Consider the following 60,948-nt stretch of genomic DNA (forward strand, 5'->3'; position numbering starts at 1 on the left):
CCAAATGTCACATCTTTCCTGAATAGGGTTGCTTTGAGCCTATTAAATCCAGCCCCTCGCTTGGCCAACTCCGCTCCCAAATCCTGATAAATGTGCATCACATAGCCTTCCCAAGTGCAGTCTTCCATCTAAATTTGCCTACTGCAGTCTTCCCTTTGTCGAAACAACGGTGCAACCGCACCATGATTGCTCTCGGTGGCTCATCTGCTTTTGACTTCCTTCTCAGCGACCTGTGCTCTCGATGCACCTCAGAAAGCTGGTCACAGACACCCTCCCCCACAACCTCTCGAATATCTTCGCCACATACTGTGTGGCCTGCATTCCCTTGATCCTCAGGCAGACCCACAATCTGAAGATTCTGCCTCCTCAAGCGATTCCCAAGTTGTCCACCTTCTCTCTTAACTTCTTCTAGCCCTCCACCACCAGCACGATTTCCACCTCCAACAAAGCCAACCGATCTTCGTGGTCAGGCAGACTCCTCCACCTTTTGGAGCGACGCATGCTGCGCCTCCAGCCTTTGTTCCACTCTCTCTATGGCTACCCGGATCAACCCAGCCACCCTGGTCAGGTCCTGTGAGGCCTCCTTTCTCTGTTGCTCAAACTTAGCCATCAGGAACGCCACCAACTGTTCCATGGACCACTGAGCGGGCAACGACACCACAGAGCTCCCCACCAACTTTCCCTACGTCGCCGTTCAAGAGATCTCCTGGTCTTACAGTTGCCGCTTATTTGTTGCACTTCACGTTTGATAGGCCCCAGACATGCCCTACCGAAGAAGAATTCTTAATCCCTTATACTTAAATACTTCCCACCTGAATAACCTTCAAGGGAGGCAGGGGTGTAGTGGTATTGTCGCTGGACTAATAATCCAGAGACCTAGTGTCATGCTCTGAGGACCTGTGTTCAAATCCCACCATGGCAGATGGTGAAATTGGATTTCAATTAAAACCATTGTCGATTGTTGTAAAAATCCATGTGATTCACTAATGTCCTTCAGGGAAGGAAATCTGTCATTTTTACCTGGTCTGACCTACATGTGACTCTATATCCACAGCAATGTGTAGTTGACTCTTAAATGCCCTCAGGGATGGGGAATAAATGCTGGCTCAGCCAGCGATGCCCACATCCCATGAACAAAACAAAAACTCCTCCCGGAACAGGCGAAAAGAGCCAAAACAGTTCCACTTCGAGCAGGTGCCACCTAATGTGCAACCACCGGAAGTCTCGATGTTTTTTAAAATATAAATTTAGAGTACCCAATTATTTTTTCCAATTAAGGGGCAATTTAGCGTGGCCAATCCACCTACCCTGCACATCTTTTGGGTTGTGAGGGTGAAACCCACGCAGATACGGGGAGAATGTTGAAGTCCCAATGTTTTAACTACCTCTTTGTTCACTACAACTTTGGCAGCATGTTCTTCCTTGTAAAGATAGATGCAAAATTGTCAACTAACTTAGCCATGTCCCCTGCCTCCACACATATATCACCTTTTTGGTCCCTTTTGGTCCTACCTCTCCTTTTACTATTTATATGCCGGGAGAAGACCTTTGGATTCCTTTTTATGTTGGCTGGCAGTCTGTTCTCATACTTTCTCTTTGTTACTCGTATTTCCTTTTTCACTTCCTGTCTGAATTTGCAATATTCAGCCTGGTTCTCATTTACCAACCTCACATCAGTCACAGGCATCCATTTTCTGCTTCATCTCTGTTATAACCTGCCTACTTACCATTGGCTGGGGACTAATGACTAACCCACAATCCTGTGGGAGTATGAGCTTCCCCAATGAGGGGGGGCGGAGAAACCACTAGTAAACTCCTAGTATAAATAAAGCTGGCCAGTTCAGGAACCAGCAGGAAGGAGTATGTAGCAAGGGAAGTTACTGCTACTGTTATGTATATATGTTATAGTAAATAAATGTTATTACTTTGTATCCTTAAAACTCGTGCTGGATTCTTCGTGGCCCTTACAAAAATCTCACTCTCCATCAGTTTTACCATCCAGGGAGCTCTGGCTTTGTTTGACCTAACCTTGCCCTTGTCAGAATATACCTTGACTATGCCCAAACCATTTGCTCTTTAAAGGAAGCAAATACAGTTTTAACTGCCGGTCTTGGATTCCAATTTACATGGACTGAATTTGTTCTCAACCCATTGAAATTGGACCCTCCCCAATCAACTATTTTTACTCTGAATTGCTCTTTTTCAAAGCTAATCACTGTCCCCTAAATATTCCTCTGCAGACATTGATCCACTTGACCCACTACATTCCACAAAAGTTTCAGGCATGATAGGGGGGATGTAAGAGAGAAGGGGGCATTGTATTATTGATAAAAGAGACTATCACTGCAGTAATGAGGATGTCAAAGGCTCTTAAAATTAAGCCATATAGGGGCTGTTTAGCACACCAAGCAGACCAAGGCAGGCCAGCAGCACGGTTCAATTCCTGTACCAGCCTCCCCGAACAGGTGCCGGAATGTGGCGACTAGGGGCTTTTCACAGTAACTTCATTGAAGCCTACTTGTGACAATAAGCAATTTTCATTTCATTTTTTCATATGGGCAGAGCTTAGAAATAAAAAAAGGGGCAATCACTTCCCCGCAATTATACTACAGGCCTCCCAAGTCAGAGGGAGATAGAGGAGTAGATGTGTTGGCAAATCACAGAGAGGTGTGAGAGTAATAGGGTTATAGTCGTTGGGGATTTCAACTTCACCAATATTAACTGGAATTGCCCTAATGTGCAAGGATTAGACGGAGTGGAATTTTTAGAGTGCATCCAGGAGATTTTTGTGGCAGTGTGCAGATAGTCCTATTAGGAACGGGGGAGTGAGAGACCTAATTCTAGGAAATGAAGCCAGGCAATTGGTGCAATTGTTGGTATCCTGTTGCCCCTTGGAACTTGGAATGTCCCTTCTCGGAGGCACTTATTAGAGTGTCAGTGGGCGAGCATTTTGGGGATAGTGACCATAACGGTAGCACTGTGGTTAGCACTGTTGCTTACAGCGCCAGGGTCCCAGGTTTGATTCCCGGCTTGGGTCACTGTCTGTGCAGAGTCTGCACATTCTTCCTGTGACCCGGTTTCCTCCAGGTGCTCGGGTTTCCTCCCAAAAATCCCAAAAGACTGTTAGGTAATTTGGACTTTCTGAATTCTCCCTCTGTGTACCCGAACAGGTGCCGGAATGTGGCGACTAGGGGCTTTTCACAGTAACTCATTGTAGTGTTAATGTAAGCCTACCTGTGACAATAAATATTATTATTATTATAATTCTATAAGTTTCAGTCATTATGGAAAGAGATAAGAATAGTTCAGAAATCAAGCGTCTGAAATAGGGGAAGGTCGATTTCAATATCATTAGACAGTATTTGGAATATTTGTATTTTCTTGGGATATATATCTTGCGCTATGTCCCTGGAGGATCCTGATTGTTGGTTTGCAAAAAATAGCTGTGATAAATTGTAGAAAATCCTCATTTGACCATGTTGGTCAGACTGGGGTGGGACCTAGCTTGCAGTGGAATTGTTGCTGGTGAGCAGGATTTCACCTCAGTGTGGCAGGTGCACTGCCCTGGGTGTGGTTAAAGAGGTTTAGGACAGGCTGGAGTGTAGGTTTTGAGGTGTGCTGCAAGTTAGAGGTGCTGATTTTTGTGTGTCAGAGTGGCCAGGTCTGGTGCTACGGTTGGTATCCTGTTGCCCCTTGGAACTTGGAATGTCCCTTTTTAAAAATAAATTTAGAGTACCCAATTCATTTTTTCCAATTAAGGGGCAATTTAGCATGGCCTATCCACCTAACCAGCACATCTTTGGGTTGTGGGGGTGAAACCCAGGCAAACACAGGGAGAATGTACAAACTCTACACGGACAGTGACCCAGAGCCGGGATCGAACCTGGGACCTCGGCGCTGTGGGGCAACAGGGCTAACCCACTGCGCCACCGTGCTGCCCTTGCAATGTCCCTTCTTGAAGGCACTTACTTATTAGAGACATCCAGAGGACACTTCTGTGAACAGGGGCATGGGATTGAGTCCAGTTTTGTACTTTAGCTGCTTATTTGATTGAGCAGCTTTTTTCTCTCCTTTTCATCAACAATGGTGGGTGTACCACAGTTGAGTCCTGAGCTTTTGCTACCCTGTGATCCACTTCTGGTAGTCCACATTCCTTTATTTTGGAGATGTTGACGACACTGATCATATTCTGAATATGTGGCTGGTCTCTGTATAATTGTGTGGAGCAATGTTGGTTCTGTACTGGACTGGAGACTGGGTTATGTTACGCTGTGTGATATATATAAAACATCCCTCTAGAACTGGGATTTTCACTAATTTCTTTATGGGTGGGGAAGACAAATCTGTGTTTGAATCCAGCGGGGATACATATGGGCCTGGTATTGGAGGGAAGGAGGTGGTGGTGTGTCAATGGTGCCTCTGTCACTGCTGGAGTTGAAGGAGATATATATTGATGTGTGCCCAAACATAGAGCAAAAGATTTATCCTGAACTCTTTGTGGTAATTCTGATGAAGCACCCCGTGGGAAGTGTTTTGTTATGTTTCCTTTGTAACATAAGCGGCTTCCTTGTGTTGCATTTGTCAAGGAAGGTCGAGACGTGTAAATAACTTCAACTCATTTATTTACACTATGTACACTTTTATAACTTGATTTCGACACTACTGCTAATCCTATTGTAGCCACCTAAACTGACTAACCAGCTGCTGTCTTCCACGTGGTGGGTGTGATAATGAATCAACCCTGTGCCTCTCCTCACTGACTGTCTCCACTGGCCGAAGGGGCTGATCATGTGTGTGGTGTCCTTTATGTATGGGTTGGTGTAATGCCCCCCTGTGGTCGTGTCACCTCCTTGTGTATCGTGAATGTCCATTGGTCGCCTCCCATCTAACTTATCTATTGGTTGAGTGTGTGAGTGTGATGTTTCTGGTGCTCCCTCTAGTGTCTGTCTAGCTTACATGTATTCACAGTGATGCACATCACCACAGGAAGGTCTGCACCATTTTACCATGTTTTACTGGCTTTATCCTGTTTGTCTCTTCTTTTCTGATGGGGCTTTTAGAGGTATGAAGTTATGTCAAATGATTGTATTGACCCAGTACTTTTTTTTACCCATTTCCCTCTGTATTCATGGATGTTGAGCCTTTACTTTTTCTTGCGGTGCTATACCCTTCCTGTGATCTTGTTGCGTTAAATCTCAATAAATTTAATTAAGAAAGAGGGAGATGTGTTTGTGACCATTCTGCAATATGTTTGGTTGATGTGACTGCCATGCATGAATAGCTGTTGTGAAAGCAGGGAGTTTTGGGTGCGAGTGTTGCTCCCCACATCCTCTCACACTGAATACACCAGTATTCAGGTTGAATACTGATTTTGAGAGACTGTTGGTGTGATGAATTGAGCAGTGGATGAGGTAATTAATGGTGCAGTTGGAAAAGTAGGTTTGAAGTTTGAACTAACTTGACATTTATTAAATCATCAAACTTCTTCCTGTTCTGCATTTATGCTTTTGGAGCTACACTCCTGGCATTGAATTCTGCCGCTGCTCCATACCACTGCTTCCAGAGTATATGTCTGGAGGACCTCCTGCCACCTCTGCAGAAGCAGGATGCCTCTCTATTCCTTGAATCAAGATCGGCAGTGCATTATGAGAAAATGTTAATGCACACTCTCTTGTAGGTTGCACTGTCTTGACAAAAATCTTCAAAATCAGTTAACTTTTTGACACCATTTCCAACAGCGACAACACGTCAGATATCAGACCACCAAAGGCAGCACGGCGGCGCAGTGGTTAGCACAGCTGTCTCACGGCACCGAGGTCCCAGGTTCGATCCCGGCTCTGGGTCACTGTTCGTGTGGAATTTGCACATTCTCCCCGTGTTTGCGTGGGTTTTGCCCCCACAACCCAAAGCTAAATTGCACCTTAATTGGAAAAAAATGAATTGGGTACTCTAAATTTAACAAAAGAAAAAAAAGGTATCAGATCACCTGCTGATACATACAGCAGCATTGGGAGCCATCATGAAAATCATACCACAGGAATTTTAACATTCTGCCTGTAGCTCAATCAATGGGGGCGGGTTAACAATTGTGATACCTGTTTTCAGATCTTATCCAATTTGCTTTCTGTAGAGTTGTAAACAACCCCAAATTATTGGCAATATGCTTTGTATTTCAGCGGGCATGGAGCAGGGCGAGGAACCAAGATGGCGCCGCAAACAGCCACTCGGGAGGGCTTAAGGGCGAAGGGAGACCCGGAGTGCAAGGGCACATCCACGTGGCGTACACATAGCTGGCGGCCATGTTATGTGCCCCCTGGACAAAGGGAAACCTCGGAGCGCTGGGACCCGACATCATGGTGAGAGTGGCAACCGTGGCCATTTTGGACGGCCGCCTAACAAAGGGAAACCCCGGAGTGCAGGGGCGCGTCCACCAGTTAAGTATGGGTAATCCCGCAGGACCGGGGGGGGTTGTCAGAAACCCCCTCCAGGATTGTTACCTGGAATGTAAGGGGACTCAACGGCCCAGTGAAAAGATCAGTGAAACTTTGTATAGGTCGGAGCCACCGGGGGAGGATCAGGGGATGCACGAGTTCCTGGACTGTCTGGGGTACCCGAGGTTAAGGGAGGAAGATAGGACCACATTGGAGAGGCCAGTAGGGGAACAGGAGATAAAGAGACAATTGGGAGGATGCAATCAGGGAAGGTGGCAGGGCCAGATTGGTTCCCAGTGGAGTATTACAAGAAATTTAAGGACAAACTGGGCCGCTGACGGTGGGGATATTTGAGGAGGCGATAGGGAAGGGGGTGCTCCCCCAAATATTGGCTAGTTTGGAGGGGTGCCTCCAGAAGGTGATAGGGAGGACCAGATAGTGTTCGTGAAAGGAAGGCAGTTATTCTCAAATATTAGGAGGGTATTAAATGTAATCATGACGCCGGCTGAGGGAAAAGAGACAGAGGTGGTGGTTGCACTGGACGCGGAAAAGATATTTGATTGAGTAGAATGGGGGTATTTGATTGCGGTTCTTGGGAGATTTGGGATTGGGCCAAGATTCACGGAGTGGGTATGGCTATTATATAAGGAACGAAGGGCAAGTGTCCGCACAAACAATGTGAGTTTGGGGTACTTTGCTCTGCATCGGCGGACCAGGCAGGGGAGTCCTATTTCCCCTCTGTTATTTGTATTAGCAACTGAGTCTTTGACCATCGCTCTAAGGAGTTCGGGATTGTGGAAGGGAATAGAACGGGGGGGGGGGGGGGGGGGGGGGGGGGGGGGTGGAACATAGGGTTTCTCTGTACACGGATGATTTATTATTATATGTATCTGAGCCGCGTGCGTATAATGTGAAGGGGGTATAATGTAGCTTCTCTGAACTTTTGGGTACTTTTCAGCATATAAATTAAACCTGGAAAAGAGAGAATACCTTGTGGTGACCCGGCCGGGAGTGGGGGCGGGGGTGGGAGGGCTGCCATTCCACAGGGCTGCAACCCACTTTAGGCATTTGGGAGTGCAGGCGACGTGGGACTTTGGGGGGGGGGGGGGATTTGGCAAGGTGGGATAGCCTCCCTCTGTCACTGGCAGGTCAGGTGCAGGTGATTAAAATGAATGTACTGCCGCGATTTTTATTTTTATTCCAGTGCCTGCCGGTCTTTTTGCTGAAAGCTTTTTTTACGGAAGTGGATAAGCTGATCATCTTGTTTATTTGATAGGGGGGAAGGCAACAGCGCCGCTCCCGATGTGAATACTCTGGGAGTCCGGTGGCAACTCTGAAGATTTGGAGGCAGTTGAGGCAGCCACTTTAAGCTGGGGGCGGGGTATGGGGAGATGCCGATTAGGGGGAACCCTAGAACCATAGGTTTGAGCTAGGGAAGCTGGACGGGAGGCTTCGGAAACGGGAGTGCTTGCATTAAAAAACCTGTTCCTGGAGGGATGTTTTGCGAGGTTGGAAGAATTGGGGGAGCAATATGGACTGGGGCAAGCGGAAGGGTTTAGGTGCCTGCAGCTTCGGGACTTTGCTAGGAAGGAGGTTCAGAGCTTCCCGATAGTGCCGGCCCCCTCATTGTTGGAAGAGGTATTGACGGCAGGGGGAACGGGGAAGCGGATGGTGTCAGCGATCTATGGGAGGATTCTGGGGGGCGACAGGGAGGTCATGGAGGGGATCAAAGCCAAGTGGGAGGAAGAGTTGGGGGGAGGCTATGGAAGATGGTCTGTGGTGTGAGGTGCTCTGGATGGTTAACTCCTCAACCTCGTGCACGAGTTTGGGGCAGATACAGCTGAATGACGTGTATAGGGCGCCCCTCACGAGGGCGAGGATTAGCCGACTCTTTTAGGGAGTGTAAGATGTATGTGAGAGATGTGGGAGGGACAACGCAAACTACATACATATATTTTGGTCTTGTCCGAAGCTGGGTGAGTATTGGAGGGAGGTTTTCAGTGTCATCTTAGGGGTAGTGCACGTGAACTTGGAACCAGGGGCACTAGAAGCCATTTTTGAGGTGTTGGATCGGCCAGGGATGCAAGCGGGTGCAGGGGGCAGATGTTTCAGCCTTCGCCTCGCTGACTGCCCAGAGGCGGGTCCTGCTGGGGTGGAGGTCAGCTTCTCTGCTCTGTGCTCGGCTTGGCGGGGTGGGCCTGCTGGAATTTCTGACTCTCGAGAAGGTGAAGTTTGTACTGAGGGGGTGAAGGAACGGTTCTCCAATTCATGGGGACTGTTTATCATGCACTTTCAAGAATTGGTTGCCATCGCACATTAGGGGGGTGGGGTGGGGGGGGTGATGGGGTTGGGATTAGTGTTGTTCATGAGTACACGGTTTACAGATTGATTGTTAATTTTCTTTCTGTTTTACTTGGACTATATGGGTGATGTTTTGGTCTGTATATTGAAGGGGATGCTGTTTGGGGGATTGGTACTGCATTTGTTTTTGTTTGTTTTCTTTTGTTGTTTATTTGATGAAAAGGTTGAAAATGAGGAAAATAAAAAATGTTTTAAAAACTGATCGCCGCCCAGCTGTAGCCTCCCTGGGAGGCCGGTGTATCCCAGGTAGGTCGGCCTTAAGTAGGTTTATGACCTACTTTAGCGAGCGCCATTTGGTCCCTCCTCTTTGGGCAAAGGTTTGATTCCAACACCTCATGGGGTTTGGTGAATCCCGCAAGGCGCAGAGGCTGACGGGAAACCCGCGGGAGGCTTCACCCGAGATCTCCAGCCGCGTTGGGCTCCCCCTCAAGCACAATGCGGCCAGAGAATCGTGCCCTTTATCAGCATTATTGAAGTTCCCTGTTGTAGCTATAGTCAATTTCTTTTTTTTAAATTTAGATTACCCATTATTTAAATTTAGTTTACCCATACTTAGCAATTTTTTTTCCAATTAAGGGGCAATTTAGCATGGCCAATCTACCTACCCTGCACATCTTTGGGTTGTAGGGGCAAAACCCACGCAAACACGGCGAGAATGTGCAAATTCCACATGGACAGTGATGCTGAGCCGGGATCGAACCTGGGACCTTGGCGCCGTGAGGCTGCAATGCTAACCACTGTGCCACCATGCTGCCCGAGAGGCAATCATTACACCAGTGGTGGTCTTGCCCTCTGAATAGGGGGAGGAAATTGAGCAAATCTGCAGGGAACCAGAGATTTGAAAGAAATGGTGGTGGTAGTGGAGACAAATCAATGATTTCAAACGAAAACTGTTGAGATACTCAGGGGAAATAACTACTGGGCCTCCAGATTGTATTGGTGGTGCATCACCACAATTGGGGAATGGGACTGCAAAACTGGCATGGACTTGATGGGTCGAATGGCTTCTTTCTGTGCCAAAACCAAGACAGTCTGCAAAAACTGTGTACAGTTACTGCTTTCATTCTTCCCATGCAGATCTTCATTGCTTTTCTAGTTAACACACAATATTATTATGAATATGACAAACATGTAAGAAGTAGCCATGATGTGGAGATGCCAGCGTTGGACTGGGGTGAGCACAGTACGAAGTCTTACAACACCAGGTTAAAGTCCAACAGGTTTGTTTCGATGTCACTAGCTTTCGGAGCGCTGCTCCTTCCTCAGGTGAATGAAGAGGTATGTTCCAGAAACATATATATAGACAAATTTAAAGATGCCAAACAATGCTTGGAATACGAGCATTAGCAGGTGATTAAATCTTTACAGATCCAGAGATGGGGTAACCCCAGGTTAAAGAGGTGTGAATTGTATCAAGCCAGGACAGTTGGTAGGATTTCGCACACCATCTGGCCTGCAAAATCCTACCAACTGTCCTGGCTTGATGTAATTCACACGTCTTTAACCTGGTGTTGTAAGACTTCGTAATGTAAGAAGTGATGGGCGCTCATGATTATTAATTGATGACTCTTTTGAAGGGATGATATTTAACTTTTCCAAAGTCGGTAACATTCTGAAACACAAATGAGTTTCAGTTTTAGTCATGAATTGTGAAAATGCTTCCTTTCCTCCGCCCCCAAGGACCGCCGGAAGGAATTAAAGCGAACCTGAACACGCCCCCATTGCCAGCTTCTTATTGAACATGGCGGACAGCGAGGCGGCAGCGAGCAGCGGAGACGGCAAATTGAGCAAAAAGTAGGTGAGCGCGCTTCCAGGCGCCCTTGAATGCGACGACCAGGCGATTCCTGTTTCTAAGTCTCGACCCATCCCAGGTCGTCCCAACGGCTAAAGAGCGAGGCCCGAACACCGGTATCCTCGCGTGCGCCTTTCTCTGCTCGTGCGGTTGCGTCAGTCCCGCGCGGAGCATGCTGGCCTTTGTAGTTCGTTTCGGCCGAAGTGTGCGGGCAGTGATGTTGCAAAGAACTACGCGTCCTATGTGTCTCTGCGGCCATCGTTCCGGTCCCATCTCCATCACACACACCGAGCTCTTTCGATTTTCTGGTAGTGAGGATTTGTTCATCGGAAAGTGCACGAATGCCACGCCGATGAAGGCAGCAGGTGTGTAGGAACACCGAGCCTGCCTCGCACCATCTCCATTTGATCGGGACTGGATCGAAACCCCTTCACTTGCAGCGACAACCTCCCCGCATAGTTTAAGGAGACATTTCGCTTCCAGCTTCTCAAAAGCCCCTTTTCCAGAAATCACAGCGCTTGCAAATAAAACATTTAAACCGAGGTGTGGCTCGTGGGAAATAGGTTCGCTTCGTCAAGATTCCCAAAGTGTTAGTTTTAACACCCATTTGGGACAGTAAATAACACGGCGTTTAAATTGGGTAGAAACTGCGGTTCAACAGCTTTTAGGGTGTGTTTTTTTTGCCCTGCCTGAGGAAGAACAAGTGGAAAGAGTTTTTAAAAAAAACTAAATTCACTTCAGAGCTAAACATATTTGCCAAAGTAGCAATAAATATATTGACATAAATTGCCATTCTTACAAAGAGCAATCATCCCAGTACAGGCATTCTCATTGTACTTTTAGTGGAGTAGTGGTTGTCACTGGATTGGTGACCCAGAGTAATACTCTGGGAACCCGCATTTGAATCCCGCCAATTGAATCCAATAAATATCTGGAATTAAAATCTAATGATAGCCATAAAACTATTGTAAAAAAAATCCAGTTGGCAGTGTGATTTTACTTGTGCAAAAAAAATTCATTTTAATAGCATCCTACCATTGTGTGACATGGGCTCACCCAACTCGGAGTATTTAAATACTGGCATCCTAGCACTTTGAACGAGAGGGCTGAGAGTTAAGTGAGTGAGTGAGGGAGTTAAAGGAAGGAGGATTTTTGCATCTTGCAATCCTTTATTTTATCCCGATGCACATTTCATATTTGTCTTTTCTTGGGATATATGTTGCACCATGTCCCTGGAGGGTCCTGATTAATGTTTTGCAAAGAGGAGCAGAGATAAATTGAACAAAATCTTTGTTTAACCATGGCGGTCGGAGTGGGCTGGGGTTGGGCCCAGCTTACAATGGCATTGTTGCTGGTGAGCAAACATAGAGCAAAAAATGAAATCTTAACTCTTTGTGGTAATTCTGAGCAATCACTCTGTGGGAAGAGGTGCACCATTTTACCATGGCTTTATCCTGTTTCTCCCTTCTTTTCTGGTGGGGCTTTTAGCAGTATCAAGTTATGTCAAACGATTTATTGACCCAGTGCTTTTTTTCCTGTTTCCCTCTATGCATGGATGTTGAGCATTTACTTTTTCTTGCGGTGGTCTTTTAACAATAATTAGCACACCCCAAAACCTATACCCTCAGCTGGGTCCCAAACACCCTTAACCACACCCAGGGCAGTGCACCTTCCTGTGGTCTTGTTACGTTAAATCTCAATAAATTCAATTAAAAAGAGGGAGATGTGTTTGTGACGATGCTGAATTGCCCCTTAATTGGACAAAATGAATTGGGTACTCTAAATTTAAAAAAAAAAAAAACGTTTTAATTTTTAAAAAAAATTTAGAGTACCCAATTCATTTTTTCCAATTACGGGGCAATTTAGTGTGGCCAATCCACCTACCCTTTACGTCTTTTGGGTTGTGGGGGCGAAACCCACGCAAACACGGGGAGAATGTGTAAACTCCACACGGACCGTGACCCAGAGCCGGGATCGAACCTGGGACCTCAGCGCCATGAGACAGCAATGCTAACCATTGTGCCACCGTGCTGCCCCAGAATTACACTTTAATAATGGTGAGTGCTGTTAACCTTTCCATTATTTCTACAGAAAAACTCAGCCTGTTCTTCAACCTGACAGCTCGTAAAAAAGCATGCTTAAATCTTTATCCTAACGTTTACAATGAAATCTGTTTTATCTTTTATCTTCTTTCCCTTTAACAACAGCTGAAAATGATTTGAATCACAGTTTAGAGGCTTATTTTACTGCAATTAGATTTGACCAAATTAACCATAAGACACAGGAGCAGAATTCGGCCATTCAGCCTATTGAGTCTGCTCTGCCATTCAATCAAGGCCAACAGGTTTCTCCTCCCCATAACCCCTGATCCCCTTATTAATCAAGAACCTATCTATCTCTGTCTTAAAGACACTCAGTGACGGCCTCCACAGCCTTCTGCGGCAAAAAGTTCCACAGATTCACCACCCTCTGGCTGAAGAAATTCCTTCTCATCTCCGTTTTAAAGGATTGTCCCTTCAGTTTGAGGCTGTGCCCTCGAATTCTAGTTTCTCCTACTGGTGGAACCATCCTCTCCATGTTCACTCTCTATCTAGGCCTCTCAGTATTCTGTAAGTTTCAATGAGACCCCCCCCCCACCTCCCATCCTTCAAAACTCCATCTGAGTACAGACTCAACTGCTCCTCCTATGACAAGTCCTTCATTACGGTGATCATTCTTATGAATCTCCTCTGGATCCTCCAAGGCTAGCATATTCTTCTTTAAAATGGGGCCCACAACTGCTCACAAACAGCTTCAACAGTACATCCCTGCTCTTGTATTCTAGCCCTCTCAACATGAATGTTAACATTGCATTTGCTGCCTCAACTGCCAACTGAACTTGCAGCTAACCTTAACCATGCTGATTGAGCTTTAATAGTCTGATTCTATTTATTTTGTCTTTCACTAGGTGTTAAATGCTTTGTATATGGGACAACCCGCTATGACACAGTTCAGTATGATGACCAGCTGCCTCCATAGGCTTCTTGGGCAGCAGGTCAGGGGTCACTGGGGAAAGGTGCCAATACAGAGCCTTACTACTTTTACTCCTCTTCTCCAGAAGAGATTGCTTAATGAAAAAAGGTTGGTGATGCTTTGTTTCGTGTTTAGACATTTCAAAATTTGTTCAATTCCCAACCTTTTTTCATGATAAATGAGCATTTGAATTGATACAAACAAGAATCAGGAACACGGCATGCTGAGGTAGAATAAAAACTCATAATTTTTGATATGGAACTCTGGCTTGTTTTCAAAACAGCTGACCTGCAACAATGGCTCCTCTTCTGCTCGTTTTCAAAACAGCTGGACTGCAAGAACGCGTCCTTCCATGCACAGCCTGATTCAATTTTGAAGAAGGTCAACTGTGCACCGACAGGCTTACCATCATAGAGACCCCACAGCTAATCTGGTGGGAAGTGGGATTTGTTGGGTTGTGAGGGACTGAACCAACAAGGAGACAGTTTACAAATACCTACTTAAAATGCAGCTCAATGTTGTTTTCACTTTTGGATTCGCTCTCTATCTGAGCATGTGTTTGACTGTAATATTATTACATTTTGTTTTCACCTCAGCAAACTTATTAATGTCACATTCTATGCAGAATTGCATTTGTTGATACTTCAATAGTGTATCAAATATTTGTCTGAAGCAGATATATCTCTGCAGTGTGTGGGTATAAAGCTTCACCTGGGTGGGGAGCATTTGGGAAAATTGCACAGGGAGGGCTACATTCCTGTGGCACAGAACTGGAATTTCTATGACCTCTGTTTCACTTTCATTTCTTATATAGTGTCTGTTGCTTTGTTTAATGCTTTCGATATTCGTGGTGGACATCCTGTTAAAAGTTACCATTTTCTATAAACATGTTTTCGTATGTAGGTGTTCAGCATTAAAGTTTTTTGATTTGGACATGTTGTGGGTTTGCATTTTGTTCCTGAAGGTTCTTTTGAATTTAAATTAATGGTGATTCTTTGAAAATATATATATATTTTACATCTTTTGTGAAGAAATTCAATAATTAATATATGTGGAAAATTGACATGTTCTTTTCTTTTCTGTCTTCCACTCGTCTTTGATGGTGCCAACCCTTTTGGCCCCTAGTTTAGAAATATCTTAATGCTGTTTCAGAGCAATAACTCCCCATGACTAAATCTGTTTAGCTGTTTTACTTGTGGAATTAAGTTTACATTTCCATATTCTAATTTTTGTAGTGAACAGAAGAGGCGTATGAAAGCTGAGAAGAAAGCTGTGGAGAAGGAAATTAAAACTAAAGAATTAACTGAAAAGCAAGCTCTCGAAACCAAGAAGGTTGACGGGATTGATATAAGTGGAGATGAAGAAACCCTTGATCCTAATGTGAGTGTGATGACTTTATTAAAATGTCAGTATAATGCCACCGGAATGAATAACGTGAATATCTGTGGAGTGGTGTGGTTCAAAGAATTTAGCGGTGTTGGCAGGGCGCTCACGAGGTGAGACCAGGATGGGATGTGGCTGTCACATAAAAGACAAGTTGAAGCATAATAAGATCCAGTTAATAGTAATCAAATGGTTCAATTCTTTCTTTTTGAATTTTGAGGACCAAGGTACCCATTCATATCTCTGTAATTGCCTTCAATCCATCAACATTCCCATCCCAAAATCTGAATTCTTCCATCTCTCGCCCCTTCTGCATCTTTCCTCTCTTGCAGCATCATTGGGCCATGTGTTCTGAAAATCCCTTGCGAAATCTCTCTCACTGCTCTTCTGTAAGATCATCCTTAAAACCTATTTCCATGATCAAACTTTTGATCATCACTCCTAATATCTGTTTCCTTAGCTCCTCGTGTTCATCTGGTTATGCTACTGAGAAACACCTTGGGGCATTTTTCCATGTTATTGAGTATATTTTGTTTAAATATCTTGAGCATATTTTCCACAGAGTACATTGCAAAATGTTTTGTACTCTTCCTTTTCAGCAATACTTCAAAATTCGAACACAGGCCATCCAGCAACTGAAGGGGACTAATGAGAATCCATATCCTCATAAATTCCATGTTGATATGTCCTTAACGGAGTTCATTGAAAAGTACAACATTCTGCAGCCTGGTGATCAACTCTCTGATGTCACTTTGTCTGTGGCAGGTGAGATGTTTTCAAATCGGCACTTTTTGCTTTTAGATTTTTAAAAAATAAATTTGGAGTACCCAATTCATTTTTTTCAATTAAGGGGCAATTTAGCGTGGCCAATCCACCTAGCCTGCACATCTTTTGGGTTGTGGGGGGCGAAACCCACGCAAACACGGGGAGAATGTGCAGACTCCACACGGGCCGGGATCGAACCTGGGACCTCAGCGCCGTGAGACGGCAATGCTAACCACTGCGCCACCGTGCTGCCGCTACTTTTAGATTTTTAACTTTTCTTCAAATATACTTTTGTCAAAAGTTAATGTGGAAATGATTTGAGACATTCACAACCTTGGGAAAATCTGAACCAACCATAATCACCAGCCTAATAATTTTTTTAAATAAATTTGAGTACCAATTATTTTTTCCAATTAAGGGGCAATTTAGCATAGCCAATCCACTTACCCTGCACATCTTTTTGTGGGGGTTGGGACCCATGCAGACATGGCATCAGCCTAATAAATGGTACAATTTCAACATTTAAAAGGAAAATTGTAAAGAACAAGGAGAGAGAGAGAGCGAGTATAAACTAAATTATACAATTTGAAAGTGGATACAGGAACAGAGAGTTTTGGGGGGGGCACAGTGACAGTGGACATGGTGGCTTACATACACATCTTGCAGTCGCCACACTACCAGAAGGATGTGGAGGCTTTAGAGAGGGTGCAGAAGAGATTTACCAGAATGTTGCCTGGTATGGAGGGCATTAGCTATGAGGAGCGATTGAATAAACTCGGTTTGTTCTCACTGGAACGAAGGAGGTTGAGGGGCGACCTGATAGAGGTATACAAAATTATGAGGGGCATAGACAGAGTGGATAGTCAGAGGCTTTTCCCCAGGGTAGAGGGGTCAATTACTAGGGGGCATAGGTTTAAGGTGAGAGGGGCAAGGTTTAGAGTAGATGTACGAGGCAAGTTTTTTACGCAGAGGGTAGTGGGTGCCTGGAACTCGCTACCGGAGGAGGTAGTGGAAGCAGGGACGATAGGGACATTTTAAGGGGCATCTTGATAAATATATGAATAGGATGGGAATAGAAGGATACGGACCCAGGAAGTGTAGAAGATTGTAGTTTAGTCGGGCAGCATGGTCGGCACGGGCTTGGAGGGCCGAAGGGCCTGTTCCTGTGCTGTACATTGTTCTTTGTTCTTTGTTGAGTTGATGTACGGATATGAGTATCCTTGGCTTTATAAATAAAGGCATAAAGTGTAAAACCTTTTTAAAAAAAATCTTTTTATTGGCATTTCTCATTTATAAACAACAAAGTGTAAAACTAAGCAATTTCTGATAAACATTGTTGAAATACTGGTTAGACCTCTGCTATTGTGTCCATGTCTGGGCACCACAAGTTAGAAAGTGTGTCAGGGTTTTGGAGTGTTTCTAGAGGAGATTTTCTAGAATGGAATGAAGTTGGGGAAGCTCAGATTGGTCTCCTTGGAGCAGAGAAGGATAAGGAGCGATTTAGTAGAAATGCTCAAAATTTGTTGATTTTTGGAGCAAATTGGGAAAGTACGCTCCACTAGTCAGAGCATCGGTAACCAGAGGATACTTAATAATTGGCAAAAAGACAGATTGACAATGAGGACACTTGGTCAATGAATTGTTATGATCTAGGATACGTTGCCTGAAAGTGGTAGAAACAGATTCAATAGTAACTTCAAATAGGAAGAGGATGTATTCTTAGAAGGAACATTTGCAAGGCTATGGGGTGGGGAAGGAACAAAGGAGTGGAACTGATTGGATAACCCTTAATATGGCTACTGCCTGAGCAAGCTTGGGAGCTAAACATTCCCAGCCACAGGATCACTGGGAAATTGCAGAAGAAAGGGAGCAGCTATAGTGATAAAAGACAGTTAACATAGAAAGAAAGCTTTACAGGAAGGGTCATTTGATAGTTGAATATATTTTAATATTAACAACAGGGCTTTTGCCTGTCAGATGGAGAATTAGTTGGAACCCAGTGATGCCTGTCAGAAATAAGAGCCCATTAACTGCTTATAGACAGGCCATCCCCAAGATTTAGGACCTTGAAAGCTGCCATCCAATCAAGAGGCTGGCAGCTCTCAATTGCCTGTCAGCACCACCAGAAGGGGTGGCAACTGTCAGTAATGCAATCTCCAGCAGTCTGGGATTGCTGAGGGACCAGGCCACAGATGAATGAAGACAGGGAATGATTGCTGGCTATGCTAAAATGAGGATCCCAAGAAAGGGCAGGGGATGGCTCTCTGTTAGACTGCCTTTCCAATGCTGGGTCCCTCAATCAGGTGACTTTCCTACCTGCTGCCGGTTGATCACTAGTGACGGTGGGATAAAGCTCTGTGTTGCTTCACAGCACCAGGGACCCAGATTCGATTCCCGGCTTGGGTCACTGTCTGTGCGGAGTCTGCACATTCTCCCCGTGTCCATGTGGATTTCCTCCACGTGTTCCAGTTTCCTCCCACAAGTCCCGAAAGACGTGTTTGCTAGGTGAATTGGACATTCTGAACTCCCCCTCTGTGTACCCGAACAGGCGCTGGAATGTGGTGACTAGGGGATTTTCACAGTAACTTCATTGCAGTGTTAATGTAAGCCTACTAGTGACACTAATAAAGATTATTATTATGTTTACTAGCTATTTAGAAGATAGAATTATAACCAGAGAAATCGGAGAAGCAATTAGCAAAAACAAAATGGCTTTATGGGAGATTTTACTTTTCACCTTGTCTGGAAGCAACAGAACAGCTCAAATAATAAAAGCAGTGAATCTATAAAAATGTATTCAAAATAATTTTCTACACCGGTATGATTTATAACTGATTGAAGGAATAGACCATTACTGAATTTAGTGATGTGTAATAATCCACAATTAGTTAGAAATCTGAAGTTAAAAGATCATCTTCCACATAGTGACCATAATATAGGGAAGAGTCATGAACCGATTGAAATTAATGACTTGAATAAAAAAGTGTTGTAGATCCAAATTCTCAGATGACAGTATTTTTTAAGAGGCACAATAAGTTGTATCAATGATAGTGAGGAAGATTTCAAAGGGATGTAGAGATAAATGAGCATGAAAAACTATGGCAGATGGCAGTTCATTTTGCGATCACCCAATTTGGAACCAAGAGTGACAAACTGGAATATTTTCATAATTGTGAGATAGACTGGGAGCTATGAAAAAGTAAAGGAATTTGGATATCTATGTACACAAATGACTGAAAAATAATACACGGATACAAAATGTATTGAAAAAGACTAATAGAATGTTAGCCTTTACCTTGAGGGTAGAATTCGGAAGTGATTTTTCAGTTGTACACAGCCTTTGTGTGGAGTGTGTTCCACTTTGGGTACGAAACTTCGGGAAAATGCTGTCCTTGTTTTAAGCTGAAAAGCTTAACATTTTGAGGGCAGGTTGCATCAACTTGGCTTGCATCCCTTCATATTTAGAAGATTGAGAATGATCTAATAGAGATATTTAAAGTTAGTATTGTTTGAAAAAAAGAGACATGCTGTCAAAGCTTTTCGTCTTGCACTCATCACACAGTTTCTAAGTATCAATTGTGAAGGGAAGAACAATTTATGCTGCATGAGAAAAAAGTGCTGACTGGTTGGCAAGTGAACTCTTAGAAGCACAGCCATGGAGAACATGACAATATCTCTACTAATCTGAGTCCATTTGCCAACCAGTGAGCTCACTCTTCTCACTTAATTTAAATTGTTGTTTCCTTCACAATTGATATTCTTACAAATCTGTCCTAATGAGTGCAAGACAAAAAGCTTTGACAGCATATCTCTTCTCAACAATACTCGAGTTCTGTACTACCAAACATCTGTTTATTTAAAATGAAAGATTCAGTACCAGGGTAGATGTATTTTGTCTGGTCAAGAGGGTTTAAAACTTAGGCAGTGAAATCAGAAGCACTTTTTCACACTAGTGGAAGTCTGGAACTCGCTCAAATGGTAATAGATGCTGGGTCAGTTGAAATCTTCAAATTTTCAGATGAGTAGATTTTTTCGGGGTAATGGCATCAAAGGATATGGATCAAAGATGGATAAATGGAGTTGGATTACAGATCAATCATGAGGGGAAAATGCGCGAGGAGCTGAATGGCTACTACTGTTCCTAATTATTTGGCAAAGGTTTGGGAGTTAGTAATGATGAATGGAGTATTGCTCACAGATCAATTTGGTTGTCATTTACTATTAATTAAAACTCACTAACTCTAACACAAAATATAACTCACCTTTCCAATTTAACACAACTTGCATAAGTGTGCAATCAAATCCTATTGGTTACTTTGATTATTCCGTATTGGTGCCACAATTATAGATGTAAACAAAATTGACATCCAGTTCACTTTCTACGGGCAAAGTTCTTTTACAAAAAATAATATTTTTTCTTTATTCAACATAGCACCCATTTTTACAGATTTAAATGTGAATTTGGGAATTTATATTGAAGAATATTGCGACACTCTTTTCTAGGTCGTGTCCATGCTAAACGAGCCTCCGGTGCCAAACTAATTTTCTACGACCTCCGTGGTGAAGGAGTTAAACTACAAGTTATGGCTAATTCCAAGTAAGTTAAATTGTGCAGATGTTATTTATTGGGTGAATTGAACCATCCAATTTAATCAGATGCATTCTTTATGTACATGAGTATGGTGCAGCATGGTGGCATAGTGATTAGCACTGCTGCCTCAGTGCCAGGGACCCAGGTTCAATTCCAGCCTCGGGTGACTGTGTGGAGTTTGCATTTTTTCCTAGTGTCTGCGTGGGTGCTCCTGTTTTTTCCTGCAGTCCAAAGATGTGTGGGTTAGGTGGATTGGTCATGCGAAATTGCCCCTTAGTGTCCAAAAGGTTAGGTGGGGTTATGAGGATGGTTGGGGTCTAGGTAGGGTACTCTTTCAAGAAGGGTCGGTGCAGGCTCTTGGGCCGAATGGCTTCCTGCACTGCGGCGGTGATTCTATGAGAAGGAATTGAAACTTCCAATTTAATCAGATTTATTCTTTACGTACGGAGTGTTGCAAAATACTGCAACTCCGATCACATTTTACATGCTGTTTGCCTACTTTTGAAACTTAAAATTGCTGGAATATTTTCTTCTTAAAAGTCATTTATTTTATTTTGAGTTGTTTAATACTACTACCAAAATGGTTAAACATGCAGGTTAAACATACAATTTGACAAATTGTATCTTCTATTAGCTGCAGCTACTTGACGAGCGCTTTTTAATGTTTACTGTAGAAATCAGGAAAATTATGTACGTTTTCTTTAAGTGCACAACTCGTATATTGAGTTTTTAAATCATTATTTCAGAAATTACAAATCTGAAGAAGAATTCATCAAGATCAACAATAAATTGCGACGTGGTGATATTATTGGAGTGCAAGGAAACCCAGGAAAGACCAAAAAGGGAGAGCTGAGTATAATCCCCAGAGAGATGACACTTCTTTCTCCTTGCCTGCACATGCTGCCTCACTTGCACTTTGGACTCCGAGACAAGGTAAAATGCATTGCTCAAAATGAAAATGACTTCATGGTGTTACAGTAAAACAATTAACAATTCATACTCTTGATTAAGACCATTGAATTTCCTTTTAACAAATTAGGAGTAAGTACTGTATAATCCAAAGCCAAAATCTGTATTTCCCATTTTTGTTCAGTTTTTAAAATAAAATTGGCAAAATCTACAGGATTCCAATCTATTCATACAATTTTCAGCTAAAGTCTCCAAAGCTCAACCTATTATTTTATGACGTTGCATACAACATTTCAGATGCTACTCCCAAGAGTTAAGTAAGTCCAGCAGGATGCACAATTTAGTGAATTGGTGTGTGTTCTCTTGTCCAAAGTGCTTGCTGCAGTATACTTGTGCCTACACCACTTGTCAGTAATGAATCTTTCACTTTCTTGAAAGAACACACACCTGATTTTTATTCAGAAGCTGTATTTTAAATTGCATTTCTGTTGCTTTCCACTCAAGTGATAATTTCATATTTGTGGTCATTCATTAGATCCTTAACTTCTTTAACATTCAATTTTCTTTTACAAGTCCTGTGCTGCTCATTATTTCACATTCTCCACTCCCACGCCGGTTGGGAGAATCGCCGGAGCCGGCAAAATTTCCCGGGACGCCGGTCCGACGCCCTCCCGCGATTCTCCCAAGCGGCGGGAACGGCCCGGTCGAGTTTTGCAGGCCGGAGAATCGCCGGAGACACCGAAAATGGCGATTCTCCGGCACCCCCGCTATTCTCAGGCCCGGATGGGCTGAGCGGCAAGGCCAAAACGGCGGGTTCCCCCCGGCGCCGTCCACACCTGGTCGCTGCCGTCGTGAGCGGTGCGTGAACGCTGTGGGGGGGGGGGCGAGGGGGGGATCCTGCACCGGGGGGGTACCTTAAATGTGGGGTGGCCCACGATCGGTGCCCACCGATCGTCGGGCCATCCTCTCTGAAGGAGGACCTCCTTCCTTCCGCGGCCCCGCAAGATCCGTTCGCCATCTTCTTGTGGGGCGGATTTGGAGAGGACGGCAACCACGCATGGGCGGGTTGTCGCTGGCCAACCCGCGCATGCGCAGATGACGCCTGTTATGTGGCGCCGGCCGTGTCATCTATGCGGCGCCGGCTTTACGTGGGCGACAAGGCCTGGCGCGTGTAGATGACGCGGCCCCGATCCTGGCCCTTTGTCGGGGCCTGAATCGGTCGGGTCCGGGGCTGTTTCGCGCCATCGTGAACCTCGATGGCGTTCACGATGGCGCGGCCACTTCGGCGCGGGAGTGGAGAATCCCGCCTAAGATCTTTAAAGAGATGCAAAGTCTCCACCTGCTGGACAGCACTGTAACAGCTGCTTTACCCAGAATGTTTCGATCTCCTCTTTTCATTCTTTCCTCCTGCCCAGTGACTCGCTGGCTGACATTGCACCCAACTTAGATATATCTTCAATATGCTTAAATTCGCTCGAACATATTTGGGTTTTTTTGGTCTGTTTCATCCGTCCAAAGAAAAGTCAGGGCATTTGGTTTGTTGGGCCTAAGTCTTGATCGACCCATTTTGACAAGACCAAAAGAAATAACATTAAATGTAAATTACTATTGTCTGGGTCAATCCCAGGACACATAGTGCATTTTATTGTGTGCGCCTCAAAACTCTTAAACCAGTGAGTTGGAAAGAAAGTTTGCTTTTATGGCAACTTTCCATCTACAAAAGTTGATGGCACAGAGCAAACTAATCAATGGATACCTTGTACTGTTGAGCTGCACTCTCAGCCACGTGTGTTTGTAACTTCTGTATGATTACAGTTCCTTTTAGCTTTAGCTTCACTGGTGCTTCATTTTCTGGTAGTGGTGGGCTCTTGGACCTATCCAGTCAAAAGAAAGTACCAAGGATGGGAAATCACCTGTGTAACTTTTTGAGCATTTGGGAGCAGTATATTTCTAAATGTCTGGAAAGAAGCTGCCTGTCCAGCTTTTTGGACAGTAGCAATCTTTTCGGGGGATTTTTTTTTTTTAAAGCACAAGTGTTTATTTTTTTCTTTACTGCTGACAGGAAACTAGGTATCGTCAGAGGTATTTGGACCTGATTTTAAACGATTATGTAAGGCAGAAGTTCATCAACCGGTCCAAAATCATCACCTATCTACGGACCTTCTTGGATAATCTGGGATTTCTTGAGGCAAGTTTCTTTGTATTTTCTTATTTGCAAATATATCCTATTATTGAATAGCATGTATTTCGATGACTTTTAGGTGAGAGTGCAACTCTGGAATTTAAAAAACAACATTATTTTAGTGATATCGGTGACACATAGTGCATTTTATTGTGTGCGCCTCAAAACTCTTAAACCAGTGAGTTGGAAAGAAAGTTTGCTTTTATGGCAACTTTCCATCTACAAAAGTTGATGGCACAGAGCAAACTAATCAATTTTAGATGGGTGTCTTCAGATGGCGCACCTTTGCTGGTAGCTGAAGAGGCTAATCCTTGTTTCTTCGTACTTTCTTATTCACTAATGTAACATAGTATCAAATGGCATGTGGTTTTACCACAAGTGCCACATATGTTGCTAGCAGGTATTGTGGGTTGTTGTTTCTGGTGTTGGCATCAGTTGTCAAGCTGTTGTAGCCACTGGACATGGTGGTGGACACATCAGTCCACAGGAGGCGTCGCTGTTTTCCTCTTGCCTTCAGCTCCTGACTTGGTGTGATAATCGATATCTAAGGCCTTCATGTCATGCACGCAAGCATCTTTGAAGTGGAGTTTTGGGTGACCTATTGGTTGTCTGTTTCTGGCTGCGCTGCCATTCAGGGAGTCCTTGGTTAGGTGACTGTCTTCCATCCTGCAGACATGAGCCAATGAAGCTGTCTCTGATGAGTGCTAACTGTCATGGAACTCTGCCTTTGAGAGGATTGCTGCTTTTGTGATTTTTGTCCTGCTAGGATATGCCCATAATTTAATGCGCCACAGCCACAGACTGTGAAGTAGGGGAGTGCTTTTCACAGTAACTTCATTGATGTCTACTTGTGACAATAAAGACTATTATTATATTATGTCAATATTATAAAAGTTGAATGTAGTTTTAACAATATTCTTGTAATTTGCATTTTAGTGGATCTCCTCCATCTTTCTTGATGGAATCGGGTTCTAATTTATGTTAATTTAACATTTTCTACAGGTGGAGACACCCATGATGAATATAATTCCAGGTGGAGCAGTTGCCAAGCCTTTCATTACACACCATAATGAGCTGGACATGGATTTGTACATGCGAATTGCTCCAGAGCTTTACCACAAGGTACAAGCACAGTTTCTCTAGTGTGAAAAAAGGATCAAAATTTATGGAGCACCTTTCATATTCTTGGAATGTCCCGAAGCACTTCATACTTCATAATTTATACGGATAACTATTTATTGATCTGTAAAAAGTAAAGTCGCCATAGTCCCAGATGACCACTGGCTGTTTTTTGCCTTTGAGAGGCAGAGCTGACTGATTTAACCTGAAAATCACCACACCTCCGGCGAGGGGCAAGGTTGAGAAGACATGGCTTCCTGAATAATCTCAGCCGGTACGGGAATTGAACCCACACTGTTGGTCTTGGTCTCCATCACAAACCAGCTGTCTAACCAACTAAGCTACTGTATCATGAAATATTTGAAGCGCAGCATTTTGTTTCATTAATTTGAAATCAGTTTGTAATTTAATTGACTGTTAAATTTTTGTTTGTGGACAATGTCAAGGTACTGATTAATGGCTTAGTTGGTCACCTGGGACTATGGCGACTACTTTTTTACAGATCAATAAATAGTTAAGCATATAAATTAAAAATGAAGGGATATATTTAAAAATAAATGTTCACTGAAAGTTTATAAACAGTATTTAAAAGAAAACTCACTAAATCCTATAAACAATATTCTGCTCAGTTTCTCTCTTGTTGGAACACTACTGGATGAGTCAGTTTGCCATAAAGTAAATTGTCTTTGATATAAATGTGAAATCTCTCATTGCAATTTGTGGTTTTGAGTTGTAGCCTGACTTGTGGAAAGAATTGGTAATTTCAATTGGCTGTATAACCCGAGGGGATCTCCTTTAAATAAGATATCTTCTCTTTTCAGATGTTGGTTGTAGGAGGTCTTGATAGAGTGTATGAAATTGGTCGCCAGTTTAGGAATGAAGGTATTGATCTTACTCACAATCCAGAATTTACCACTTGCGAATTTTACATGGCCTATGCTGATTACAATGACCTGATGGAAATCACGGAAAGACTTCTCTCAGGTTCGTAATGTGATTCTTGGTAGCATACTCAAATAAATTATAGGACGATTGCATTACAAACCTTAATGAATGATTGTTATCTTCTGCGTGATGTGATCTTGGTTCCATCGTTCGCTTCTTATCTCAAAGGTGGTGTGTTTTTGCTGGAAAATAATGCACTCATTCTGCAATTGTGTCCAAGTGATCATTATTCATGAATAAATTTCAACAAAGTGTTGGTGAGATTTTAAACTTGTCTGGCCATCTAAATTCAGTCCTATTCTAACCTGATTGGCACGGCTCTGCTTTCTAACAAGAAATGCTGCATAATGATCAGGAGTCGCAATCTGGCTGTCACAATTCTCTTCCTTCTGCCATATTTCAGGGGCACTGAGGGAAATTGCAGTCCCCAAATGCTGTCTCAAAACAAATGCTAACCTGGCACTGAACTGAAGTCAGATATTTTTCAGAACACAAGCATAGATTTTTGTTTTTGTAGGTATGGTCAAGCATGTTACGGGCAGTTACAAAATCACATACCACCCTGAGGGACCTGAGGGTCAGAGTTACGAGATTGACTTTACGCCACCATTCAAACGTGTCAGTTTAGCAACAGATCTGGAGAAAATTGTGGGAGTGAAATTTCCACCTCCTGATCAATACGAAACTGAAGGTAAGACTAACCTCTCTTTTGTGGTATTGTTTTTAACTGGAGAGCTAAGTCGCTTTAAGTGATAGCTGCTCCCTTATCCTGCTCATCGAATCTTGCCATTTTAAGTGTTCTAATGATCAGAGAAATAATCACCAGCCTCCTCCAGCAACTCTCCCCTCTTTCTGTCATTCAGTTCTGCATGAACCAAAATTCCCTTGAAACGTTTTGAGAAGACTAAAGCCTCTGTTAGATACTCCACCCTCTGGCAGATACGACAATTCTCCAGTCTCGCCAAAGTCCACTCACCCTGCCGGGGAACCCCAGAAGATCCCGCTGATGGGAAGTGCCGGAAAATCTCACCCTATGTCTATGGACTTGGTCACAAATTCTGTTCCTAGCCATTGATTCTATTTCCATGTCTGGCTACTATCTGAGCTAGAAACAGACTATTTGCAACCTTGGCATCCTATTTGACCTTGAGCCGAGATTCTGGTTCCCTATCCACTCCGTCACAAAACCGGCTTTTTCCACCTCCATAATATCACCCACCTCCACTCCTATCTCAGCCACCTGCTGCTGACACCCTCATCTATGCTTTTGTCACTATCAGCTCAACAAATCCACTGGGCTCCTGGCTGACTTATTTCCTGCACTGCATAAACTCGAGCTCATCCAAAACTCTGCCTATATCCAAATTTATACCAAGTCTAGTTCATCTATCAAGCCCTGCTCACTGATCTTTGTTGGCTCCCAGGCTTTCAACACTTCTATTCTAAAAGTCTCATCTTCATATTGAAATCCCTTCATGGTCTTGCCCCTCTCTCGCTCTGTAACTTCCACCAGCCCCACATCCCTCCAAGAGCTCTGCTTTCCTCCAACTCCAGCCACTGGTACATCACTGCATTAGTCTCATCGCTCATCTCGGCCCAAACCTCTGGAATTCTCTCCCAAATCTCTTGGCCTTTCTCTCCTTTTTAAGGTGTTCCTTTAATCTCTTTGACCAAAGTTTGAGTCATCTCTGCTAATATGCCCTTTTTTGGCTTACTGATATTTATATCTGAATATACTCCTGTGATACACCTTTGGAATAGTTCCTATATTAAATGAACTGCCTAAATGCAATTTGTTGTGGGATCTTTGAAATTACATAGAATGTATAGAATCAGGACATTCTACCCAAAAGATCTATGCTGGGGGTTTATGCTCTACAAGAAGCTCTTTTCACCCCTCTTCATCTAACTCCTATCAGGGTAACTTGCTATTCATGTATTTATCTAGGTTCTCCTTAAAAGTGTCAGTGCTGTTTGCCTTGACTACTGTTTGTGATTTGTCTGTATTCCTAACTAATCATAGCTTCTTTCAGTTAAATCTCCTACAATATGTTTCTATTCAGTTATTTTAACCACCTTTCAGGCAGGAGAGAATCACATTGTCCACTGTTAAACAATTCCTTTACTGACGTATCTGGGTAAACACGAATGGAAGCACAGTTTCCACATCTCACTGATTGTGAAAACTCATAACTCTACATGAAAAACATGACCGAGAAAAATGTCTACTTGTTTGACAGATTTGAGTTTCCTGATGTCAGTGGGGATAAGGGGAATAATTGGGTGTTATTTTCAAAATTAATACTTTCAATAAAAGTACCAATATTCTGGTATACAGTGCCGAACAGCGGACTGCAGTGGTTCAAGAAAGAGATTCAACACCATTTTCATTACGTATGGATAATAGTTACAATGCAGAAGGAGGTCATTCATCCTATCAATTCTAATCTGGCTCTGTGGGAAAACAATTCACCCGTGCTCCACTCCTTGCCCCATTCTATTTCGTCCTGTAATTCTTTTCAGTTCGAAATGCTTATCCGAAAACCATGGTTGAATCTGCCTCCACTACTTCTTCTTTTCAGTTCTGTTTTCCATATTGTAGCCATTGCTGCATTTAAAAATAGCGTTTCTGCCTGTCTCCTTTGATTATTTTGCCAATCGCTTTAAATCTGTGTCCTCTGGTTGTCAACCCTTCTGCCAATGGGTAATTGATGTCTAGTGTTCTCATGATTTTGAGCACCTCTATCAAATCACTTCTCAACACTTGTCGAAGGAAAACAACCCCCAGCTTCTCCGATCTATCCAGGTAACTGAAGTCTCTCGTCTCTGGATCCATTCTCCTAAATCGTTTCCGCACCGTCCATAAAACCAACACATTTTTTCTTTTTTTTAAATATAAATTTAGAGTACCCAATTATTTTTTTTCCAATTATTAAGGGCCAATTTAGTGTGGCCAATCCACCTAACCTGCACATCTTTGGGTTGTGGGGGTGAAACCCACGCAGACATGGGGAGAATGTGCAAACTCCACACGGACAGTGACCCAGGGCCGGGATTCGAACCCGGGTCCTCAGCGCCGCAGTTCCAGTGCTATCCACTGCGCCAAATGCCGCCCTCAACACATCCTTCCTAAAGTACAGTGCCTACGATTGGACACTACTCTAGTTGAGGCTAAACAGTGTTTTCTAAAGGTTCACCATAAACTTTTCTTTGCTTTTCTACTCCCAAGATCCCATTTGCCTTTTCAACCATTTGCTCAATCTGGCCTGCCACCTTCAATGATTGTGCACACATATGCCACCACCAGTGCCACTTTAGAATTGTCTCCTTTAGTTTTTATTACCTCTCCTCATTCTTCCTCCCGAAATGTTTTGCTTCACACTTCTTCTCTAAATTTAAATTCAATCTCCCATTCTGCCACTCTCCTCACAGTTCAAAATACTTCCAAGCTTTGTGTATCTGAAAATTTTGAAATTGAACCTTGTACACCAATGTCTAAGTTATTAAAGGGGATCAAGAAAACCAGTGGCCCGTACAACTTTCGGATTCACTATGTACCTTTCCCAAGTCGGAGAAACTGCTGCACGATTTATTGGAACCTGCCAACTTTGCATCCATGTTTCGACTATCCCGTTTATTCCACAGGCTTTGGCTTTGCCGATGAACCTGTTATATGGCATTCTCTCAAATGCTTTGGGAAGTCCAAATCACACAAACTGCATTACCCTCATCAACCTTCTCCAATACCTCTTCAAAAAACTCAATTGAAAACAATTTTCTCTTAACAAATCTGTACTGGCTTCCCTTCAATAAGCCACATTTGTTCAAGTCACTGTTAATTATCCCCTGGATTTATTGTTTCAAATAGATTTTCCACCACCTGAGATTAAACTGACTGACCTAGTTACTGGGTCTATTCTTGCACCCTTTTTTGAACAAGGATGTAACATTTGCAATTCTCCAGTCCTGTGGCATCTGTATCTTAGGAGGATTAGATAATCATGGCCTATTCCACCGCAATTTCCACCTTCACTTTCCTTGGCATCTTTGGGTGCTTCCCATTGGCTCTGGTGACACATAGCTAGCTTTTATAGTTTTTAGCCCATCCAGGATCTGAACTACCGCTATGACATTTGTAGCATCATCTTCCTTGGTAAAGAAATGCAGTGTACTCATTTAGTACATCAGCTCTGCACCCACCCGAAGGTCTCCTTTTGAGCCCATTATCAATCCCTAGCACTTCTCTTTTTTGCACATTCCTGTGAATTAATCAAAAATATCAGCAATTAGAAAATCACTTCAGGTGTGACTTTAATTTTTTTGGTTCGTTCACTGTATATTTTACCTGCTGTAAAATTATCATTTTAACATTTTGTGTAAACAGAGACTCGTAAATTCTTTGATGATTTATGCGTTCAGAAAGGTGTTGAATGTCCACCTCCAAGATCTACAGCCAGGCTTTTGGACAAGGTACGAATTTAAATTAAGAAACCCCTTGTTGGATTTTCAATCCCAGGTTTGGACACTGACACCTCAATTGCTTCTGGGTCGCAGCCGCATTATGCTATTTTGATAAACGTAAGCTCCAATTGGACCGATGGAAAGTTTAGTGCTGGGTGCTGCCGGGAGACTGACACTGACTTTGGAGGCTGATTTTCAATAGCAGACAGCATTCTAAAATGCATGATTATTGTACTCCAGACATTTTTAATGCTCAATTTTTCTTCTTCCTTGTATGTCATGCATCTCACTTGCTTTTCAGTGACCATGTTTAGTAAATTCTTTTCAGTGACCATGTTTAGTAAATTCAATGTACACAATGCAAAAAGCAGAAGAATCATTTAGGTAAAATCCCGATTCCCTGAAATAACTATTTGTCCACAAGCTAGCTTGCCACCACCTCAGTGAGCACCTGCTTTACTGACTGAGGTTTGCACTATATTAAATAAAAGCTTTAGTTTTGACTTAACTTAATTAGTGTCCATTTGTTTCAGTTGGTTGGTGAATTCCTGGAGGTTACATGTATTAATCCAATGTTCATCTGCGATCACCCTCAGATCATGAGCCCACTGGCCAAATGGTAAGGTTTGCCACACAATTACACTGATGTAAAACCTTAAGGCTTACTTACTTGATGACAAATTAATTATTGTATTATTTAGTAGCTATGATACTACTATTATAGTAGATGTTTGCATACGAGTAAGAGGTTTCAGAACCACAAATTCCTTTAGCCCAGTCCCAAAAGTTGATCAGTTTTGAACACTGCTGTTTTTTCAAATACACAATTTTTGTTATACAAAGAACAAAGAAATGTACAGCACAGGAACAGGCCCTTCGGCCCTCCAAGCCGTGCTGACCATGCTGCCCGACTAAACTACAAGCTTCTACACTTCCAGGGTCCGTATCCCTCTATTCCCATCCTATTCATGTATTTGTCAAGATGCCCCTTAAATGTCACTATCGTCCCTGCTTCCACCACCTCCTCCGGCAGCGAGTTCCAGGCACACTACCCTCTGCGTAAATAAACTTGCCTCGTACATCTACTCTAAACCTTTTCCCTCGCACCTTAAACCTATGCCCCCTAGTAATTGACCCCTCTACCCTGGGGGAAAAGCCTCTGAATATCCACACAGTCGTTCCAGTGAGAACAAACCGAGTTTATTCAACCGCTCCTCATGGCTAATGCCCTCCATACCAGGCAACATTCTGGTAAATCTCTTCTGCGCCCTCTCTAAAGCCTCCACATTCTTCTGGTAGTGTGGCGACCAGAATTGAACACTATAATGGGCTGGAGATTGGTAGATGAAACAAATGGGTCAACTTGAAATCAAATTTCAGGAATCAAATGTTACACATGTTTATCAAATTGCCTCGTGATCCTACAGTTATAGTTCACAACATTGGTCCAGACTTTTCAATAGTAACGAGGGCAAAACTTGCAGCACTTCTCTGAAAATGGCAGCAACTTCTTGAATCAATACATGTGCAGTTAAACATGGAAATCCAGATGTTACTGTCACTGATTCTACACATCACCATAAATTGTGAAGTCAGCACAAATTGCAATTAGAATCACTGCACTGACGCAAACTTCAATTTTATGCTACAATTCAATTACTTGTTGAACCTCTCTGGCTCTGGGGAAGAAAAGTAATGATATGCCGTGTTTATGGAATGTCCAATTTCTTCACTATGATGACTCAATATTTTTTTAGTTTGTTGGATATTTCAATTTCTATCTGTATGTCTCCATCTTCATTAGGACCATTATTTAGCATGAAACTGGAGGGGAAGGTGAACATCTAATCCAAAGAAAAATAATTCTGATTTTTTAAATGGTTCTGCTACTAGCTTAATAAGATGCTGTTTGAAGGACTGAAATATTTCTTGTGTACATTGTAAATGTACTAATTTGATTTTTGATCTGTTTCAGGCATCGCTCCTTTAAGGGTTTGACAGAGCGCTTTGAACTTTTTGTTATGAAAAAGGAGATTTGCAATGCCTATACAGAATTGAATGATCCTATTAAACAAAGAGAGTTGTTCGAAGATCAGGCCACGGTGATTATTTTTTATTCGATCTGAGTTCAAGACTGCAAGTAGCCGTGCTGATACTGTACCATACATAATGGGTAGAGAATAGAGACTTTGAATCTAATCTCTCAAACCAAAACCATCTCAAGTGCAGCAAACCTTTGCGTAATGTCTTTACACTTTTTTTTTTATCCCATCCTTAAAGCCAATGAGTAGACAGTGCAAACTCTTAATCCATCGCATTGCTTGCTCCAAAAACCAATTCAAATTGAACCCAATTCACGGTCTCCACAAGAGAGACATACACGATCCAAGCTGGCAAGAAAAGGCATTGCATCTCATCTTGGGCTTGATCTTAGCCAAAAGGCCAAGAAGCGATTGTCCTCGCATAATGTCGACTCTCAATGTTATTTTACTTCAACGTTGTTAATAGTGTCAGTAATCCATTTAACATGTTCTCAAGTCAGTTGCCACAAACGTCCTATTCTGTGGTCTGCCTGCGCACCAAAACCTTCACACTGCTTTCGCTCTGACCCTCACACGCACATTTCCCCTCACCCCCAAAAGCTGCCAGCCTTGCCTCCCAGAATTGTTTAGCGGCCTGACTCCACCTCCACACACCCCACTTCCCATTTGGCCAGCCTCTGCCACCATCCCCCTCTCCGCACTTGCCTCCCGCTGCGTCTTACCACGTTTCATTTTCAGCTGCTCCGCTCCTGGCTTCACTGCTGCCCCTGATCTGAAGCTCCTGGGTTCCATCTAGTGGCAGCAGATAGTCACAGGAGTCCAACAACTTGTTGCACCAGTCACAGGAGTCCAACAACTTGTTGCAGCAATCAACGTCTGGCATTAGGTGAAGCCTGGTGAATCTAAGATTACCAAGGTGACTTTTTAAAAAGGTTATTTCATATGTTTTGTATTTCTTTTATGTTCAATTTATTTTATTTTGCAAATTAGTTCATCCAGGAATGTCGAGTACTACACCTGTATGGTACATTATTTCAATATCTGTAGTAATGTTTCTGGGTGACAAATGTCCAAAGGAACCTAACTCTGGCTTGATTCCTGTGGGAACCTGCGATTTATAAATAAAAAATTATTTATTTATTTATTTTGTGTGATGTTTGTTTTGCTGTTAATTGCAGTCATGCTTAACTATTTGAATAATGTGGATTTGTTCTTGATACTGATCCTCTATCGGTGGAGGTCTATGAAACTCTGTCAAACTTACATTATTACCAGCTTTGCAGCAACTTCAGAAGCATCAAATACAAACCAATCATTGCTTGCAGCAGGGTGAGTCATTAGTGGCTGCTGTAGTTTTGGTAAAGTCTGTTTATTGTGAGAATGCAGCTCCAAACAGTGAAGTCCAGCATTTTATTTGAATTCACTAAATACACTTCTGTGTGTCACTCTCTTCTGTGTCACTCTCTTCAGTTATTTGGTTAGATTTACGAATGGAGATGTTGAATATCATGGTTGCACATAACTATACGATTACATTAAGTGTGGGTAAATTGGACTTGTATCCATTAATATAGTTGAGTAGAGGCAGCACGATGGCGCTGTGTGTTAGCCCTGTTGCCTCATGGTGCCAAAGTCCCAGGTTTGATCCCGGCTCTGGGTCACTGGGTGTGGAGTTTGCACATTCTCCCTGTGTTTGTGTGGGTTTCACCCCCACAACCCAAAGATGTGCAGGCTAGGTGGATTGGCCATGCTAAATTGCCCCTTAATTGGAAAAAATGAATTGGGCACTCTAAATTTATATATTTTTTTAAAGCTGAAAATTCCTGTCCGCCCTCAATGGGAAAATAAGTTATGAAAGGGTCAACAATAACATGCAATATCAGTTATTTATATAGGCTGAATGTCAGTGTATTGCTGACTGAGTATTAGTGTAATCTAATGGTTTAGAAAACCAGGCTGACTCACTAAGGTTCAACTTACTGCACCACACCCTTGTCGTGGCCCGCAGCTTTGTTGAAAAAAGCTCAAAAGTAAACTATTGTCCGTTTCCAGTTCTTTCAGGTATGCTACCCTGCTGCCTGATGTTTTTTAAAATAAATTTAGAGTACCCAATTATTTATTTATTTTCCAATTAAGGGGCAATTTTAGCATGGCCAATCCACCTAACCTACACATCTTTGGGTTGTGAGGGAGAAACCCAACCAGACACGGGGAGAATGTCCACATGGACAGTGACCCAGGGCTGGGATTCAAACCTGGGTCCTCAGCGCCGCAGCCCCAGTGCTAACCACTGCGCCACATGCCACCCCTGTCTGACGTTTCTTGCCTCACCATGCCTCATATCACCTGTTCACACTTCCATCTTGCTCCGCTACCTACTGTCCAGTTGTTGGATTCCCCTCACTCACCCCCATTGCTGCTGACCTGAGCAGCTGTCTCTTCGTCCACGGACAGTTTAAAATACCCTCACTGGCTGGTGGTCACGTATGACATCCACCTGCAAGTGTGGGGGTAGGGAAAGGAGTGGGGGAAAATCTGATTGCTGTGTTGTGAATGGGCAGCATATTTTGCCCCAATTCTCACTCCATCGGCTATCTTCAATCATGCAGTTTTGCTTCCCACGTTCCCTGCAGTCAACAATTCTTCCCCCCCCCCCCCCCAAAACAGCATATCCTCTCCCCTCAAACCCTGTCCTATTTTTCCATACTGTCTCTTCTAGAATTTGACTTTCAAATGAAGTTTGAATTATCTGTGCGCACTTTATTCCAATTACCCCGGCCCTCTAACCTCACTTCACCTGAACTCTGCACAATCTTGATCTCTAATCTGTAATGCCACAAGAAATTCCCAAATGTATTTCTGACCCATGCTTAATTTTTTTATGATTCAGATCAACAGAAGTTGCATTCACAAGTTTTCTAACCATGAAATGATAAGGAAGGATGCAGTTTCTTTTTAAGTTGGAAAGTTTGATCCTGTTCACGGTCAAGTGACTATTTCAAAGAAATGTGGGTTTTTTTTTTTCTGACTTCACACTTTCTTATTGAACATCTTTATAAATGTTGCTGCAGGCTAAAGCTGCTGGTGACGATGAAGCCATGTTTATAGATGACAACTTCTGTACTGCTTTGGAGTATGGACTTCCTCCCACGGCTGGCTGGGGCATGGGCATAGACAGACTTGCCATGTTCCTAACTGACTCTAATAATATCAAGGTAAATAGATTTCTTAATTTAAAAAAAAAAAACATACGGACAATGTTTCTGCTTAAATATTTTTAGAAATTCAAATGGCCAGATTCTAGACTGAGAACTGGCTTGGTTCTGCATTTAATTTGCTGCTAGACCATATAAATCAGACAGAATAGGAGTTTGAACTAAATCTTGTTCGGATTATCTCTGATACTGCAGTGAGTTACCCGCAACCCTGGATTATAGGGAAAAGAAGAAAACCGGCAGGTTTCTCTTACAAATGTGTGCTAGTTATGCAAGGACAGGATTGGACTTTGCTATTCTATTTTCTGGCTCTTGAGCGATGGCTACTTGAGACTGGACAACTTCAGAAATGTTTCAAAGCACCAGTTAGCAGGAATCAGAGATAATTAACAATGTGGTAGCTTACTGATAACCTAATTCCAAGTAACAGATTTATTTTAAATAAAATGAGCTCATAACTCCAATAGTTTCTATTCTTTCTTTCTCTTCTCTCGGCAGGTGAGGCAATATTTTAAAATGAAATATTTATTTAAAGGACCCCTTTTAAACAACACTAGCAGAAGTACTGTGACTGGCATGCTCTCTTTCCCCCCCCCCCCATTCCTTAAAAACTATTGTCATCACTCCCTTCTTCAAAACCATATTGACTTATTCATCCTCTCAAATGCTGCTTTGTTTCCATATGGTCCATATGGTCTTTGAATGTGTTGTTGCCTTCCTGCTAGATGACCGTTTCTTCCAGAGCTCTGTTTAATTTCTTAAATTATCAAAATTACCCTAATCATGATTACAAGGGATATTCTGTGTTAATAATTCGTATTCTCTTTCATCTTTCATGATTGACCAAACCAACCTCCACTTTACCTCTCCCTTACTGTCTAATGGGACTGCCCTTGTATTATTCCATTTCTCCATACCAAAACATAACCGATCCATCTGGGTATATATTACTGTCCTTCGTTGTCACTGGCCAGAATTATAGAATTCCATTATGGGGCATCCATACTACCTGTACATGGATTTCAGCATGTGGCAATGCCGGCGTTGGACTGGGTTGAGCACAGTAAGAAGTCTTACAACACCAGGTTAAAGTACAACAAGTTTGTTTCAAATCACTAGCTTTCGGAGCACTGCGCCTTCCTCAGGTGAATGAAGAGGTACGTTCCAGAAACATGTATATAGACATATATTGACTATAGATTCTATTATTTGAAACAAACCTGTTGGACTTTAACCTGGTGTTGTAAAACTTATTACTATGGATTTCAGCAGATTAAGAAGGCAACTGCCCACCACTATGCTCCGGCCAATTCTATGGGCAATACATGCAGGATTGGCCATATCCAAGAACACTTTTTCAAAAAAAAAAAGTGGCTTCTATTCCTCTCCTATATTTCCAGCCAGAATCTGCCAACGATGTATGCTTGACCGTCTATCTGCCTGCTGTCCCTAACCAGCACCTCCAAGAGAAATGCAACACATTCCATATGTGTGATGATGCATACCTCTACCAGTCCCTCACTTGACTGTTTGACTTTCTCATACCAAGAAAGGGGAAAGTCAATGTCAACATCATTTTGCATAATGCAAAGTTTCCTCCAGCTCCAAATAGGAAATGCATCCTCTAAAACCTGTGTCATGTACTCCAGTCTCTTGTAGCTGGCTCTATCTTGCAACAGGCTGAACCAGACCATTTGCACCCCTTTCAGATGCCTTGCTGAGCTTTAAATTCCACATTCAATCTAATAACCAAGACTAATCAACATTGCCCATCTCTGCCTTAATTCCGCACAAATTCTTCCCTCCGGCATATCCTGGTGCATTCTTCCTTCACCCCAACACCTCGCCCTCTTCCCACAGCACCTTCCCATACAATCTCAGAAGGTGTAACACCTGTCCCTGCTTATCATCCAAGGACCTAAACACTCAGATGAAGCAGTGTTTCACATGCACTTCCTTTAATCTGGTCTATTGCATTCACTGCTCCCAGTGTGGTCTACTCTACATTGGAGACTGGGTGAATGTTTTGCAGAACATCTTCAGTCTGTCTGCAAGCAGGACCCAGACCTCCATAGTGGTTGGTTTAGCACAGTGAGCTAAACAGCTGGCTTGTAATGCAGAACAAGGCCAGCAGCGGGGTTCAATTCCCGTACCGGCCTTCCTAAACAGGTGCCGGAATGTGGTGACTAGGGGCTTTTCACAGTAACTTCATTGTAGCCTACTTGTGACAATAAGTTATTATTATTATGTCGCTTGCCATTTCAACTCACCGCCCTGCTCTCATGTCCGTCTGTGCCTGCTGCAGTGTTCCAGTGAAGCCCAGTGCAAACTGGAGGAATAGCACCTCATCTTCCAATTAGGCACATTACAGCCTCCGGACTTAATGAGTTCAACAACTTCTGACTGAACTCTCCTCCACCTTCACCCTATTTTTTTATTTCTATCAATTTATTTTCATTTCTTTCATCGATCTGTTTTCCTCACCATTGTCTCGTCTCTCTTTCCCCCCCCCCCCCCCCCCCCACTTGGGCCATCTGTTCCAAGTTGTCCTTTGACACATTGCGCACCTTTGTTCTGCTATTAACACATTCTAGCACCCTTCTTAGTCATTATCGCCACCATTTACATTCCCTTTGTCTCTCTGTCCATGACATCTTCGTCAATCTCCACCTATCAGTGAATCTCTATCTAGTTGCACTGCTCCACGCCCCTGCCCTCAGTGTAAATCTGATCCTATTTCCAGCTTTGACAAAGTCATCTAGACTCAAAATGTAAGCTCCCTTCTCCACAGATGCTGTCAGACCTGCTGAGATTGTCCAGTATTTTCTATTTTGTTTGTGATCTATAATGAATTATGGCCCTGTCCTCCCCTCTGGAACCTGCCTCAAATCTTCAAAAATATTGCTGTCAATTGAACATGTGTATATTATTCTATAAATACATTGTAATATATTATTATAGTAATATATCTGGGATGTCAATCACTTTACAGATCACTTTGAATTGATTGTACAGCTCCATTTCTGAGAAGTCTATTTTGACCAACCTGTGGTTGCAAGAAATTAAAACAGCTCTAGTTAACTAATACTTTGACAGCTGTACAAAATGGCAAAACATTGTTTAATTTAAGATCTAAGCATGCTTAACTATTGACCACCCCCACCACCTCCAAAGAAATGAACCACACTTCCATATTTACACCCTTTGACAACCTGGCCATGAGGTATATTTTGTCAACTGGCTGTAGCAACCAGTTTTAACCTTGTGACTAATGAGGAATCCAATAAAGATTATCTATCGCCGACTTCCGGTGACGACGTGCGGGAGGCGGCCGCACAATGGAGGGCTCCCGTTCGGGAACGCCTGGTCCCAGGATTCACTGAGGTGGCAAAAGCAGGGAGAAGGCACAGTGAAGAAAAATGTCGAGGGTGAGCAAAAAAACGTCTGTCAAGAAAACAGCTGAAGGTCCGTCGGGGAGTGGAAAGGTCACCGCGGGGTCACCAAGGAAAATGGAGGCTGGAGCACCAGGGGAGGCCGCATTGCTTACGGTTGAAGAAATAACTACGGTGATGGCTGCGGAATTCTAAAGCCAGTTTACAAAAATGAGGAAGGAGATGAGAGGTTGAGTGTGCTGGTGGAGGAGACTATTTCCCGGGTGACGACGGCGGTGGTGAGCGCAGTGGCGGAGGTGTGAGAGCAAGGGGAGGGGCTGAAGGAAGTGGAGGAAACATTATTGCAGCACAGTGATCAACTTGCCTCGATGGGGAAGGAGATGCACATTAACAAGGATCTGCGAGGAAAAATGGAAGACCTGGAAAACCGATCCAGGCGACAGAATTTGAGGATTGTGGGGCTGCCCGAAGGAGTTGAAGGACCGAGGTCGACTGAGTATTTTGCCGCGATGCTGGCGAAACTATTGGGGGAGGGGGGAGGATCCCTCCCGATATGAATTGGATCGGACTCCTCGGTCGTGGAGGTCTGTACCAAAGGAAAGTGAGCCGCCAAGGGTAGTGACTCTGCTTCCGTAGGTACAGTGTGAAGGAGAAGGTCCTGAGCTGGGCCAAGCAGAAGCAGGTGGCGCAGTGGGCTGGAGCTGGTATAAGTGTATACCAGGACTTTACGGTGGAGGTGGGGGCTTCCTTCAACCGGGTGACGAGGGCACTGTACATTAGCACGGTGCAGTGCGGCATTGTATACCCAGCGAAGCTGAGGGTGACTTACAAGCTCAGGGACTTTTATTTTGGAACGGCGGAAGCAGCGGGGGAGTTTGTGAAGGCAGAAGGACTGTGGCAGAACTGAGAAATGGCCATGTGCCGATGTAACCTCATGACTGTATTTTCTTCTTTTTTGTTTCACTGCGTGCGGGTGTGTGGGCTAAAGGAGCCAATGTTGTGTATATTTGGACAAGGGAAGTGATCGGACTTTCACTCGAAATGAGGGCTCTTTTGGGGTGTAGGTGGATATGCGGAGTTTGTGTGCTAAAAGGGGCTTTCTGGGCTTTCCTAGGCCGGGCAAGGGGGAAAGGGACCCGGGCGGGGGCCTCCACGCTGGCCGGTTTAAGCCGGCCAGTGATCGGGAGTGAGGTGGGGGGAGGGGCTACGGCCATCGGAGCTTGGCAGAACCGGATCCGAGTGGTCTAGCCGGTGTGGAAAGTTGGGGGGAATGAACTGAGGTTTGGGGGAGGAGTTTTACAAGAGACAGTAGACCGGAGGAGTTGGGGACTGGGGGGGGGGGGGTCTTGGGTATCATGTACGGTACTCTTTCAAAGGTTGGATGGTGTTGAGTGTGGGGGGGGAGGGGGAGTGGACTCTATAGGTCAATGGTGACCATGGGCGGTCCCGGACTCCTTTTTCTTTTTCTCCTTTGTTTTTTGTTTCCACCGTGGGAGGGTTTGTTTTATTGGATGCATATATTGACAGGTGGGCCGTTGGGAGGATGGGATCGTTGGTATTGTTAAGTGGATTGATTTTGTATTTGTTACCGTTTACTGTTTGTGGGTGGGGTGTACATTTTGAAGGAAAATGTGAAAATGGAGAATAAAAACATTTATATTTTAAAAAAAAAAGATTATCGCCAATATGATTCTAGAAACAACGGTTTTAAGATGTGAGCAATGCTGGTAAATTACCCAAAGATCATTAAGAGGCAATTGCTTTGTGGGATGGTCAAGTTCTGGTTAGAATGGCATGTTTTATTTCTTGAACAACATTAGTGAGCCAAATTTTTGTTTTATCTTGTTTCAAGATCGTTTTCTGGTACCTGGCTACAAATCACTAAATTTTAATAGATTGAATTCTATAACTTGCCACATAGGGATTTGAAATCGCTGGGGCTTCTAATTCAGTTCCGTAACCATTATTCCCTAAAATGGTTACCAAAGAAATAGAACCAACTTTGTTTAAAATAATAACCCTAAACATCATTGTTTACATGGCTAATTTCAGGTCATAGTACAGAGAGTATTGTTTTCTAACCTCTACAGTGACCAAAATTCGAACGTTTGTTTGGTTAGTCTGAAAACTGAGCTATAGCCGAGCGACTATATCTTTATTTATTTTCTAAACAGCTGTAATGCAAGTGTCAGCCATAGTACTCTCACCACTGAATCGCAACATACCAGGAAGTCCCATTCCAGAGCTTCAGCACAAAACTCTAGGCTGACACCCCAGTTCATTACTCAGGGAGCACCGCGTGGGCACCGCGTGCTATGTTTTCTTTGGATGAGGCATTAAACTGGGGTCCCACCTGCCTTCTCGGGTGGATGTGTAAAACGATCCCCTGGCACCATCTCTTAAGAAGAGCAGGGGAATTATCCCCGGTGTCCTGGTCAATCCCTTAATCAACATCACAAAAGAACAGATGACCTGGTCACTGTTAACCACGTCCATAAATGTTGCCAGAATATGGATGTTAGTCTGTGATGCTGAAACAACCAGAGTAGAAGTTAATTTCACGTTGTGTTTTTGCTACTTTAGGAAGTCTTGTTCTTCCCAGCAATGAAACCAGAGGAGAACAAAAAAGATCCGGCAGATTCAACTGAAAATGACCATTTTGCAAAATAGAAGCATTGCTGTTCAGCTTGGAATACAGAATGATGATTGTATCGCAATTTTTCTCCTATTTCAGTAAAAATGTTACTACTTATAGCTGCAAAGATATGAAGATGAGAACTTTTGTTTCCTCTCCCCTTGCCTGATTTTTATTAAAATATATACTGACATGTTCTTATTTACATTGTGCACTGGAGATTCTGTATATTTACACTGTGAACAAATGTATTTTCAGCTATGCCAACATTGACAAATTGTGACAAACGTCCATCTCTTTAAGTCACTTCAGAACAAGATTTTTAATTGTACTGTTCAATACATTTTTTAATACTAATTCTGCAATATATATGGCACGGTGGCAGTGGTTAACACTGCTGCCTCACAGCACCAGGGGCCTGGGTTCGATTTCGACCTTGGGTAACTGGAGTTTGCACATTCTCCCTGTGTCTGCGTGGGTTTCCTTCGGGTGCTCCAGTTTCCTCCCACTGTGCAACAATGCGCAGGTTAGATGGATTGGCCATGCTAAATTTCCCCTGGTGTCCAAAGGTTAAGGCAGGGTAGTGGGCCTAGATTGGGGTGCACTTGGAGGGTTGGTGCAGACGCGATGGGCCAAATGGCCTCCTTCTGCACTGTCGGGATTCTATGATAACCAGCTGTTTCTTGTATGCTTCTGCACTATGGTATTAAAATGAATGCATCTATAATTGATGAGTTACTGAATAGGACAATGACAACATAATGGAACATTGTGTGATAATGTACTCTTAAGTGGGCTGCAGCATACACCCGGAATCCTTTTAAATGGACCATGACTTGTGGGGCTGCATTTGATGGCGGAGGGGCAGACAGCTTACCGCACACACACACCACCCCCTCCCGGATGGAAAATCAGCTAGAATCTGTAGTCCGTACAAGCCCACCTCACACCCATAATCCACCTGCGGGCAATTGTGGGCTTTCCCATTGGGTGGTTTGGCCAGCTTCAGGAGGGGTGTGGGTGGAGGTGGGTAGGAAGGAAGGAAATGTGAGGGACTATGACCTGACTCTATTTTTGTATAAAATATGCACTTATAGATACCGCATAGCTGCTTCCAAAATTTTAAAATCTGCACAAAGATCCTTAAATCTGAATCTATGTCTGTCTATGACCCCCAAACAAAAAGTGCTGCCTGTCAGTATCGGTGGAAACTCGCATATTGTTATCGCAGGGGAGCCACTAACAACCCTCTGTGGGCTGCACAGGCAAAATTCAAAGAGAATTTCTTAAGGCTACCTGCATTTTATAATCCAGGCTGGCCAACAGGAGTCTGCTAAGACAAAGGACCTTGTAACCTTTAAATTCTTAATGGTTGTGACATTTAACAATTTTGGAGACCCAAATGAGCGATATATGTCCTCTGTCAAAGACTGAGCGGGATTCGCTGGCCGCGATCATCTGGTGACCAGAGAATCCCGCCCGAAGTCAATGGAGTTCTCTTGTCGGTGGCTCGCCTGTGACGTTCTTGGGGTGGGAAAATCCAGCCCTGTGGGGAGAGGTGGGAGTCACATGACATGCGGTTTTTGGGAACTGCAAAGCTGATTACACTTAACTGGCAGCTTCACAGAAAAGGTGCTCTGGAGTTTACTGCAGGTCACTGGTTTTTCTTTCCAAGAATTAACACGTGTTTCCTATTTCCTGTATTGAAAAAGTAAATTTTTTCACTGCTTCTGGACTGCTCGCTAGCTTCCTGACAGGTTTCTCTTTTCTGTGAGTCTCCTTATTTAAGGGATCTTGGGGGTGGACGTCAGGTAATTCCCATACTTGGGGGAGGGGGGGAGCCTGGAAAATCCAGGGGTGGGGACTGAATTGTGATGCATGGGGGGTGGTCAGCTGTGGGACCACACTATTGGGCCGCCCACTCAAAATGGCAGCCTGATAGCAGGATTCCCTTGGGAATCCCTTGCAATCCTTGCCAAGTAATAATTTGCATAGCGAAGGATAGCGAATTGTTTCCTAATCTGTGCTCCAGCAGGCGCCCTTTAGCACACCTATTTTAAAAAGTGAAGCTGGCGCAATGGCTGCTGAAGGAATTGGAGGAAGCGAGTAGCCATCTTGGAATGTGGGCAATCAGCCCAGGGGCTCTGGAACTGCTGCCTAAATTCTCGGGGCTGGGAGATGGGCTGGTCAGGGTTGGGGTCACCCCTGGGGTGGAGGGGCTAGTGGCTCAGCACCTGTGGGTCCAACAGGCTGCCCCCTGGAAGTGCATACCCATACCTGCCGGCCCCCCAGGACAGAGCCCTGTCTGTGATAATATGGTGAAGGTCACTTTATCTACCTTGACCATAGCAACCTCTGGCTGCACAGCTGAAGCCATCACAAATTGTTAGTTACATGAACACTTCACAGCCCTCAAGTGGATTTTCGTGAGTCAACGTGCCATGTCGCAGGTGAGTGTTATTGCCTAGCATCCCAATCAGACTGTAAGACCATACACTTTGCCTGATCACTGGAGGTGACACCAACACAGTGGCAGTAGCCAACAATCAAACCCCTAGAGTTGGGCTTAGCACTGAGGATCCCCCCTTGACCAGAGGTTGAGTGCATGGAATGGTAGGGAAGGGGCAACTGAGGGCCCTGCCTCCCATCAGGCCGGGGAGGGACCCAAGGGAGAGGTCAGCAATGCTCAAAAGTATACAGGCATCGCTGGTCATTTGAGGAGATGACGGATAGCATATGCTGCAGGAGGCTCTGCCTCAACAAGAGGCTGGTGCGGCACCTGTGCCATGTCATTGTGGACTTCGCACCATGTGGAGAAGGACGTTACCCGCTTCCGGTGCCCGTCATTGTCACTGTGGCCCTGAACCTCTATGCTTCGGGTTCATTCCAGGGCTCAAGTGGAGACGTGTACAACATAGCCCAACCTTCATCCCACATGTGCATCCGTGAAGGCATGGATGCCCTGTTTGCCCGGGCAGCTTACTATATAAACTTTGACCTGGACCAAATCCAACAAATTTGGGCAGCAGGATTCTCTGCCATTGCCGGGATGGTCCAGGTCCAGAGGATAATAGGTGGCTCACATGTCGCCCTGCGTACACCAGGTCATTAACAGGAAGGTGTTCCACTCCCAGAATGTTCAGTTTGTGTGTGACCGCCACCTCCGGATCATGCACATGTGTGCACACTTCCCTGGGAGTGTGCATGACCGCTACATCCTGGGACAGTCGGAGATCCCTGGCTTATTCGAAGAACACCCCAGGATTGGCTCTTGGGATATAAGGGGCACCCGCTAAGTTCCTGGCTAATGACGCCAGTAGAGGCCGGAGACCGATGCGGAGATCAGTATAATGAGGTCCATGTGGCCACCCGGGCGGTCATTGAGTGGTGCATTGCACTGCTCAAAATGTAGTTCCGATGCCTCGACCATACACAGCCAGAGGGCCGCCCGCTTTGTAGTGTTCTGCTGTGCCCTTCACAACCAGGCACAGCAGTAAGACGAAGTGCTGGAGGTGGAGGAGGAAGGATATGCGGGCCTTGCGTGAGGTCGAGGAGGGGCCGGACCAGGAGTGGCTGGAGAATGAGCCGGGAGAGCCCGAGGGACTAGCTGGTGGATGGAGGACAGGCAGTGGTGATGAGGGTCTGGCTTGCCTGGAAGCCCTCATCCTAGCCCATTTCTCAGAGGATATCTTCATCTCACCTCCTCTCCTCTTCCCACCCATTCCCCCTCTATTCGGCCCCCCCCGCCCTATCACCCGAATACCCGTTCCCCCCTCAGCCCCAATTTCCACCTCCCTGCCCCCCCCCGACCACCCTGTTTCACCCTTCCAGGTTTTGTGTAACATCAGTCCAGGGTGTTGGGCCTGTGTCAGCGTGTCAATATACAAGGCAGGAGGATGATGATAACCCGCTGCGAGATAGACTCTGGTGCTCCTCAATTTATGCCATAGTCTGACTTCAGTCTTTCTGCTGAAAGCGCGCTCACACCCATAACCTGTAAGTGGCATGCCTTTGGGGCCCCAGATCTAGGACAACTGTGTCCAGGAGGCTGGGGCTGAGGGAGAGTGGAAGGCAAAGGGGGAGTGAGGTGCAAGCTAACATGACAGAAGCTTTAGGTGGCTCGGGTGTAACATGTTATAGTGGTGTACAATTGAAACCCTAACTGTTCCTAGATACCGATGGTGTCGCCCGCACCCCCAGTGTCCTCTCAGTGATTCTCTATCGTCTTAGCAGCCCATGGCTCTGCCGCTACATCTAGGTGAGTCCCCAGGATGCGCATCAGAGAGCCTGATGCTTTCCGCACCCTGTCTCCTTCGATGCCCCAGCATGCGTCCTCTGGAGGCCCTGGGGCTGGAGGGTCGAGGCCAACGTGCCGGTAGAACACACCTTGCCATAACACCCTATTATGCCCGGTGAACTCAAGACATGCTGTTGTCAGGAAGGGGGACTAGGGAGAGCTGAAGACCTCCATTGTCTCCCTGTTGGCTGGCTCCGAGTCGAGCTCCGTTGCTTCCTCCCCCCCGGATGGTACCCAAAGGGCCTGGGGGCCACATTGGGACGTAGAGACAGCTAGAATAGCTTTTCCCCTCCGAGCGAGTGTGTGAGGAAACAGCAAGAGCCGAGCCCGCCTGCCTAGCCGCACAAAATGCGTTACGTCGCAGCTTACCTCCTCGCCGTGTTGGGCGGCAATGAAGCCCCATCGTCAAAGGACATCAAGAAGATTCTTGACAGTGTTGGTATTGAAGCTGATGATGAGCGATTGAATAAGGTCATCAGTGAGCTGAAAGGCAAGAACGTGGATGATGTTATCACAGCTGGCAATGCCAAGCTTGCCAGTGTCCCTGCTGGAGGTGTTGTATCTGCTGGTGCTACAGGTGGTGCTGCTCCAGCTGCAGCTGCTGCTGTTGAAGAAAAGAAAGAAGAGAAGAAAGAAGAGTCTGAAGAATCAGATGATGACATGGGCTTTGGTCTTTTTGATTAAATACAAAACTGTCTTTAAAATAAACTGTTCTGTGTCCTAAAAAAAAAAAAAGAGACAGCTAGAATAAGCTCCTGTGTCATGTGGCTCTGCCAGTCCTGGCGTCTCTCCATTGCCTGCACCATGGTGGCGACAGCTTAGCAATGCTCCTTTGTGATTAGGTCATGCTCTGAAGTGCCTTGGCAAGGTTTGCCTGCATTTGCGACACGTCCCCCAGCGACTAGGACATGATGTCAAGGCGCTCAGCAACGCCTTGGACATCACCATCCATGGTGCTGATGTGTTGCAAGCCCTCCACTACGGTCATCACATTAGCAGTGTTGGCTCGATGTTGTGCATTGCCGGAGCCTTTGGAAGTCCTCCAATCTTCTATGGATCCGCTGGAGTGTTGCTGACATCTCCCCCTGAATCCCACGGCCGCACCCTAATGTCTGCATCAGCTCCAGGATACACATGTCCAGAATCTCGGAATCTGTCTGGGGCCCAGCTGGATCCTGTGATCCAGCAGCCTTCTAACTGCTGCCTCCCCTGGACATTACTGCCTCCACCTGATGTGCATTGGCAATGTGGTGCTCAACAGATCATGCCCCAGAAGCCTATCCACTAATTTCGCCAACTGAAGTTTGTGTCTCTGCGTTGCTGGAAGGTGGGGGTGGCAACTGTGACAAGTCAATGGTGGCTTTCCCCCGAGGTGTCCTCTTGGAAGGCAGGGCTGGCACCATCAGATGGGGATACTGTGGGAGAATGGACATGTGGTTAGTGAGAGGACAGGTTTTTGGTGATGTGTGTAGGAGCGGTTTCAGCGCTGTGTATTGAGTCAGCTTCCACATGGGGTTATTCCCTGTGGCTCAGCTCAGAGAAACAAAAACACCACAACCTGGACAAGATGGCTGTTTAATCAAGCTTGTTACATGTACACGGAGAACAGACTGGATATCAGCCAAGACCTGTTCTACCGAACAAAGAGCCGAGCACAATAATTATACAACGTTCAAAAATCAATAGCCCACCCCAGTTGAACGCGATCCAATCCCTGAAGCTGCTTCTTTTAAAATTATCCAATAGAATTGCAAGTGGTGTCTAAACTTCACCCAATAGAGTAGCAAGCAGCGCATGATTGATCATCATCCTGACAGCTGCTTACAATCCCAGCAGCTTGCTGACTGTGAGAAACAGAACAACAGGGGCAAAATTCTCCGTTATTGGCGCAATGTCCGCCGACCGGCGCCAAAAACGGCGCAAATCCCACCTGCATCTCCGGCCCGGAATGGGCTAAGCAGCGACGTGACGCTATCCGCGCTGGCTCACGTGGTTCACGCCGTGCAGCATCATGCACACAGCACGGCGTGATGGCTCATAAGACGCGCTGCTCCCCCCACCCGACCAGAAGACCCGACCGCCGCTCAGCCCCGAGGTTCCAGTCCCGCGATATTGAGGCGCTCCTGGATGCAGTGGAGTAGCGGAGGGAGGCCCTGTAACCTGGACACGGCCGCAGAGTCGCCCCACGCCACAGCCGGCGTCCGTGGAGGGAGGTGGCAGAGGCCGTCAGCGCTGTGGCCCTGACACCACGGACAGGCACCCAGTGCCACAAGAAGGTGAATGACCTCGTCAGAGCAGCCAGGGTGAGCCGCCCAACCCCCCCTGCCCGATATCCATATACCCCCTCCCCCATATCCCCCCTCCCCATATCCCCCCTCCTCCATATCTCCCTCCCCCATATCCTCCCTCCCCCCTCCCCCATATCCCCTCTCCCCATATCCCCCCTCCCCCATATCCCCCTCCCCCATATCCCCCCTCCCCCATATCCCCCCTCCCCATATCCTCCCTCCCCCATATTCCCCATATCCCCTCCCCCATATCCCCCCTCCCCCATATCCCCCCTCCCCCATTACCCCAAGTGAATCCAGCCCTAACCTTAACCTCTGCAATACACGCGCAACCGATGGCGTGCATTCATATACCTGTCTAACACTGTTGCCTTTTACCCCTGCCACCACCCCCCACAGGAGAAGCGCTCACACAACACCAGGGACCATGTGAGGACTGGAGGAGGCCCAGCTGATGAGAGGCCACTGACCGAACATGAGGGAAGGGCCCTGGAACTGGCTGGCGGACCTGAGGACCGGGAGGTTGCTGATGCAGAGGTCGGGGGCCCACCAGCAAGTGAGCCACCGACAGCCCGTCCCCATATCCCCCCTCCCCCATATTCCCCCTCCCCCATATCACCTGATCACTGCCTGCGTGTCTAACCATGCATGCTTCATTGTGTATCACAGGAGCAAACGTCGAGGCACCCATCCCCGCAGATGCAGACCGCCCGCACGATGCCCCTCGGAGACCACTGGAGACGGAGAGACCCAAACCCTCTGGCATGCGACGCCCGCACGATGCCCCTCGGAGACCACGGGAGACAGAGAGACCTGGAGCAACAGGGAGACGGCGCCCCCGTCTCATGCGGGTGCGGCGACGCAGGCGTGTGCCACACAGCGACGAGAGGGGCAGCCACAGGCCCCCGTCACAGCCGAGCCACGAAACCACAACCCAGGACACCCCTATCCAGGACACCCCTACCCAGGAAACTGAAATACAGGACAGTGACACAGATTGGATGGGCGGAGACGAACCGCCACCCCAAAGTGCCATGGACTCAGAGTCGGACGATGCGCACGACACAACGCCACTGCTGTCACCAACACCCTCCACCATCGCAGAGACGCTCACCTCGGTTGGGCACTTTAGTGATGAGGCGTCTGGTACACTCACTGGTGCGCACAACACAGCCGTCCCGGTACAGCAGGTGGAGGTAGGAGCAGCAGAGGGGCCTGGCGGTCGGAGGGCAGCCCGGCGCAAGCGAACATCTGCCGCCCAGATGGATCCCGGGTTCCTGGAGTTACCACACCCACCCATAGGTCCGATGCAACCACCGAACCTGAGACGAGCGAAGAGGGTGACGGCCAGCTTGCGGCGGCTGCAGTCGCAGGTGGAGGAGTCCACCCGCGTCCAGGAGCTGGCAGTGGTGCCGGTCATGCGTGCCACCCAGGCCGACACCGCACGGATGGCGTCCGCAGTGGAGGCAATGGGTGCGACGGTGTCAGACATGGGGAGCGGTTTGCGAGGCCTGGGGCTTTCCGTGCAGGCGGCGTCTGTGGCTCAGGACATGGCTGCCCTCTCACAGGAGGCCATGAGCCAGAGCCAGCGCCAGCGGCAGATGGCAGAGGCGCTCAACGCCATGGCCCAGTCTCAGCAGGCCATGGCCCAGTCTCAGCAGGCCATCGCTGAGGGCATCAGCGCCATTGCCCATGTGCGAGCCGGCGTCGCACAGTCACAGACAGGGATTGCCAACTCCCTGAGCTCCATGGCTGCAAACCTGCAGACCCTTGTCGATACCAGCACGGACTGGCCATCCGACGCCAGATGTCGGGGGGCGTCAGATGGCCAGTCTGTTCACATCCCCCATCCATGTAGAGGCCTGGGGGCCATCGGGCACCCCGAGGGAGGAGCAGGTGCTGGGGCCTGTTCCGGGTCCCATTGTAGGGGAGGTCCCAGAACACCTCAACACCTCGGGCTCCCCCCCCCTTCCGTCCCAGGTGCATCGGGTGGGCAACGGGCAGGACAGGCTGGCAGCTCGCCATCCCAGTCGCCCGGGCCGCAGCCTGGCCCATCTAGGCCAGGACGCCCCAGGAAACGGCTGCCAAAGGGATCCCGTGTCAGAGGGCAGGAATTACAGGAGTCCACCTCCAGTTCTGCTGTACCGTCTGGGGAACCACGTAGACGTAGTCAAAGGGCCTGTAAGGCCAAACAATTAGACACTGAGTAAGTTGGCACGGGTGCAGGGCACAGATGAGTTTTAGGGGCTAGGGCACGTGCATGAACTCCTTTCGTTATTAAAGTCAATGTTACACCTACAGAAGCTGCCTTTGTGCTCTGACCAAAGTGTGCGGGGGTGTCATGTACGTTGAGCGCAAGTGTGTGTGTGAGGGGTGGTCTTACCTCAGCCCCAGGTGAGTCTGCCCCTTCCCCCTGGACCGCCATCAACATCCCCCCGGGCAGAGGACGGGACCGTGCGCTGCAGTGTCACAGCCGCATGCAGGGATGGTCCGGGTGGATGGTGGTACTGTGGCCATGGGTCAGACATAGTCCAACGATGTGGAGCCAGGAGCTCATCGCAGAGCGGGTTGTCATCATCCTCCATGGCCTGCAATAGACACGCGTCCACCGGCAACTGTGTGAGCCCGGCCGTTGTGCCGCAGGTGGATCGGCAATGGGGGGGGTGGGGTTGGGGAAGGGGGTGAGGGTGCTGGATGGGTGGGGGGTGGGGGTGGTCGGGTGTTGCCATGGTGTGCGGTCTGTGGCCATACTACCTGATTCCCACGCCCATCTAGTCAGTGAAGCGGGCGTCTATCAGCCTGTCCCGTGCCCGCTGGCCCAGCCGGTAACGGTGGACAGCCACCCGCCCGTGTCTAGCCCGTCTGCCCTGACCATTGCCCCCATCCCCCTCATCTGGGGAGGACTGCGCCTCTTCCTGCTGCTCCTCCACTCCACCGTCCTCTGCCTGTGGCACATCGCCCCTCTGCTGGGCTATATTGTGCAGGACGCAGCACACCACAATGATGCGGCTGACTCTATCTGACCGATACTGGAGGGCGCCCCCAGAGAGGTCCAGGCACCTGAAACGCATCTTCAGCACGCCAAAGCACCTCTCTATCACTCCCCTTGTCGCTACATGGGCATCATTGTAGCGGTTCTCCGCCTCATTGCGTGGCCTCCATATAGGCGTCATCAGCCACGATCGCAGCCCTGTCGCCCAGCAACCAGCCCCTCAGCCGGGGATGGCGTCCCTCGTACATGCCGGGGATGTATGACCGCGACAACACGTATGAGTCGTGTACACTGCCCGGGTAACGGGCGCAGACGTGCAGGATCATCATGCGGTGGTCGCAGACCACCTTTATGTTCATCGAATAGGTCCCCTTCCTATTGGTGAACACAGCCCTGTTGGGGCTTATGGGGACTTCCGGTTGCGGCGATGTGGAGCTAAGCCGCACGTTTCGGCAGCTCCCGCGACAACGGACTTTCGGGCTCTCCAGAGGAGCCCCAACGGAGCTTTTTTTAAATTAATCCCGTGTGGGAAGGTGCAGTAAGGTCCCCCCTTACGATATATGGCCGAGATCAGCGGTGGAATGACGAGAAAAGAGGCCCTGGAGCAGAGACTAAAACGAGGGGGAAAAAGCAAGATGGCGGAGAGCGAGCAGCGTGGGGGCCGGACCAGCAGGAGTTCCTCAAGCAATGTGTGGAAGAGCTGAAAAAGGAGGTGCTGGCGCCAATGCTGTTGGCGATCAAGGGGCTGAAGGAGACCCAGGCGGTGGAGCTTCGTGAGGTGAATGATGAAGTGAATACCAACGAGGACGAGATCCTGGGCCTGACGGTAAAAATGGAGGCGCACGAGGCGGTGCACAGGAGGTCGGCCGAGAGAATTGAGGTCCTGGAGAACAGGTCGAGGAGGAAGGACCTCCGGATTCTGTGCCTTCCCGAAGGAGTGGAGGGAGCTGATGCCGGGGCGTACGTGAGTACGAAGCTCCATTCGCTGATGGGTGTGGAGGCCTCTCCGAGCCCCCTGGAACTGGAAGGGGCTCACCGGGTCCTGGTGAGGAGACCCAAGGCCGACGAGCCGCCAAGGGCGATAGTGGCAAGGTTCCATCACTTCGAGGACAAGGAAAGTGTGCTGAGATGGGCCAAGAAGGTGCGGAGCAGTAGATGGGAGAACGCGGTGATCCAAGTTTACCAGGATTGGAGCGCGGAGGTGGCAAGGAGGAGAGCTGGCTTCAACCGGGCCAAGGCGGTGCTGCATAAAATAAGAGTCAGGTTCGGCATGCTGCAGCCTGCGCGACTGTGGGTCACTTATCAGGACCGACACCATTATTTTGAAACGCCAGAAGAGGCTTGGACCTTTATTCAGACGGAAAAACTGGACTCGAACTGAGGGGATGTGGTTGTGGGGGGAGATGTTGGTTGTATATGGGGTTGTAAATATGGGCAAAGAATACTTCATGGGTGGAATGATGGATGGGGATGTGGGTAGAATTCTGGTTAAAATTCCTAAAATTTCACTTTTTTCTTTTCTGTAGACGAGATGATGATAATGGGGAATGTGGGCGTCGGTGCTGGAGGGAGGTGAGACTCGGGGTTGAGGGAACCGGGATAAAGGCCGCAACAGGAGCTGCGCCACAGGGGGCGGGGCTGGTTCAGGAAAGCTCGGGTTTTTTCCCGCGCCCCAGAAAAAAGGGAGGGGGGATGGAGGAAGGTAAGGAGGAGGAGAGACTCCCACACGGGGGAGATCAACAAGAAGGCGGGGGAAGCCGGTGTCAGCAGAAGTCAGCTGACTCACGGAAGTAACATGGGGGAGCAAAAGAGCTAGATGTGGATCTAGCAGGGGGGGGGGGGGGGGGATTCTAGGGTTGCTGCTGCACTGTCCGAAGGGGAACTGAAAATGGAAGAGGTGGTTGGGGCGGGGATTCCCCGCCTGGGGGACTGGAGGGTGCGGGAGGCGCGAGCACGGGACTGGCCTAAGATAGGAGATGGCTAGTCGGCGGGGGTTGGTGGGGGTGGGGGGGGTGTAACCCCCCCAATCCGGCTGATCACGTGGAATGTGAGGCGCCTAAATGGGCCCGGTTAAGAGGGCCCGAGTGTTCGCGCACCTAAAGGGACTGAAGGCAGACGTGGCCATGCTTCAGGAGACACATCTGAAGGTGGCAGATCAGGTCAGGTTAAGGAAGGGATGGGTGGGACAGGTGTTCCATTCGGGGCTGGATGCGAAGAATAGAGTGGTGGCAATACTGGTGGGAAAGCGGGTGTCATTCGAGGCCAAGAACATAGTAGCGGACAAGGGAGGCCGATACGTGATGGTGAGCAGTAGGTTGCAGGGGACGGAGGTGGTACTGGTGAATGTATATGCCCCGAACTGGGACGATGCTGGATTCATGAAACGGATGTTGGGGCGTATTCCAGACCTGGAGGTAGGGAGCTTGATAATGGGTGGGGATTTTAACACGGTGCTGGACCCAGCACTGGATCGCTCCAGATCTAGGACGGGGAAGAGGCCGGCGGCGGTCAAGATGCTTAGGGGGTTCATGGACCAGATGGGGGGGGGGAGTAGATCCGTGGAGATTTGCCAGGCCTTTGGCCAGAGAATTTTCTTTTTTCTCCCACGTACATAAGGCCTACTCCCGGATAGATTTTTTTGTTCTGGGCAGGGCATTGATCCCGAAAGTGGAGGGAACGGAGTATTTTGCCATAGCCATTTCAGACCATACCCCGCATTGGGTGGAGTTAGAGCTGGGGGAGGAGAGGGACCAACGCCCACTGTGGAGGTTGGATGTGGGACTGCTGGCAGACAAGGAAGTGTGCGGGAGGGTGCAGGGGAGTATTGAAAGGTATCTGGAGGCCAACGACAACGGGGAGGTGCAGGTGGGAGTAGTATGGGAGGCGCTGAAGGCAGTGGTCAGGGGAGAGCTCATCTCCATCAGGGCTCATAGGGTGAAGAGAGAGGGTAGGGAAAGGGAGAGGTTAGTGGGGGAGATTTTAAGGGTGGACAGGAGCTATGCAGAGGCTCCTGATGAGGGACATCTCAGGGAGAGACGAAGTCTCCAGACGGAGTTCGACCTGTTGACCACAGGGAAGACAGAGGCACAGTGGAGGAAGGCACAGGGGGCGATATATGAATATGGGGAGAAGGCGAGTCGGATGCTGGCACATCAGCTCCGTAAGAGGATGGCAGCGAGGGAAATAGGCGGAGTCAAAGATGGCAGGGGAACTACGGTGCGGAGTGCGGGGAAAGTGAATGAGGATTTTAAGGCCTTTTAAGAGGAGCTGTATAGGTCCCAGCCCCCAGGGGGAAAAGAGGTGATGCGGCGATTCTTGGACCAATTGAGGTTCTCAAGGGTGGAGGAGCAGGAGGTGGCTGGTTTGGGGGCGCCAATTGGGGTGGAGGAGCTGGTTGAAGGACTGGGGAGTATGCAGGCAGGGAAGGCTCCGGGGCCGGATGGGTTCCCGGTGGAGTTTTACAGGAACTATGTAGACCTGTTAGCCACGTTGCTGGTAAAGACCTTCAATGAAGCAAGGGAGGGGGGGATCCTGCCCCCGACAATGTCGGAGGCGACGATCTCTTTGATCTTGAAACGGGATAAGGACCCACTGCAATGTGGGTAGTATGGACCGATCTCGCTCCTTAATGTAGATGCTAAGCTGCTGGCAAAAATGTTGGCCACGTGGATTGAGGACTGTGTCCCGGGGGTGATTCACGAGGACCAGACGGGATTCGTAAAGGGTAGGCAGTTAAACACTAATGTGCGAAGGCTCCTAAATGTGATAATGATGTCATCGGTGGAGGGAGAAGCGGAGATAGTGACATCCATGGACGCGGAGAAGGCCTTTGATCGGGTAGAGTGGGAGTATCTCTGGGAAGTGTTGAGGAGGTTTGGGTTCGGGGAGGGTTTATTAGATGGGTTAAGCTCCTGTATAAAGCCCTGGTGGCGAGTGTGGTCACGAACAGGCGGAGGTCGGAGTATTTCCGGCTGTATCGAGGGACGAGGCAGGGGTGCCCTTTGTCCCTTCTGCTGTTTGCATCAGCAATTGAACCTTTGGCCATGGCGTTAAGGGAGTCGGGGAAATGGAAGGGGGTGGTTTGAAGGGGAGAGGAACATCGAGTGTCGTTGTACGCAGACGACCTGTTGCTGTATGTGACGGATCCAGTGGAGGGGATGGTTGAGGTAATGCAGATCCTACGGGAGTTTGGAGACGTTTCGGGCTATAAGCTCAATGTGTGAAAGAGTGAGCTCTTTGTGATCCATCCGGGGGACCAGGGAAGAGGGATAGACGACCTACAGTTGAGGAGGGTGGAAAGGAGCTTTTGATATCTGGGGATTCAGGTAGCTAGGAGCTGGGGGGCACTGCACAAACTTAATTTGACGCGGTTGGTGGAACAGATGGAGGAGGATTTTAAAAGGTGGGACATGTTGCCACTCTCGCTGGCGGATAGGGTACAGTCGGTTAAAATGGTGGTCCTCCCGAGGTTTCTTTTTGTATTCCAATGCCTCCCAATTGTAATTACTGAGGCCTTCTTTAAGAGGGTAAGCAGGAGCAGTATGGGATTTGTGTGGGCGAGCAAGACCCCGCGGGTAAGGAGGGGGTTCTTGGAGCGTAGCAGAGATAGAGGAGGATTGGCGTTGCCGAACTTGGGTGGTTACTATTGGGCAGCCAACGTGGCAATGATCCGTAAGTGGGTGATGGAGGGAGAGGGGGCGGCGTGGAAGGGGTTGGAGATGGCGTCCTGCAAAGGAACGAGCCTGGGGGCGCTGGTGACGGCACCATTGCCGCTCTCGCCGACAAGGTACACCACGAGCCCGGTGATGGCGGCAATGCTAAAGATCTGGGGGCAGTGGAGACGGCACAGGGGTGCGACGGGAGCTTCGGTGTGGGCCCCGATCAGAGACAACCATCGGTTTGTCCCAGGAAGGATGGACGGGGGGTTTCAGAGCTGGTATCGGGCAGGGATTAGAAGATTGGGGGACCTGTTCATTGACGGGACGTTTGCGAGCTTAGGGGCGCTGGAGGAGAAGTTTGGGCTACCCCCGGGAAACGCTTTCAGGTACATGCAGGTGAGGGCGTTTGTGACGCGGCAGGTGAGGGAATTTCCGCTACTCCCGGAACAGGGGGTTCAAGATAGGGTGATTTCGGGCGTATGGGTTGGCGAGGGCAAGGTGTCGGCGATATACCAGGAGATGAAAGAAGAGGGGGAGGCTTTGGTAGAGGAGCTGAAGGGTAAATGGGAGGAGGAGTTGGGGGAGGAGATTGAGGAGGGGCTATGGGCTGATGCCCTCAGTAGGGCTAATTCCTCTTCCTCGTGTGCCAGGCTTAGCCTGATACAAATTAAGGTGGTTCATAGAGCGCGTCTGATGGGGGCGAGGCTGAGTAGGTTCTTTGGGGTGGAGGACAGATGTGGGAGGTGCTCAGGAAGTCCGGCGAACCATGTCCATATGTTTTGGTCATGCCCGGCACTGGAGGGGTTCTGGAGGGGAGTTGCGGGAACAGTATCTAAGGTGGTGAAAGTCCGGGTCAAGCCAAGCTGGGGGCTAGCACTATTTGGAGTAGAGGACGAGCCGGGAGTGCAGGAGGCGAAAGAGGCCGGCATTCTGGCCTTTGCGTCCCTAGTAGCCCGGCGAAGGATCTTGCTAATGTGGAAGGAGGCGAAGCACCCCAGTGTGGAGGCCGGGATAAATGATATGGCTGGGTGTATCAAGTTGGAAAGGATAAAGTTTGCCTTGAGAGGGTCTGCGCAGGGGTTCTACAGGCGGTGGCAACCGTTCCTAGACCATCTCGCGGAGTGTTAGATGAAGGTCGGACAGCAGCAACAGCAACCCTGGGGGGGAGGGGGGACATCGTTCGTTGGGGGGGGGTTCCTTTGGGGGCATTTGAGCAAGAAAACACATGAATGATCCGGAAACTGACATGTACGGGAAGAATCCAATGTACAAAGTTCTGTATCTTATTGACTTGCCATGTTCATGGCTTGCCACGCAAGTTCTCTTTCTTTTCTTTGTTACGGGGGGGGGGGGGGGTTTGTTTGTAAGGTGGAAAATATTGTTGAAAAATTCTTAATAAAAACATATTTTTTTAAAAACTTATGAAAAACTACTCATGCTAACGATTCAATTTTAAGAGATATCATCGCTGAACCCCCCCCCCCCCCCCACCTTCAATGTGTACCCCTAGGAATTTGAAGCTGTTAACCATCTCCACCTTGGCCCTGTTGATGCTGACAGGGGTGTGTACAGTACTTTGCTTCCTGAAGTCAATGGCCAGCTCTTTAGTCTTGCTGCCATTGAGGGATAGATTGTTGTCGCTGCACCACTCCACTCGGTTCTCTATCTACTTACTGCATTCTGATTTGTCGTTATTCGAGATCCGGCCCACTATGATCGTATCGTCAGCAAACTTGTAGATGGAGTTGGAACCAAATTTTGCCACGCAGTCGTGTGTGTACAGGGAGTATAGTAGTGTGATGAACGGTTACTGCCTTATCATCATGTAAGGTGATGTCCCCTTTAAGACCGGGCTTGGAACCCTGGGCACTCCGCCTCTGGCTCCGCCCATCTGGTAGCCATACATAAAGGCCTGCCTCATAGTCTGTGTAACAGTCAGCTCTCGTCCATAGCTGTAGCATAGTTATTAGTCTAATAAAGCCTTCTTTACAGTTTAATCTCTAAGCATCATTATTGAGGGTACCTCAATTTATTAGACTAAACTAGATTCAGGATGGACGCAGGCCTAAAACCAGAGAAGCTCAATCTGGAAGCACGAACGCCGGAGGCAAAGGAAATTTTTAAATACTGGCTGCGGTGCTTCGAGGCCTACCTGGACTCCGCAGAGACTCCCATCCTGGGGCCACGCAAGCTGCATCTACTCCACGCCCGAGTGAGTCACAGAATCTCCGCCACGCTCGAAAAGGCGACGAATTATGATGCGGCGATTGAGTTGCTCCGCAAGCGGTTTGTCAAACCCGTCAATGAGGTGCACGCCCGGCATCTGCTCTCTACCTGCCGGCAGCGCTCGGGGGAATCGCTCGACGAGTTTGTTGAGAAACTCACCACGCTTGCCAGGGACTGTGACCATCAGGATGTGACAGGGGACGTCCATATGAACCTGCACATCAGGGATGCTTTCGTGTCCGGAATCCGCTCGACCTACATCCGGCAGCGGCTGCTCCAAAACGGGGCAAAAGACCTCCAGGAGACGCTAACGCTCGCCTCCTCGCTGGAGGTGGCCCGACATAACTTGGGTACGTACCCCACGGACTCTGCCAGCCCCCTCTGGACTTCCTCAGCCGTATTACAGGCCTGCGCCACGCGGCGACCCGCTCACCATGGCGGCACACCTTGCTACTTCTGCGGGCAGGGCCAGCACCCACGCTCACGCTGCCCAGCCCGCTCCGCGATCTGCAGCGACTGCGGGAAGAAAGGGCACTTTGCACCTGCCTGGCCAGACCCAGGGGCCAGAAAAACAAAGAACAGCCGGCCCGAAAATCAGGCTCTCAGGCCCGCAGGCCTCGCAATGCTGCTGCGCACCGACCCGACACGCCCCCTTCTGACGCGTCATCAGCCTCGTGCGAATCATGGGAGCGGCCATCTTGTCGGCGGCCATCTTCTCGACCTGACACGTGCAGCCAGCGGCGGCGGCCATTTTACGAGTCCGATTCGGCTGACGCCTCTGACTACCCGCGACTGGGTGCGATCACCCTCGATCAAACTCGGCCAAAACACCTGCAGAACTCCATGATGCAGGTCCAGGTCAACGGGCACGACACTGCATGCCTCTTCGACTCCGGGAGCACGGAGAGCTTTATCCACCCTGAAACGGTAAGGTGCTGCTCCCTACGCACCCATCCCGCATCCCAAACCATAGCCCTCGCATCTGGGTCCCACTCGGTACAAATCAAGGGGTACTGTATTGCGGATCTCTTGATCCAGGGTGCCAAACACACCCGTTTCAAATTTTATATCCTCCTTCACCTCTGTGCCCCCCTGCTGCTCGGACTGGATTTCCAGTGCAGCCACCGAAGCCTGACACTGAAGTTCGGCGGACCCTCACGGAGTGCTGCCTTGCGACACTGAAAGTTGCACCCCCCTCGCTATTCGCTAACCTCACTCCTGACTGTAAGCCCGTCGCCACCAGGAGCCGGCGCTACAGTGCCCAAGATATGGCTTTTATCAGTCAGAGGTCCAGCGTTTACTGGGAGAGGGGGTCATCGAGGCTAGCAACAGCCCTTGGAGAGCGCAAGTGGTGGTAGTCCGGTCCGGGGAGAAGAAACGGATGGTCGTGGATTATAGCCAGACCATAAACCGATTCACGCAGCTTGATGCGTACCCCCTTCCTCGCATCGCGGAAATGGCAAATCGGATCGCCCAATACCGAGTCTTTTCCACGGTCGACCTCAAATCTGCCTACCACCAGCTCCCCATCCGACCAAAAGACCGCCCTTATACTGCCTTTGAAGCAGCCGGCCGGCTCTTCCACTTCCTCAGGGTCCCCTTTGGTGTCACAAATGGGGTCTCCGTCTTTCAAAGGGCGATGGACCAAATGGTGGACCAGTACGGTTTGCGGGCTACATACCCGTACTTGGACAATGTCACCATCTGCGGCCATGATCAGCAGGACCATGACGCTAATCTCAAAAAGTTCCTCCAGACCGCCCAAGCCCTTAACCTGACCTATAACGAGGGCAAATGCGTTTTCCACACCACCCGGCTGATCATCCTCGGCTATGTCGTGGAAGATGGGGTCCTAGGTCCCGACCCCGACCGCATGCGCCCCCTTAAGGAACTCCCTCTCCCCCGCAGCCTCAAGGCCCTCAAACGGTGCTTGGGGCTTTTCTCCTATTACGCCCAGTGGGTCCCCAAGTATGCAGACAAAGCCCGCCCACTCCTAAAGACCACCACTTTTCCCCTCTCGGCTGAGGCTCAATTGGCCTTCAACCGCATCAAGGCCGACATCATCAAGGCCGCCATGCACGCGGTGGACGAAACCATCCCTTTCCAGGTAGAGAGCGATGCATCAGACATCGCCCTGGCTGCTACCCTCAATCAAGGAGGCAGACCAGTAGCGTTCTTCTCCCGAACCCTCACCGCCTCCGAGGTTCGACACTCTGCAGTCGAAAAGGAGGCACAAGCCATTGTGGAGGCTGTGCGGCGCTGGAGACACTACCTAGCCGGTAGGAGGTTTACCCTCGTCACCGACCAACGGTCGGTCAACTATATGTTCGATAACACGCAACGGGGCAAAATAAAAAACGATAAAATTTTGAGGTGGAGGATCGAACTCTCCACCTACTCGTACGATATCAAGTATCGTCCAGAAGACGAGCCCCCAGATGCCCTGTCCCGCGGCACATGCGCCAACACGCAGGAGGACCGCCTGCAAGCCATCCACAATGACCTCTGCCACCCGGGGGTTACCCGGCTCGTCCATTTCATCAAGTCCCGCAACCTACCTTACTCAACCAAGGAGGTCAAGGCCATGGTCAGGGCCTGCCAGGTCTGTGCGGAGTGCAAACCGCACTTCTATCGGCCAGACAAGGTTTGGCTCGTGAAGGCCTCGGGCCCCTTTGAGCGACTGAGCGTGGACTTCAAGGGGCCCCTCCCGTCCACCAACCGTTATGCCTATTTCCTCACCGTGATCGATGAATTCTCCCGTTTCCCATTCGCCATTCCCTGCACCGACATGACCTCAGCCACGGTGATTAAGGCACTGCACAGCATCTTCACCCTGTTCGGTTTCCCTGCTTATATCCACAGCGACCGGGGTACATCGTTCATGAGCGATGAACTGCGTCAGTATCTGTATTAAGGAATAACAGGAATGCGGAATATTTGGAGGAATAACAGGAATGCGGAATATTTGGCTAATGGTAAAGTTCTTGGAAGTGTGGATGAGCAGAGGGATCTAGGTGTCCATGTACATAGATCCCTGAAAGTTGCCACCCAGGTTGATAGGGTTGTGAAGAAGGCCTATGGAGTGTTGGCCTTTATTGGTAGAGGGATTGAGTTCCGGAGTCAGGAGGTCATGTTGCAGCTGTACAGAACTCTGGTACGGCCGCATTTGGAGTATTGCGTACAGTTCTGGTCACCGCATTTTTGGAAGGACGTGGAGGCTTTGGAGCGGGTGCAGAGGAGATTTACCAGGAT

General features: G+C 47.3%; 2 protein-coding genes across 4 annotated transcripts; both read left to right on the forward strand.

The window, feature by feature from the left end:
• The first annotated feature begins 10,460 nt into the window (after positions 1–10,460).
• kars1 (lysyl-tRNA synthetase 1) lies at positions 10,461–41,436 on the forward strand. Of its 3 annotated transcripts, XM_072517961.1 has the most exons (15): positions 10,508–10,586; positions 13,532–13,704; positions 14,832–14,976; positions 15,579–15,744; positions 20,248–20,341; positions 21,082–21,268; positions 23,307–23,432; positions 24,429–24,548; positions 25,367–25,529; positions 26,008–26,181; positions 29,875–29,960; positions 30,485–30,570; positions 31,927–32,053; positions 35,065–35,208; positions 41,184–41,436. In XM_072517961.1, the coding sequence occupies exons 2-15, from the start codon at positions 13,550–13,552 to the stop codon at positions 41,268–41,270; spliced, it is 1,860 nt and encodes a 619-aa protein (XP_072374062.1). In that variant the 5' UTR covers positions 10,508–10,586; positions 13,532–13,549; the 3' UTR covers positions 41,271–41,436. The 3 variants fall into 3 exon arrangements, with proteins under 3 accessions (XP_072374063.1, XP_072374062.1, XP_072374064.1); XM_072517962.1 differs by lacking the exon at positions 13,532–13,704 and having other exon boundaries at positions 10,461–10,586; XM_072517963.1 differs by lacking the exon at positions 13,532–13,704 and having other exon boundaries at positions 10,572–10,590.
• Positions 41,437–45,796: 4,360 nt separating this feature from the next.
• On the forward strand, positions 45,797–46,267 carry LOC140430474 (large ribosomal subunit protein P2-like). Its single transcript, XM_072517960.1, has one exon. The coding sequence runs from the start codon at positions 45,881–45,883 to the stop codon at positions 46,214–46,216; it is 336 nt and encodes a 111-aa protein (XP_072374061.1). The 5' UTR covers positions 45,797–45,880; the 3' UTR covers positions 46,217–46,267.
• The last annotated feature ends 14,681 nt before the right edge of the window (positions 46,268–60,948 follow it).

This window comes from Scyliorhinus torazame, chromosome 10 (assembly GCF_047496885.1).
Source record: "Scyliorhinus torazame isolate Kashiwa2021f chromosome 10, sScyTor2.1, whole genome shotgun sequence".
NCBI classification, from domain to species: domain Eukaryota; kingdom Metazoa; phylum Chordata; class Chondrichthyes; order Carcharhiniformes; family Scyliorhinidae; genus Scyliorhinus; species Scyliorhinus torazame.

Bases quoted from the DNA above. Each gene is read 5' to 3' on its own strand.
- kars1 (XM_072517961.1), top strand. From the start codon at position 13,550: ATGGGACAACCCGCTATGACACAGTTCAGTATGATGACCAGCTGCCTC. The intron at 20,342-21,081 runs GTAAGTTAAATT...TCATTATTTCAG, and splicing joins CAAGTTATGGCTAATTCCAA to AAATTACAAATCTGAAGAAG. The intron at 26,182-29,874 runs GTAAGACTAACC...TTGTGTAAACAG, and splicing joins TGATCAATACGAAACTGAAG to AGACTCGTAAATTCTTTGAT.
- LOC140430474 (XM_072517960.1), top strand. From the start codon at position 45,881: ATGCGTTACGTCGCAGCTTACCTCCTCGCCGTGTTGGGCGGCAATGAA.